This window comes from Pseudorasbora parva, chromosome 1 (genome assembly GCF_024679245.1).
Source record: "Pseudorasbora parva isolate DD20220531a chromosome 1, ASM2467924v1, whole genome shotgun sequence".
NCBI classification, from domain to species: Eukaryota; Metazoa; Chordata; class Actinopteri; order Cypriniformes; family Gobionidae; genus Pseudorasbora; species Pseudorasbora parva.
Genome location: NC_090172.1, coordinates 65312741 through 65383432, shown reverse-complemented (window position 1 = coordinate 65383432; position 70692 = coordinate 65312741). Strand labels below are relative to the sequence as shown.

General features: G+C 38.5%; 6 protein-coding genes across 6 annotated transcripts in view; 3 read left to right on the top strand and 3 right to left on the bottom strand.

The window, feature by feature from the left end:
* LOC137080658 (kelch-like protein 33) overlaps window positions 1-4331 on the top strand; it is a 5949-nt gene extending 1618 nt beyond the window's left edge. Inside the window, exons 2-4 of the mRNA XM_067447587.1 lie at window positions 146-1085; window positions 1175-1345; window positions 1899-4331. Of these exons, the coding sequence (XP_067303688.1) occupies window positions 146-1085; window positions 1175-1345; window positions 1899-2421 (1634 nt within the window). The 3' untranslated portion in view covers window positions 2422-4331. The remainder of the gene's footprint in view (window positions 1-145; window positions 1086-1174; window positions 1346-1898) is intronic.
* A 135-nt stretch (window positions 4332-4466) lies between these two features.
* cbln11 (cerebellin 11) lies at window positions 4467-6506 on the bottom strand. Its single transcript, XM_067447588.1, has 3 exons — window positions 6235-6506; window positions 5959-6093; window positions 4467-5799 (listed from the first exon to the last, which is right to left on the bottom strand). The coding sequence occupies exons 1-3, from the start codon at window positions 6440-6442 to the stop codon at window positions 5501-5503; spliced, it is 642 nt and encodes a 213-aa protein (XP_067303689.1). The 5' UTR covers window positions 6443-6506; the 3' UTR covers window positions 4467-5500.
* Window positions 6507-8329: 1823 nt separating this feature from the next.
* On the bottom strand, window positions 8330-12430 carry si:ch211-63p21.8 (kelch-like protein 33). Its single transcript, XM_067452097.1, has 4 exons — window positions 11713-12430; window positions 10018-10966; window positions 9661-9831; window positions 8330-9321 (listed from the first exon to the last, which is right to left on the bottom strand). The coding sequence occupies exons 1-4, from the start codon at window positions 12428-12430 to the stop codon at window positions 8802-8804; spliced, it is 2358 nt and encodes a 785-aa protein (XP_067308198.1). The 3' UTR covers window positions 8330-8801.
* A 7819-nt stretch (window positions 12431-20249) lies between these two features.
* On the top strand, window positions 20250-34777 carry LOC137080642 (solute carrier family 12 member 3-like). Its single transcript, XM_067447586.1, has 26 exons — window positions 20250-20618; window positions 20780-20869; window positions 21253-21328; window positions 21461-21556; window positions 21739-21878; window positions 23871-23981; window positions 24071-24182; window positions 24444-24574; window positions 24658-24742; window positions 24870-25030; window positions 25118-25225; window positions 25321-25444; window positions 25571-25672; window positions 26147-26302; window positions 26448-26547; window positions 26631-26742; window positions 27091-27225; window positions 27305-27411; window positions 27500-27582; window positions 27684-27770; window positions 27961-28059; window positions 28896-29007; window positions 29079-29165; window positions 33094-33226; window positions 33312-33379; window positions 34134-34777. Exons 1-26 carry the CDS (start codon window positions 20379-20381, stop codon window positions 34270-34272), a joined length of 2994 nt encoding a protein of 997 aa, XP_067303687.1. The 5' UTR covers window positions 20250-20378; the 3' UTR covers window positions 34273-34777.
* A 5276-nt stretch (window positions 34778-40053) lies between these two features.
* Window positions 40054-53686, top strand: slc12a10.3 (solute carrier family 12 member 10, tandem duplicate 3). The gene is made up of 26 exons (XM_067447584.1): window positions 40054-40440; window positions 40532-40621; window positions 41282-41357; window positions 41827-41922; window positions 42585-42724; window positions 42896-43006; window positions 43096-43207; window positions 43477-43607; window positions 43705-43789; window positions 43908-44068; window positions 44911-45018; window positions 45102-45225; window positions 45318-45419; window positions 45674-45829; window positions 45934-46033; window positions 46117-46228; window positions 48808-48942; window positions 49022-49128; window positions 49204-49286; window positions 49376-49459; window positions 50081-50179; window positions 50503-50614; window positions 50701-50787; window positions 50880-51012; window positions 51483-51550; window positions 52949-53686. The coding sequence occupies exons 1-26, from the start codon at window positions 40195-40197 to the stop codon at window positions 53085-53087; spliced, it is 2997 nt and encodes a 998-aa protein (XP_067303685.1). The 5' UTR covers window positions 40054-40194; the 3' UTR covers window positions 53088-53686.
* Window positions 53687-56221: 2535 nt separating this feature from the next.
* On the bottom strand, window positions 56222-69144 carry slc12a10.1 (solute carrier family 12 member 10, tandem duplicate 1). Its single transcript, XM_067447585.1, has 26 exons — window positions 68836-69144; window positions 67558-67701; window positions 67395-67470; window positions 66998-67093; window positions 66033-66172; window positions 65834-65944; window positions 65175-65286; window positions 64678-64802; window positions 64459-64543; window positions 63728-63885; window positions 62604-62711; window positions 62370-62493; window positions 62152-62253; window positions 61263-61418; window positions 61072-61171; window positions 60323-60434; window positions 59955-60089; window positions 59638-59744; window positions 58611-58693; window positions 58454-58519; window positions 58253-58357; window positions 58031-58142; window positions 56980-57066; window positions 56761-56896; window positions 56606-56673; window positions 56222-56424 (listed from the first exon to the last, which is right to left on the bottom strand). Exons 1-26 carry the CDS (start codon window positions 69142-69144, stop codon window positions 56286-56288), a joined length of 3096 nt encoding a protein of 1031 aa, XP_067303686.1. The 3' UTR covers window positions 56222-56285.
* Window positions 69145-70692: the final 1548 nt, after the last annotated feature.

Genomic DNA, 70692 nt, shown 5'->3' with positions numbered 1-70692 from the left:
ACTTGTAAATATGACAGAGGTTTACGTTTCCTATGCATAAATATAGATGATGCCTCCTTATTGTAGATATCACACTATTAATTTGATGCCCTCTGTATTTGCAAAACTGCTCGTAAACTTGTATTTATTTCTCACCCTCATGAAGCTCACCGGGTGCTCCTGGTTGCCAGCAGTGACTACTTCAGAGGCATGTTTACCAGCGGTATGAAGGAGAGCAGGCAGGAATCGGTGTCTCTGCTGTTAGTCAGGGCTGCCATGTTTGATTCCCTTCTCCACTACAGTTACAGTGGAGCACTTGCTCTTGGATGGGACTGCGTGTTTGATCTCACATGTACATCTCTTCAATTACAGTTTCAGACTGCCTTCTCGCTATGCCTTAACTTCCTGCATCAAGAAATAGATGCTTACAGCTGTCTGGATGTTGTATCTTTCGCAGAGGCCTATGGGATGGCTGACTTACTTGCACTTGCCAATGACTTCATCTTGAGGCATTTTCAAGATGTGTCTGTCTCACCTAAGTTCCAAGATCTTCCTGTAGAAAAACTGAAGAAGTACCTTCAAAGTGATTCCCTCTACGTTCCCTCTGAGTTGTCCTTGTTCAAAGCAGTCATGTCTTGGATCGAAGCCTTTCCCATACAACGGTTGAAACTTGCCAAGGAGCTGATGGGAACCATACATTTTTCCCTAATGACATTTAAGGAGTTCAATGAAGTCGAGTCCATAACGTCTTGTCTGAGATTTGATGCCAGCAATCTCTATCGGTCTCTCCAAAAGGAGTTGTACTCCAGTTTTTCAGATGCGCAGTCAAATGTCAGGGTCTACCTACCTAAAGAGACTCTAGTCCTGGTTGGAGGTGAGACAATCAATGATATTTTTGACAAACATGAACCCTGCAGGGAAATGTGGTTTAGCAATTCTTTTGAGAACCACATTGGCTTGGTGAAGAGAGTTGAGTGGAGAATGCTGGGAACTTTACCTGAGAAACCAAGATTCAGTCATGGAGTTGGTGCGATTAAAGGGAAACTTTATGTAGTTGGTGGACGGCATTATTATGGAACAGATGATACCATGAAAAGCACCTACATGTAAGATTAAATATGAAGCTTATTTTGTCTAAACTTGTCCAAGTTTACCCCTCTCATACAATGGACTACTTGTTCAATCTTTGATCTAGGTATGATCCAATGCAAAACTCTTGGCAGAGGTTGGCTGATATGCATGAGAGAAGAGGCAACTTCACTTTAGTCACCCTGAATGGTAAACTATATGCAGTTGGAGGAGAGAGAGACTCAGGGGTCAACATGGAGAGTGTAGAGGTCTACTGCCCCAACACAAATTATTGGAGGTTAGTACAGTAAATAAGTAACACACACATCAGCTGTTGTTTCTGAAACATGTCTAGCAAGTGAACACAGGTCAAACACAACTGCAAACCATTACCTATGTCTGAATGTTGTTCATGACCCAAACCCCAGATCAAACCCATTACCCTAATATTGTATTTGCTTATGGATAAGGGTATGCACCATATTTAAATATGAGCAAATTAAAATGAATTTGTGAGGGATCAATGTACTTTTTGTGTCACCAGAAATGTACAGACTGCCAGGTTAATAACATTACTTGTATGTCTTGTATATCCACATTAAGCTCTTACCATGATTAATTAAGAATGTTGTTTCAGGACTAATAATAATATTGATTCTGAACCATGTCCTACTTCACTAAATAACTTTGTTAAGAGTAAGAGTAAGGTTGATTTAAATTACCATAGAAAATATTGCAAATGTTTTGCACAATTCTAACTCTTCCTAGTAGCTTGGTTATAAGAGTGAGTGATGTTGTGAAACCTGACCCCTCTCATGAAAGCCTTTTTTTTTAATTCTCTACTTTTCCAGTTTTGTCTACCCATTAGACCAAGCTCTAAGCTGTCATGCAGCCAGTGTATGGAACGACACAATCTTCCTATCAGGAGGCTTTAACAGCCAGTACCAATGCCTGTCGTCTATGATCCTTTACCACCCAGAAAGAGGATCCACTTACCTGGCTGACATGAGAAATAACAGAGCAATGCACTGCATGGAGACCCTGGGTAACCATCTGTACGTGGCTGGTGGCGTTTCATGCATTGCTGATGGCAGTATGGTAGATCAATTACCTTGTGAGGTCTATGACCCTGTGGCCGACTCCTGGACGGCCATAATGCCAGTCCCAGTGCCTCATGTTGGGTCAGCATCAGTTGTCTTAGAGGGCAAGGTCTACATAATTGGAGGCTACTGCCATGATAACTACAAGGATACCAAAGCAGTCCACCGCTATGATCCTGCAACAGAACGCTGGGAGAACATGAGCAGGACACCAGGCCCGAACGCATTCGTAGCTGCCTGCGTGCTGCCCATACCTACTCACCTTAGAAAGTAAGAGGAATATATTCCGAATCCAATAAATTACCAATACACTAGGGCTGCACGACATATTGTTTTAGCATTGATAGTGCACTCTGCGCATCCTCGATAGTCACAACTCAAGCTGTGCGATGTCAAGTATAGGGATCGTAGCTGAAGGTACGGGCCAGCTGCCCACCAGTTTGGAGTGCATGTGATTTGCGGAATTAGCTGCAAAGTTTAACCATCATAAACTGAAAGTTTATCATATGCATGTGTTTTTAAGTCCTGTCAGTTTAAACATCAAGCGTATGAAACTGAAACCTGCATGCTGTTTTCTGACAGAGAGCCGCACATATAGCACACAACACTGAATTCAGTTAAGTTGTGTTTTCACTGTTACACTGTAGGTGTGCTATTACACAACATCTGAAAGAGGACAGACTCTGGATCAAAACACAAGAAAAAAAGGAGCAGAAAAAAGAAATAAAAGCAGGGCAATGAATTCAAAGGTGTTGCACTTAGTTGTCAAGTCCTTCTATGTAAGATGCAAGGCAATGTGCTGGCATTAGCTGATGGATCGCAGGAGTTTATCCAAGGATATTTCACCATGTCAGGATATATTCAGTTTTTTGAAATCAGCAAAAATAGCAGGTTACCATTCAGTCAATGAAGTTTGACATTACGTCAGTACTGACATAATGGGGTTTCGTCTGTGAGCCCAATCACCTTTTAAGTGTTAACTAGACGAGACAATAAAATTAGCCAATGAGATTTGCATCCCAAGCTACTTTAGTTACATCACCATTACTCACTTCATTCATATTTAGCTTTTGAGTACGTGGTTGTGACAGAGATTTTTCAATCCAATCATCTTTTTTGTGAAAGAGTGAATTTTATTTAGAGATTAAGAGCAAACAGCATTTTCGATTGCTAAAAATGAGTTCATATCTAAAAACATCCATTTGCATTGCTTTAATTTGCTGTAAAGCTCATCAGTTCATCATGGGAGGTCTTTCTGCCAGCAGCTACGACTGTACCCAGAGTAAGCCCTGTCCCTTCCACCCCTATTGGTATGGAAGTCTACTCTCCTTGGGCTTAGGGCAACTGGTTATGACTGTGTGAGGGCAGTTTCCAAAATGGAGTGGGAATGGAGACATAATGTTCCCCTTACCACAGCTCCTGTCTCGGCTCCTCAGTAAAACATGAATGCTGGTAATATGTATACACTTATGTCTAGGTGGGTGTGAATTGGCATGCAAATCTCCTTGGCCAATGTTCATTGGCACATTTAGTTACCACTCAAAGATCATTGGGCTCCCAGGTGAGATCGAGATGAGGTGAGGTGTGCGTTACATTAGTAACACAGATGTTAGTGTAGAACAGTTTTTACTGTCATGTAATATGTTTGGCAAAGAGCTTGTGTTATAATAGACTAAGTGTTATACGCATGCTGTATTGGCTATGACACTCTTCTCCGCTCCTTAAAACATTAACCTTTATGTTTTGAATAAAGAAAATGATGTACTTATTCAAAGAACCAGTTCTTTATATACCCTAGTACTGCAAACAAACAGAGACGGTCTCCAAAATGCGTGCAGGACTCCATTCACGATTGAGGCAGGTGGAGCTGCTATGTGAGGTTTAGTTTGATAGTTTGAGGATGCGCTCAAGTCTCAAGCTCTTAGTATAAAGATTAAGACGAGGTATTTTTTAAATAAGAACGTTTTCGTAATTTTGTTACAGAAAGAATGCATGAACAGAAATGTTCAAATACTGATGCTGCTTGGAGTGATCCGAATCTTTTTTTTCTTGATAAAAATAAAATAATAATTCACAGCTTTGTGTCTGATTTTAAATGTATATAATGTTTGTTTTTAAGATTGATTCTAGAATAAAGAAAAATAAATGAAAATAGTTTCTTCCTACTGTGTGCATTCATTTCTTAAGGACCATTCTTCAATATTGGGATATATTACAGTACAACTAATCAAAATACACCATTGGCTTAAACCTAACAGATCAAACCCTCAGGGTTTGTTGAGAAGGGATGTCAGATGTGTTTTGAAATAAGAGATTGGGTTGAATAAGTGCATTATTGTCAACATGTTCTTCACTCTTACAAACTAAGGACCAATTGTATTCATTAACTGACAGTGTGTCACAAATACAGTCAAACAAGCTTAGTTTGTATTTAACCCCGAATATTAATTTTACAGGTTTCATTTGGTGACAACGTTGTCGCAAAGAAATTATAAACACATGCAAAAACGAGAGAACCATACCTTAACCAAGTTTAGTGTTTTGTTCTTCCCTCGTATTTAAAATATTTAGATGATTACCCCTTATTTCTTTGATGGTTAAATCAAACTTGTAGGGCCATTAAAACAATTATCCCCCTCAGACATGACTTATGGCCACTACTGTACTCACGTCGAAACATTTGAAAGTGATTTTAGTCTACATCAGAGGGCTTCAACCCTGCTCCTGAGGACTCACTGTCCTGCAAAGTTTATTTCCAATCCTCACACCTATGTGCGTATTTTCAACATGTGCTCCTGAAGATCTTGACAGTGGATCCCCAGGAGCAGGGTTGAAGACCTCTGGTCTACATAATACATTATAAATTTATATAAAACAATAGGGAGTCTAGAGTAAGTCCTTATTTGGGTAGCAAAGTAACGGCAGAGCCTGATTTGGCCATGTACAACCTCTTTGTTGATCCTGAACAACATTCCATTCAACCAATCAGATTTGAGGCAATCAGGGTTTGGTGCTCCTATAAAACATTTCCCTCTGATTTTAAGGGTAACTTATGGGTATGGTAGGGATATGGATAATACAAAATTTTCAGACAGGAATGTTGTTCCAGGATCAATAAAACATGCAACACACGAGCACATGTAACTCGGCAAATCAGGACAGGCCAATTGATGTGCCAGAATAAAAACTGTAGAAGAACAAAGTCATAGAGGAAAACTTGTTTTTGTCTGTTTATCTGAAATAATAACCTTTTAATAAATAATAAGTATTATTCACAAGAGACATGAGATATATTCTCAGGACTGTTAAAAAGTTATTTTTTACATTTTGCTAAATAATCGACGCTGGTTAAACTATGCAGAAGTCGAATCCTGTGGGTAAAGCAGGTAGCCTGTGAAAGTGGAGTAGTTGTAACGTCGATCTACAAAGATCCAGCATCTGATCCACAGCTTCACGTGAACCTCCTCTCCAACATCCAGCTCCATCACGGCTCCGTTGGACATTTGGTCGTTGCGCTCTCCAGAATTATATTCGTATGAAGACACAAATCGGTCCGTGCCTTTAAAGATGCTCAGACCCATATCATGGGAGGCAAACGCAGAGCCCGAGTACCTGAAGTAATACACACCTTTAACCGGTGCGGTGAAGACTCCTGCAACAGATATTTCAGTCACATTTGATCACATATTGAAAAAAGCAGCACCATTTTAAATGCTATCCAGAGCGGCACAAAGCAAGGATCTCAGTATTACAAAGTACAATGATTAAAGGTTTTGTAACCCACAGACAGTCAAACTGAATATGTAGAAACCTGTGACAGGGTCGTATGCGTTGCCAACGTTGGTTAAGACTTTATCAAAGATGAGTTTGGTCTCTGAACTAAAGGGTCCTCGGCTTGTACTCTCTGTTGCAGACATGGATGCAGTGAATGCCACTTTTGGACTCTCTGTGTGTGGAGAAGACAGGTTAGTTTGCATGACACAATAAATAAAACTTTTACAATTCCCTAAGGAAATGTGAATAATGCTTGTTCAAATGGTACAATAATGTTCAGATACTGTATCCAAATCAAATGAAGAGAATTTACCCTTAATCTGTTTCCGCAGGTCCTGAATCAAGCTTTTCTGCTCTTCTAGTTCATTTTTAGCAGCGCTCAGATCTTTTGTCAGTCCATTAAGCGAAGCTTTAAGCTCCGTTAACTCAGTGTAGATATTTAGCGTAGGAGTCATAAAATCCTCATCCTTTGCCATGCAGCAATTTATAAGTGAGATTAAGAAGATCTGAAATAAAGCCATGACGACTGTTTCTCTGGTGCTAAAGAGAAGAGCAAAGATCTACAGTCGCTGTGCTTCTTATTTGTGTAGAGCTACTCTTGGTTAATGATTTATCGTGTGGAGTTTTTAGATCGGTCATAAGATCAATGGCTTACGGCTGAGGAAAAAACACAAACACAAGAACTTAAATTTGACTAATCAATATGAAAACTTTCTAGAATTGCACAAGTGAATTTCCATTATGTTGTAAATGACAAATTGCTCAACTCATATCACTAGTCCTATGTTCAAATCCTATAAAAGGAGATTCATGTATTGCTTGATATTGGTCTAAAATGTGTGTGTGTGCGCGCATGTGTGTGTGTGTGTGTATGTGTGTTTTCCTTCTATGGAAGTCAATGGTGACGTCAACTTTTTCTGTCATTCTTCAAAATATCTTCTTTTGTGTTTCAACAGAAGAATAAAGTTTTGGAACAACCAAAAACTTTGGGTGTACTATCCCTTTAATACGTTTCCTCTGGCTTTATTATTCGTGCAATTCAAAAATGACCGAAATACAAAACAATTCAATGATTTGGTTGAATTTTTAACCAAAAACACAAAACAACCATCACTGGAAAAGCATGACATTGGAAAAGCATCTCACTTGCATATGTCATTTCATTTCCTTGAATTTGAATGTCTTTAGAGGTGAAACCATCTGTTTTGCTAACCAGGATTAGCATGCTAGAAATACAAAGACAGTAAATGGGTGAAAAAAAAAATACTGAACATATGAATGTCCTTTTAACATATGCAATTAATGAACAGTACATACACACAAGATTGTCATGCATATTCTTATTTAGGCTTTATGAACATTAATGTATTATGTTAGCTCACAAAATAAGCTATAAATATTTATCATTTTGAACCTGCATCGCACAATTTCAAAACATACACTCTTAAGCTGCCATTGTACATTTTTACTTAGGAGATTTTGCAGTTTGGATACGTTTGAAACCTCCCATACATAGACAACACACGGGCAAACACCAATAATCATCATATCCAGAGCATGCTAGATTCAGAAATGGACATCACCATGAAGTAAACAGAGCTAAAATACTGATCCTCCTTCAAGTCAAAGAGGTAAATAAGAGCTCTAGGACTACTAAAACACTTTTATTTATAGTTCTGTAATTTCTGTTTCTAGTAATGTGGGTGTTCCAAGGTAAAGTAATTCATGAACAGTACCACAGATTTCATAATACATGTGGTAATGTGATACGTTTACTGTCATTGAGTATTGTTTCTGCTGTTGGCGAACGTCTTACCTGCAGCACAGATTCATTTACAAACGTCAGGTGTTGATCGACAGTGAAATCATCGCTGACATTTGCAGATGTGGATTCTGCCTTAACGGTCTATGTTTTTCTTTATTATTATTATTTATTGTATGTTATTTTTGTATTAAATTATAGTTTTATCAATGCTTAAATTATTATTTTTTCTGTTATTTGAAATTTAGTTAAAGTTTTAATTTAGTTTTATTTTTTTATTTATTAGTTTTTGTTTTATTTCAGGTTTGTGTAGCAAAAAAGATAAAATAAATGTTATTTTATTTCAGTTAACAGTGGTGTAAGTATGATATCACTTTGTAGGCCAAAAGTGAGTTAGCATTTTAGCACTTAAGTTTCCCTCATCCCGAAGTCAATGGGTTTTATGAATGGTTGAAATTAGGTCTGTGATGAACACAAGCTCAAAACTCTTTCACGTTTTATGCTACGACCTACAATACAAGTGGTTAAATGGGACTACAGAGGCTGTCAGAGAGATTAAACGTCATCACGCCGAACAGCTAAGCTCAGTCCGCCTTTAAACCCTCATTACGCTTATAATTGTGCTCTTATAAACTAGTCTAAACATTCTGGGAAAAAGTTTTGAGATAAAAACTTGCTTAATGATGGTGTCGTTGAAGTCGAGCGACAGTGGTGTACGTTCGTAAGTTCGTTTGTAGCTTACTTTTAGCTTTTTACTTTTGGCGACTGCATTTAGGCATAAAAGTTGTGTTCATCTGTGAAGGACAAAACGTGCAAGTATTATAATCTAGTATTATAAGTCCTATTGTGTTTTTGTCAAGGGAACTAAAAAGCAAAGTCATACCTGCACAACTTTTTGTTTTAAGAAACATTTTTAATGACGTTGTAACGATGTGCATCAATGCAATTAATTTTCAGATATCTTCATGTAAGGACTTTTATTTGTAGGACGCTCAGACTCGCTGCTCATACATATCCATCCATATCTGTCCATTATATGTTTTCATTTGAGAAATAATGCTTCCTCACAAGGCAGACAGAAAGCCTACACAAATAAAAACAACACACATATTTTTGGTTCATTTCCTTATGTGCTCAGGGAGATGAAGGAGGCATGCGCGCACATCTGTAACGGGTCCGGGCATCTTTCCCATGTTGTTCCATCTCTCAGTCACGGGGTCATAGCGGTGAGTGACCCTCGCCTCACTAAAATCCTCCTGGCAATAGCCACCTAGAATATAGAGCCTCTCCTCCAGAACAGCAGAGGCTGCGCCCACATGTGGAATTGGAAGAGGTGTGAACACCGTCCAGGTGTCGTGTATGGGGTCGTACATCTCGCAGGCCAGCTGGTTGGTGTAGTACTTACGGAGGTTGCACACCCCACCAGCTACATAGAAATGGTTTCCCATGCTCTCCATGCAGTGTTGGGCTCGGTCGTGGGTCATGTCTGCGAGGTATGTGGCTCCTCTCGCTGGGTGGTAGAGGAACATCGACAGTAGGCATTGGTACTTGCAGTCAAAGCCTCCGGAGATAAAGATTTCACCTCCCCAGACGGTGGCAGCATGACCGCTTAAGGCATTGTTCAAAGGATGGGTGAAGCTGAACAAAAAAGTCAATATTTAACAGCTCTATACTCTTACTGTATTACAAATTACTCATTTGTGCCTGTGTTTTATTTATCCCAATTAATTGTAGGATAAACCCTTGAGACAAAGCTGGAAGAGCAACCTCTGAGCAATGATATTTGACTCTGGACTGACTAATCAAATGATTCTCCAAAGATTCTCCATCATTTACAGGTACGTTGCTTCTGAGAGCCACTAGGTGTCAGTAAGTTCATTCATTCTGTGCATTTTGTGTTCACAGAATGGTAGATTATTACATCTTTAGGAAATCATTAACCCACTACTTTAATCCCATTTGACGTTTTTCTCTTACCTCCAGCAATCTGTTTCTAGTGAGTATTTTTCCACACTGTCAAGATTTGTGTGGATGTCTTTGTCTCCTCCGACAGCATACAGGGCGCCTCCACTCACCACCAGCGTAAAGTTACTCCTTAGTTCCTGAAGGTCTGCCAGTCTTTTCCAATGGTCTCGCTCAGGGTCGTACCTGTTGATGAGGACATTGTTAGTGAGCGAAAAGGTGAGAACAGGTGAAAATGAAGAAATACAGGCTGACATGCACAACAGAAAAACTGTGATGCTAGTTGATAGTTAATAAAACAAGACCTCGTTAATCAAGCCACAAAACTTCCACTTTGGATTCTGTGTGGTCTTAAAATATGCATTACTTTACCTGTAAACAGATTTCATCACATCATGCTTTGCGTAAAAGTGGCAACCTCCAGCTACATATAGTTGACCATCAAGGACCCCAACACCATGTCTAAATCTGGCCCGATCTGGCATTTCTCCCAGCATTCTCCACTCTATCTCTTTCACAAGGCCTGTTCCACTTCTCAGAGAGTTAGCAAACCAGAGCTGTTTGCTGGGAAGTCGTTGATCCATGTCTGTATCCAGCTGATCGCCTCCGACCAAAACCAGGGCCTCTTTGGGGTGACGTACGCGTTGCTGCGTCTCCTGGTCAGAGATGCCAAATCCAAACTCCTTTAGTGCTGATTTGTGGAGTTCAATATCAACTTCTCCACTGCATTCCATGCTTAGGTTTACGGCACGGACCTCTCGAAATTCTCTGAAGGTCATGAATGGAAAACGGACAGCTTGCATGAGCTCTTCGGCTTTCAGGAGTCGTTCAGTGGGATCTGCCTCTATCCAAATGACGGCCGCTCGGAAAACAGACAGCTCCGAAGGAGTGGACAGTGCATCGCTTCGGAGGAACGTCATGAGCTTCTCAGCTGGGAGATCTTGAAACTTTGGGGTGGCAGATACTTCTTGGAAGTGCCTCAGGACATAGTCCTCAGCCAACTCCATCAACTCCACCATCCCAAAGGCCTCTGCAAAGGACACCACGTCCAGGCAGTTGAGGACATTAATTTTTTTCTCCAGGAACTCAAGGCAGAGCGAGATGGCAGGCTGAAACTGAAACTGGAGGGAGGTAGAGGCCAGTTCGAACACGCAGCCCCAACCGAGCACCAGAGTGCCGCTGTAGGCGCAGTGCAGGAGGCTCTCGAGCTCAGCGGCTCCGACTAACAGCAGAGACACGGACTCCTGCTGGCTCTCCTTCATACCGCTGGTAAACATGCCTCTGAAGTAGTCACTGCTGGCTGCCAGAAGCACCCTGTGAGCTTCATGAGGGCAAAGAATTGAGTCTTTTAAAAGATTAAAAATCTTCTATTAAAATACTAACATTTTCTACATTTTAAAGCATTCAAATCTGAATGGTCACTGAGGAGCAACTGTGGAAAGGATGGAATGGAATCAAAAGGTTAGTAAAGTCATTAACATAACTGCCATTTTGTCTCAACCTGTGTCCTACACTATTGAAGACTAACTACTAACTATTGTAGACTTTTCCTACAGCTGGATACAAGTCAAGCACAACAGTTTCCCCCTGCCTCTATTCTTCAGTTTTAATCTATTTTTGTCTTTTTCTACCACTAGATAAAAGTCAAGCCCAGCAGTTGACAAAATGGAGGGAAACACAGTTATCATTTTCTTGTTTCAAGTCAAAAACATTTTCCTGCTTCTTTTCTTCACTTTTAAACTATTTATGTGCCTCTTTTCTTCACTTTTAAACTTTTTTTAAGGTACATGTAGATAAAACTTAAGCCCAGCAGTTGACAAAATGGCAGGAAAACAGTGAATTTTTTTTTCTTGTTTTTAAACTATTATTTTTTTCACATTCATATTTGAATAATTGACTCTTTTGCACAAGCAAACAACCATAATGCTCCAACAGACAATTGTGCATCTATATGTCTACATCATGGAAACCAACCAAAACACTAGCATTGTGGGGCGCATGGGCAAGAATCACTATTTCTGGCAAAAAGGGTCATATTTTGGATGCTACAGTGTCTCGGTGTCTTACCATGGAAAACTGTTCCTTCAGCCACCAATTCAACATCACATCCCACTCTCGTGGTCCATAAGTCCTTCATTGACTGCAGGCCAACTTTCATCTGCTCTTCCGCTGAGATATTTCTCAGTTTTTCTTCCCTGTTACCTCCATCTTCTACGAGCTCCAGGACTCTTGGTGCTCCCAGACTAAAAGCTGCAGTCTGAATCTGCGGCATGTCTTCTTTCTTCAGATTGCTGATGGCTCCAGTGTAGGCAAACTCCACCACTGCAGCCAAACCCGAACCGTGAACCTCGGGGCACAATCTCAGCGAGATCTCCTTCTCGTGCCCATCCCTCTCCTGGAGCTTTTGCTGGATGAGGGAGCTCACCGCAGCCAAGACAATCGAGTGAACATGGAAGCTCAGCCCATCCTCGGTGCTCAGGATCAGATCCGTGAGGAGGTTCTCCATCTTCATCTCCCCCAGAGTCTGGAAGATCTCGCTTGGGTAGCTTTGTCTATGATACCTTTGCAACAGTTCATCTTCCTCCGTATTATCGCTCTCATTGTCTTTCACTGCCCTCTCTTTCATACCTATCCTGCTGTCATTGTAAGACTTTATCCATTTTAGCTTCCTGTTTTCTTCCTCAAACTTCTCTCCTCCTTCTTTAATCATCATTTTTCTGTGCTCCTTCTCTCTCCTCCAGCGTTCCTCCCATTCCAAGGGCAGATATTTTCTTGTAAATGCCATGAAAACAATACTTCTCCTCACTGCTGGTCTCTGTTTCGAGCACTCTCTCTTGTTGGTGCTCTGGTAAGCTGTATTTCCCTGAAGTCAAATCTAATTATAGTTTCTGAGACAGTAGATCTCATTTCATCAGACCTGCAGACATTACAGAGTGGTGGCTTTTATTTTACAATCATTTTACAATTAATAAGACATTCATTCCAAAGGTAGTGTTAAAAGTTTTTTGTTTTTGTTTTGATGATTATCAGCAAAAGGGTACCCCTAACGAAACAAAAATATATTGCAGTATATTGGAAAATATCATGTAATACATTAGGCAATATATTCACACATATGGAATTTAAGATTTATATTCTCCAATATATGAAAGCGGCAATCATTTGTATATTTTGCAATATATTACAGGAATATATAATATATTGTATAATACCATCATTATATATTATTCCATGTATTTACAATATATTATAATATATTTCAAAATAATATATTGGTAAATATATTTTCCTTTCGTAAGGGACAATGGGACTAAAGATGAAACATTATAATGTGCTTTTTACTACTCCCAGAGAAAATAGTATTGAACATTTATGGAACATCAGATTTTGTGTGAAAATTTTACGACAGTCGTAGAGGACAAATCTGTTTCCCAACTGTAGGGGGACCCCGAGAGCAAAAGTTACCTAGTGCTGATTTAACATATGCAATGAATGTACAGTACATACACACAAGATGATCATGCATATTCTTATTATTCTTAAGTGATCTTAAAAGTGGTTTATTATGTTGAAAACTCTTATAAATGCATGAAGTGCCAAGGTGGCCTTTTACCCCACAGACACGCGGGGCAGGCACAGTGTTTATTTTTATTTTTTATTTTTATGTCTAAGTTAATACTTGTTCAAAATAATCACCTTAGCAAAGTTTGTACTTTTTTCTGTTTATTTTGATAAATAAATAAAAAATACAATAAAACAAACAAACAAACAAACAAATAAAATAAGTATCTTTTGTTTTAAATAAAGACCTACTGTAATTTAAAGGGATAGTTCACTTTAAAATGAAAATTCTGTCATCCTCACCCTTAAGTTGTTTGAAACCTGTATGAATTTCTTTCTTCAGCCGAACACAAGGGAAGATATTCTGAAGCATGTCAGTAACCAAACAGTTACCTGGAGCCATTGACTTCTATAGTAGGAAAAAAAATACTATGGAAGTCAATGGCTCCAGGTAACTGTTTGGTTACTGACATGCTTCAGAATATCTTCCCTTGTGTTCGGCTGAAGAAAGAAATTCATACAGGTTTCAAACAACTTAAGGGTGAGTCAAGGATGACAAAAAAATCATTTTAAAGTGAACTATCACTTTAAATAACCTATGTTAATAGAGAAATGTACACTATATTGAAAAAAAGTTATAGGACGTCTGCCTTTACATGCACATGAGCTTTAATGCCATCCCATTGTTAATCCGTAGGGTTTAATATGGAGTCGGCCCACCCATTGCAGCTCTAACAGCTTCAGCTCTTCTGGGAAGGCTTTCCTCAAGGTTTAGGAGTGTGTTTATGTAGGATGGATGCCAGCCGAACTTAGCCCCGCCCACAAATTTTTTAGGTCGGGCGGTTTTGTCTGGCCTTGCTCCATAGAGGAGTAATTATCTCCGAACAGAAACTGTTCGGACCAATGAAATCATCAGGGCGGGCTTTAGACGATGACAGACAGATGATCAACAGTACCGTAATCATCACGTCATCAAAGGGGCTTGGGTTATATTTACTCGAATCCTAAACGGAGAGCTTGTTTGTAAATGCATTCACCTTCACTATTTCTCTCAGAAATGATGATAATGTTGGGTAAGTACTCTGTGTATCATTAAATTATTTTACAACACTGGCAAAGATTGTGTATTCCAGCCTGATTTCAGCGTGCGTGCAGACAGGGTTGCCATGTTTTTACAACAAAACGCGCCAACTACTAGGGGGGTTCTCCGGGGAAAAAAATGACGTTTGGGGGGTAAAAAGCTTGTTATTTTGGCAAGGTTGCTGCTAAAATTCGCACTCATGGGTCTATATATCACATAATAGTCGCTTCAACCCACAGACATAGAAAACAACTCGCAGAAAAAACGTGGACTTGGCAACAGTGCAGTTGAACTCTGCTGACATTTGACAATGTGTTGCTTCGTTGCTCTGATTGGTTGTTGGTCTATCCAATTGATGTCTTTCCTGGTTCGGTTGAAACACGCCTCATAATCACAGCCCAATGGAGCGGTTTCAGAGTCATATTCTGACTAGAATTGAGTATGACCACGGCAGGCTAGTGTTTATGGGGATTTTTGACCATTCTTCTAGAAGCTCATTGTTGAGGTCAGGCTCTGATGTTGGACGAGAAGGCCTGGCTCTCAGTCTCCGCTCTAATTCATCCCAAAGCTGTTCTATTGGGTTGAGCTCAGGACTCTGTGCAGGCCAGTCAAGTTCCTCCACACCAAACTCCTCATCCATGTCTTTATGGACCGACGCTTTGAGCTCTGGAGCGCAGTCATGCTGGGACAGGAAGGGGCCGTCCCCAAAGTCAAATTGTCCAAAATGTCTTGGTATGCTGAAGCATTAAGCCCAACCCTGGAAAACAAAACAGTTAGTTTTTGATGAAATTATGAAAATGTAATTTGATCATGATGTCATAGTTATGTCACAGAAAATATTATATTTCTTTGAATATCATATTTTCTTTTTAAAACGATACAAGCACTATATATGAATTTTTAAACTTATTATATATAGTTGGCCAGTTCATTCATCAAACCATTTGCAGATCACATTTTACAGTATATAAAGAACAGTTATTCACTCTTTATGACTATGAAAGACATTTAAGCACTGAGAGATGTAGAGTGCCATTGAAAGGTTTGGGATCGGTAAGATTTTTTATGTTTTTGAAAGAAGTCTGTTCTGCTCAGGCTGCATTTATTTGATTGTGAAATAATATTACAATTAAAATAATGGTTTTCTATTTTAACATACTTTAAGATATAATTTATGTCGGTGACTTTAGTGTCACATGATCTGTCAGAAATCATTCTAATATGATTTGATGCTCAAGACACATTTATGATTATTATCAATGTTCAAAACAGTTGTGCACATTATTTTTCAAGATTCTTTGATGAATAGAAAGTTTAAAACAAGTGAATTTCTTTGAAATAGAATATTTTGAATTAGAGTATGTCAGATGTGTTGAATAGATAATCTGCCATATCTGACAAATATAATAATGTGCACACCCATAAAAAATTCATTTGAATCTTTTTTAAATCTCTTAAGTAGTCAATCATGACTTGTACTCTCCAATATAGTTTGCCTTCATAAAACTGCATGTCATTCAATAATTTTTCAAAAAAATATTTTTTCGTGATGAAGTTATTCATGCAATGATAATGCACACAAAGTGAATAACTTTTATAAGAGAATTTTTTTCTATAATTAGATGAACCGTGTTGTTCAGAATCACAGTTTAGGTTATGAAACATGTTTTCATCAGGGTTAGTGTTTTGCCCAACCTAATAATACCAGTTACCCAACAGACTGACATCTGTGAAATGTGTAAATTTTTCCTCTGTTTATCACAAAGTAGACGAGCACTTTTCAGAAAGCTGATTCTTATTTAACACGGTCATGTTGCTTCTGTTTGGGGTGAAATTCAGGAAGAACATCCTGTTGAAAAGCACAACAAATCAAACTCAAACAGGCATGAGACCTAAGTGTGAGAAATCATTGTATTTATATACGCAACATTAAAGATCTCATAAAATTATGTGTTAACCTGACAGTTTTAATATATTTGCATGGAAAATAAGACAAGCTGTACCGGTATAATAGTGTCAGCGATCTGAGAAATGAGCCTTTTACTCAGTTTTCTAGTCATTGAATCATTGATGAAAATGTTCTGCATATAAACACATTGCACTATTCTTTACTTGTTAACAAAGATGACATTTTGAGACCCAAGGTCACTTACACAAAGTGGACAAGCCCACCCAACCGTGCTCCGTGTTGAAGGACGTGCCCAATAAATGACCAAAAAAGCCATTGTAAGAAGTTTTACTGTTCATAAAAATAAACTTTTTATGAACCTCTTTATGGCATGCGATTCCATGAAACTTGTATAAACAGTGTAACGGGTTTATTGTGTTCTTTCGGCCCTTTCTGATGGTTGACTCAAGTGCTCTCTGAAATCGAAATTCTAGGAATCGACAAAAAAAAAAAAACACTAACTGATTGGCTAATGTCCACTCTATAAATTACATATCCTTTGGCCATCCATATTTTGCCCTCATGAAAGCATTATGGTTCCAGTAAACACAGCCTGCATGCTAAGCTCTGATTGGTTGTGTGGGGGTGTGGGTGTGTTTACCAAATACCCCAGTATAGATAGTTGGAACAATCGTCATGAAACTGGTACACATTCCCAAAGAAAACCCACATCAACAAATCATTTTCATGTTAGTACTCACAACAAATGAATGGGAACACTAAGCCAAAGTAGCAGATATCAGAAAGCACACATGCTGGTTGTGCTGGTTCAAATCATTGCCTGTCCCTTTAGTAATTCCATTTGATAAAAATAAGACCATTATCACTACATTTTCAGGATGTTTGTGATATTGCTACTAAGTTTGATGTGCAGTAATAATGACCAAAGTTTAAATTCAATCATGTTTATATATATATTTAATTCGACCGATAAAAGAAAAGTGTTTTTAATACAAAAAAAAGTCAACCTTCAAATAATAATGTTCAGTTTTGCACTCAATACTTGGTGGGGAATCCTTTTGCAGAAATGACTGCTTCAGTGCGGCGTGGCATGGAGGCGATCAGCCTGTGGCACTGCTGAGGTGTTCTGGAGGCCCAGGATGCTTCGATAGCGGCCTTAAGCTCATCCAGAGTGTTGGGTCTCGCGTCTCTCAACTTTCTCTTCAAAATATCCCACAGATTCTCTATGGGGTTCAGCTCAGGAGAGTTGACAGGCCAATTGAGCACAGTAATACCATGGTCAGTAAACCATTTACCAGTGGTTTTGGCACTGTGAGCAGGTGCCAGGTTGTGCTGAAAAACCAAATCTTCATCTCCATAAAGCTTTTCAGCAGATGAAGGCATGAAGTGCACCAAAATCTCCTGATAGCGAGCTGCATTGACCCTGCCCTTGATAAAACACAGTGGACCAACACCAGCAGCTGACATGGCACCCCAGACCATCACTGACTGGGTACTTGACACTGGACTTCAGGCATTTTGGCATTTCCTTCTCCCCAGTCTTCCTCCAGACTCTGGCACCTTGATTTCCGAATGACATGCAAAATTAGCTTTCATACGAAAAAAGTACTTTGGACCACTGAGCAACAGTCCAGTGCTGCTTCTCTGTAGCCCAAAAGTGTCTTGACCTGGGGAATGCGGCACCTGTAGCCCATTTCCTGCTCACGCCTGTGCACGGTGGCTCTGGATGTTTCTACTCCAGACTCAGTCCACTGCTTCCGCAAGGTCCCCCAAGGTCTGGAATCGGTCCTTCTCCACAATCTTCCTCAGGGTCCGCTCACCTCTTCTCGTTGTGCAGCGTTTTTTGCCACACTTTTTCCTTCCCACAGACTTCCCACTGAGGTGCGTTGATACAGCACTCTGGGAACAGCCTATTCGTTCAGAAATGTCTTTCTGTGTCTTCCCCTCTCGCTTGAGGGTGTCAATGATGGCCTTCTGGACAGCAGTCAGGTCGGCAGTCTTACCCATGATTGCGGTTTTGAGTAATGAACCAGGCTGGGAGTTTTTAAAAGCCTCAGGAATCTTTTGCAGGTGTTTAGAGTTAATTAGTTGATTCAGATGATTAGGTTAATAGCTCGTTTAGAGAACCTTTTCATGATATGCTAATTTTTTGAGATAGGAATTTTGGGTTTTCATGAGCTGTGTGCCAAAATCATCAGTATTAAAACAATAAAAGAAATACAAATTTTATCATAACATTATGCAAAATAATGAACTTTATCACAATATGCTATTTTTTTGAGAAGGACGTGTATATATATATATATATATATATATATATATATATATATATATATATATATATATATATATATATATATATATATATATATATATATATATATATATATATATATATAGTGCTTTTCACAATGCAAGCAGGTTTACAGAGGGAAGATACACAGCAGGGAAAAATCTCTTCAGTGTTTTAGGAGGAAGAAACCATTTACAGTTTAGCAATTGCTCAACATGTTTAAACATGTCTTTTGGGCAAAAATAAGCAAAAAGTTTCCAGAAAAATTCGGCTTGAGAAATCATAGCCAAAAAGTTTTAAGTTTTAAAAGATTAGATTGACACACACACACACACACACACACACACACACACACACACACACACACACACACACACACACACACACACACACACACACACACACACACACATGTTGGTCTATGTGGTTTACAGGGACTCTCCATAGGCGTAATGGTTTTTATACTGTACAAACCGTATTTTCTATCCCCTTACACTGCCCCTGTCCCTAAACCTACCCATCACAGGAAACATTCTGCATTTTTACTTTCTCAAAAAATCATCATTTAGTATGTTTTTAAGGCCATTTGAATTATGAGGACATTTGATATGTCCTCATAAACCACATTTATAGTGTAATACCAGTGTAATACCCATGTAGTTATACAAATTTGTGTCCTCATAAACCACATAAACAGGCTCACACACACACACACACACACACACACACACACACACACACACACACACACACACACACACACACACACACACACACACACACACACACACACACACACATATGTTTTGTGACATATGGAGGCATTCCATATGCGTAATGGTTTTTATACCGTACAAAATGTATTTTCTGTCCCCTACACAACCCCTAAACCTACCCATCACAGGAAACATTCTGCAGTTTTACTTTCTAAAAAAAAAAACCTCATACTGTATGATTTATAAGCATTTTGAAAAGTTGGGCCATGGCCAATGCCCTTATATTTCACCTCTCCAAACCCCCCCCCCCCCCCCACACACACACACACACACACTAACACACTGCCCCTGCCCTTAAACCTACTCATTAACAGGAAACATTCTGTATTTTTACATTTAAAAAAAAACATCATTTAGTATGTTTATCAATCCATTTACATTGTGGGGACTGCTGGCTGCTGTTTGTATTACATTGTGTACGATAGATAGATAGATAGATAGATAGATAGATAGATAGATAGATAGATAGATAGATAGATAGATAGATAGATAGATAGATAGATAGACAGACAGACAGACAGACAGACAGACAGACAGACAGACAGACAGACAGACAGACAGACAGACAGACAGACAGATAGATAGATAGATAGATAGATAGATAGATAGATAGATAGATAGATAGATAGATACTTGGTGAGTTTCCAGGTCCATCTGGCTAAGTCATATGATCATGCAAGTAATTTAAACCAACAGTAATAATTGTAATTATTTAATTTTATGAAGCTCACATTTGGAGATTGATATCTGATGTGACCACACATTCGATCTGTTGTCAGACAAACTCTATTTGACAAATGTGAAATCTTGGGAAACCAGTTTGAAGATATTTCTGAAGAAGTCTTCAAAGATAGCAAGAGAACACAATACAAAGAACTGCCAGTCATGGTTCTTCACAAATGTTTGTGTACGTCTAATAATGGGTGTGTGTAAGTGAGCTCAATTTAGGTATAAAAGAAAACACATTTCCCTGACAGCAGAGGAAGGTCAGCTCATCTCCACTCGGCTCGGCGCTGTGGTTTCTGTGGATGTGCTGGATCATTTCTGTGATCTCCATAAGGATTAAAGCAGAAAGGGGAACATCTTAAAGTTTAAAGTAACACAAAATCCACGATGGCCAAATATATTGATCGCATCAGAAACCTAATCCCGGGTCTGCGCCGCCCTGAAACGAACCTCCCGCCTCAAGGTGTTACTGTAGATATCGGAGAATATGGGAAGGAGCAGGACAAGCAGAAAATGTCGTTCTACAATCCACTCGACCCCTTGCCAAAATATGACTTTTACGCCAAAGACACATTTTCAGGACGCATAAAAAGCACCAGACCCTCTCTGGATGTTCTGCGCAAACCAGTAAGTAAATCTCAATTAAATTATAATCTGAATGAAAATATTAGTTTAATGACATTTACTAACACATATTTGAGTTTATTGAACATTGTACCTGAAGAACATTGTTTGGTTGGCAACACTTTGACATTCAGTGTTGATTCTCTGTATGTTCCTGTTAACAGCCGGAACCGGATGATCTTCCTCCACCACCAGAGGACGACGGACGACCCAAAGTCAAACTCGTCCGCTTCGGATGGGTTCTAGGAGTCATGGTGAGAAAAAAACAATCACACATTTGATCTCTTTAAAGTCAGTTGTTTCTCCTAGATATCACATGCTGATCTAATGCTTCAGTCTTCCACTTCTCAGAATGTTTTCCTCTAACATTGAGATGTCTTGAAACCCTAGAGCCGTATCTTTCACATAATAAAGAAAAACACCTGCAATTAAAATCCAGATGTCTGTCTCAGATAACTCAAAAACTTCTCTTTAAATTCTCCCAAGAGCCGATGGTAGTTCACTTTCATTTTATACCTCTAAACTGACTACATATGGATGAATTTTGAGGCCCTTTTCAACTAAATAATAAAGTACATTTCCCCCAAATGGTTAAAATGCATGTGAAGTTTTAAGTCTTTTTTGCAATGCATTTCAGATTCGGTGTATGTTGAACATCTGGGGAGTCATTATGTACTTGCGGCTGCCGTGGATCACGTCTCAAGCCGGACTCAGTGAGTCGATCCTCCATTTAGTTTATGTAATTTATATAAAGTCACTGCTCAAATGCCCAAATGTTTCCTCCCTTAGAGATCTGAAAGAATCTAGACCCTTATCTAAACTGTTATTTGACACATTTATTGCAGTTCTGACCTACGTCATTATCTTCATGTCTATCATCATCACAACAATCACGGCGACGTCAGTGTCGGCAATCTCCACCAATGGGAAGGTCTACTCTGGTGAGTCAAATGGCGTAAAAACAGGAACATTTGATTTAATGTGGGTTCAATCAGAATCTTTAGTTTGTCTTCCAGTAAAATATATAAACTTAGGCTAGATAAAACAAAATGTTTACCTGAGACTTGTAACATTGCCCAAGCAATGCACTGTCTATTTTCTGATCTGTAATATTTTTCTCCAGGTGGCACATACTTCATGATCTCTCGGAGTCTGGGTCCGGAGCTTGGAGCGCCCATCGGTTTGCTCTTCGCCTTCGCCAACGCTCTCGCCTGTGCGCTCCACACAGTGGGGTTTGCAGAGACCGTCAGAGATCTTCTGAAAGTGAGACATGCACACATTGTAGGGCTTGGGGGAAACTCAGGAAAAAAACATTTCTCAAAAGCACTCATATAATTACTGTAACACATAGTTTTCAAAACTGCAGATAATGTCAGGGTGGGGCAGGTTATTTTCTGAGTGGCTATCAACATCAAGTTAGCTTTAAAAACATACGTTCCCACCCTCCCTTCAGAACTTCTCCAAAGCCATGCATCCTTCAAAGCAAATGAACACGTACAGCAGGGAGCAAACAAAAGCGTCTAGAGAGATGCCTAGAAACTACTTCATGTCTCAAAGAACGTAACATTACAATAAAGAAAAACTTAAACAAACTGAGCTGTACCATTTCATTGCTGCAGATTAATTTCTGTGTTGATAGTGTTGTCTTTCAAACACATAAATTCATGTGACAAACAGAGTATAGCATCACAGGTTTTCATCTCTTCCAAATTACGCCAGTTATGGAGTGATCACAACATAATCTTGTTGTTTTGGTTCTAGAGGAACTGTAAAATGCGGCTGCTGCTTCATTTGCAGTGCTCCTGCCTTTTTTTTTCTAATTCATCCCAAAGCTGATCTATCGGGTTGAGCTCAGGACTCTGAGCAGGCCAGTCAAGTTCCTCTACACCAAACTCCTCATCCATGCCTTTATGGACCGACTTTGTGCACTGGAGCGCAGTCATGCTGGGACAGGAAGGGGCCGTCCCCAAACTTCACTGGAACTAAGGGGCCAAGCCCAACCCCTGGAACACAACCCTAATCCCATAATCCCTCCTCCATCAAACTTTAAACTTGGCACAATGCAGTCTGGCAACCGCCAAACCCAGACACGTCCATGGGATTGTCAGACTGAAGCGTGATTGGTCACTCAGAGAACACGTCTCACTGCTCTAGAGTCCAGTGGCGGCTGCTTTACTCCACTGCATCCCACGCTTTGTATTGCTCTTGGTGATGTAAAGTTTGGATGAGCTGCTCGGCCATGGAAACCCATTCCATTAAGCTCTCTCCGCTGTTCTTGAGCTCATCTGAAGGCTACAGAAGTTTGGAGGTCTGGAGCGATTGACTGCAGAAAGTTGGCGACTTCTGTGCACTGTGACCCTCAGCATGCGCTGACCCCGCTCTGGGATTTTAAGTGGCCTTTTAAGTGGCCAGTTGCTGTTGTTCCCAATCGCTTCCACTTTGTTATAATCTCACTAACAGTTGAGCGTGGAATATTTAGTAGTGAGGAAATGTCAGGAATGGACTTTTTGCACAGGTGTCAGCCGATCACGGCCCCACGCTTGAGTTCACTGAGCTCCTGAGAGCGACCCATTCTTTCACTAATGTGTGGAGAAGCGTCTGCAGGCCTAGAGCTTGATTTATACACCTGTGGCTATGAAGTGACTGAACACCTGAACTCAGGGATCTGGAGGGGTGTCTCAATACTTTTGGCAATATAGTGTGTATGTATATATATATATATATATATATATATATATATATATATATATATATATATTCCATGCAAATTAGTGATTGTTATAAGGATGTGAAGAGATTTTAAACCAGCATAAAATCACATAGAGACAGGTAAATAATTGAAAAGATGGGTTCAAAGGGGTTCAGCTGACAAAAAAAGTCCCCATTAGGAATACTGAACATTTTAACTTAAATAATGCTTATTGAAAAAAAAAAAAAACTGTCACTGTTTTAAAAGGTTTAGAGGTAAATTTTATAATTCTACTATCATGAAATTATGAATTTTATCTTACATTGATATTGTTTCTTCTAAAACAGAAAGTTTGTGTTTTTGTTTGCAGAGAGAATTTAATTAGACCCCCCAAAAAACAGCAAAAAACTCCAAATATGTTTTTCTCCCATTTCTTACTATTGGTCAGTCAGTTTCACTAAACGTGAAAAACAGAAAGTCAAAAGTAAGCTTAAAATGTTGAGCTCAAAGTAACAAGACTGCACAGTAGTTTAAATCTCATCCACATTCATTTTCTTTATTCTCAGGACTATAAATCTCAGATGGTGAGCGATGTCAATGACGTGAGGATCATTGGTGCAATTACAGTTGTCATCCTCCTCTGCATCACATTCGCTGGCATGAGCTGGGAGGCGAAGGTACGGGTCCTTTACTCCTGTATTTACTTAATTCCCAAAAACTGCCTCTTTTAACATGATAATTCTTCTTGGTTTTCACTCCTCCACAGGCTCAGATCCTGTTCTTCATCGCGATCATGCTCTCCTTAATTAATTATTTTGTTGGGACAGTCCTTCCCCCCAACAATGAAAAGCAGGCTGCAGGATTTTTCGGCTACCAGGGTGAGTAAACAAGATCCAGATCTAATGTGGTCTTCAAGTGCATCTAGTTCTCTAAGTCAGGGAGTCGACATTTCGACCTGCTACAACAGATGGCAAGCTTCTGTTTATCAAGCTCAATACACCTACATAACTTAAACACAGAATATATGATTCATGCTTGACATTATGAATAAAAAATCTAGCTTTTGTTTGTTGAAATCCAGACCTCAAACTTGGTTTGTGCGGGAACAACCAAACCTAACCACAGTTTTCTTCTCCCAGCTGACATTTTCGTAAGCAACCTGCTGCCTTCCTTCCGAGGTAAAGATGGATATTTCTTCAGGATGTTTGCCATCTTTTTCCCAGCCGCCACTGGAATTCTGTCTGGTGTCAACATCTGTGGAGATCTCAAGGTAATATTGTCATTTTTCAAGCAGGGCATGTAAAAGTAGGAAAGTCAGTGTGCCTTAAATCACTTGTGTCTGTGGTTTTCCAGGATCCAGCTGGTGGGATTCCTAAAGGAACCCTGTTGGCCATATTGTGGACCACCTTGAGTTATTTATTAATCTCAATCACATGTGGTGAGATTAGACCTTTTACTCTCATACCTTTTTGTATTATAAACTCTTGTGAAATGAATTGAAATGTGCATCTTATTGTGAAACGAACCATCCTTCTCACTGAATCTCTTCGTCTCTTCTTCCTCAGCTGCAACTGTTGTGAGAGACGCTTCTGGCATTCTGAACGATAGTTTAGCTCTATCAAATTACTCGATCCCCTGCAGCGGTCTGGGCTGTAAATATGGCTGGAACTTCGACCGTTGTGAACAGAATTTCACATGTGCCTCTGGACTTGCAAACAACTTCCGGGTGAGCGCATCAGCTCTGTTGGTTATAGTTTTCATGAATTGGTTATTTTGTTATTTTGACTAATAGCTATTAGTGTTCTTTCTCCAGGTTCTTACCACTGTTTCAGGATCTGGCATTTTGATCACCATTGGTGTATTTGCCGCCACCTTGTCGTCAGCACTGGGTTTCTTGGTGTCTGCTCCCAAAATTTTCCAGGTAGACGATGCAGTTGTCTCAATCAGTGTTTTTGATTTAACGTTATTTATCCTGCAGTTGACTGTAACAGTATTTTTGTATGTGTTTTCCTGCAGTGTTTGTGTAAGGACAACATCTACCCCTTCATCGGCTTCTTCGCAAAAGGTTACGGGAAAAACAATGAGCCTCTACGTGCCTACTGTCTGGCGTTCCTCATCGCTATGGCTTTCATCCTCATCGGTGAGTTCTGGATCTCCTCCAAATCAAGAGAATCACATTTTAGTTCACTTTACTTACAATTTTACAGTAGGAGGTGTCTCTGTCTTTGGATACTTTAACATTTTGTGTCATGTTAATCTTTTCCAGGTGATCTGAACACAATCGCTCCTCTGATCTCCAACTTCTTCCTCTGCTCTTACGGCCTCATTAACTTCAGCTGCTTCCATGCATCGGTCACCAAAACACCCGGTGAGAACTTCATCATCAACAGTTTTGTATTGTGTGTAAATGAACGACTGGATTATCATATAAACACTAACGTACTGTGAATATAAATGTAATAGTAATGGGTCCTGCCTGCTCTGCATCACCTTTTGAAATCATACGTTTACAGCATCTTTTGCTATTTAAGGAAATGCTTTTATTTAACATATTTAGATCTATGCTCTGGTCAAATTTAGACTCTTTAACTTTATTATTTTGATAATGATTTCTATAAAATATGATTTTACTCAAAATCTCTCCATTTTAGAAATTAGCATATCAATAAGAATATATTTATTATTATATAATGCCCACAATATTTTGCACATGACTTTTCCAGGTCTAGAAATGAAACGTTTAAAATGACACTTTCTCAAATATCATGGTTTTCCAAGACTGCGTGAATTCTGTCTTCAAAGAAAATGAAAACAAACAGTGTTTATCGTCTGTGTCTCACAGGCTGGCGGCCGCAGTACCGTTTCTTCAATCCATGGACGTCCCTGTTTGGTTCTTGCTTGTCTTTTGTCCTCATGTTTCTGTTCACGTGGTGGGCCGCTCTCGTTACATCTGCAGTCGTCCTCTTCCTCTTAGGTTATGTTTCCTATACAAAGCCTCGTGAGTAACTTAATTGTTTATGTGCTTTAATTTCAATGACCAAAATTATGCAGATTATGACATACATTTTACAATTAGGATCATGAAAACATCATTTATGTTCAGTTATTTGAACACACTGACTGTTGTCTGATCGTGTGTCCAGGGGTTAACTGGGGCTCGTCTTACCAGGCTGGTTTCTACAACATGGCTTTGTCCTTTTCAATGTCTCTGAATGGTGTAAGTGATCATGTCAAAAACTACAGGTGAGACTGTAAAAGTAAATATTACCAAACTGACTATGGCAGATCGCAATACAGCAGCCGCTCACGTATAAACTCTCTCTTAGGCCACAGTGTCTCGTTCTGACCGGCCCTCCAAACGCCCGTCCCGCTCTTGTGGACTTTGTCGGTACTTTCACCAAAAGCATCAGCCTGATGATCTGTGGGAACATTATCATGGTAAGAACCGGAGCTGGGTCAACTTTGTGCACATTCTTCCACAGATAATCCTATGATATGAAAGCTCATGCAAATGAATAAGAGCTGTGCTTCTAAACCTCACTCCCCTCTTAAGAGGTGGTCTAGCGATGGATGATAGAGACTGTTTTCTTTATCCTCCTTAAACACCCCCCTCCCATGCCACAGACCTGCATTCAAGGCCAGAAAAGAGGCTGAGGGTTTACTATATAACTTTTTTATTCAGGAAAGCTAATTTACAAAAAAAACCCTGATTTCACCAAATGGCTTAATCAGAGTGCACTCATGATGAAAATGTGTTGTGGGTTTATTGTGCTCTCATGCTTTCAGGAGGACGAGAAGACCAGTTTTCCCCAGCACAGCACAGATATGCTAGTAGACTGGCTGAATCAGAGGAAGGTTCGATCTTTCTACACATCCTTCATTGCCGATAATCTAAAAGATGGCGCATCCAATCTCTTGCAGGTAAGACATCGCTAATCTATTCTAACACCATTTTGTTCTCCTCATTACGTCCTTCTCAAAAAGTCAATCATCTGTCTAGGCTTCGGGTCTCGGTAAACTGAAACCGAACACCCTCATTATGGGATACAAGATGAACTGGCGGGATTGTAAACCCGAGAGCTTACAGGACTACGTCAATACCATCAGGTGAGTTCAGATGCTGCTTTTGTTCACACGTATCACACATTTAATTATCATGCATTTATTTTAACCTTGTTTAATGTTTCTCATTTAGTGGAGCCTTTGACTCCAGCTATGGCCTTGCAATTCTGAGAATGATGGATGGGTTAGATGTTACAGATGCTATGCAGAGTTCAGGTGTGTATTGTGTGTTTTATACAGTATAATGGCTTGAAAAATAGATTGGCACTGCAGTTTGGATCATAAAACAAAGTTTGACATGGGATTCTTTTGAGCAGCAGGCAGATTATCTGCAATTGATAATCCGGCATTCGATGCAGATGAAGTCATGCAGTCCGAAAAAGATGAGACTGACCGGAATTCAGGTGAAAAACACATTTTCACATTTTTTTGTGAACTTTACAATGTTACAATCAACCGTCGACACTGCAAGCGATGGAATCCTGATATCATCACCCAATCAAAGCTGCATTATAGAAGGGGTGCACTAACTTTTTCTCAATAAAGTTTTGGTTGGTCTGATGTAAATGGTTTTTCTTTTGACTCCCCATCCAGATATTTCTGATGATGGCTCGAGCGATCAGGTCAGATCTGTGTTTCAGACGAAACAGGGCAGGAAGACTATTGACATCTACTGGATCTCTGATGATGGAGGTGAGACACGACTGTGTGTATGATACTTAAAATCACAGTGGAAAAAAAAATCATGGCATGAATTTCCAGACTAGTTCACTCTTTGTTTGTGTTGGTCTAGTTGCTCGACCAACATGTTTTTGGTCTAATAAAGCTGATCAAAGCTCAAGGGGGCCTAATAAACCTCCGGGGCTATCCGTTTATATGTCCATTTCAACATGTCCTCCAACCAATACGCCTATATAGGTCGTTTGTCACTTCCTTGAAATACGACCCATGGAGGCGTTTACTAAAGTTGCGCCCCTATCAACAATACTTTAATAATTTAAATATGATGCACAGGAGCGTTTTCTAAAGTTTTGCTCCTATTGACAGCAGGACACTTTAATTTTAAAGCATAATATTTCAGGTTTTGCATAGCTCAGTTGGTAAAGCATTGCACTATACATCAACAACATGTGATCATGCTATCGTGAGTTCGATCCCAGGGAACACATGTGCTCATAAAGTGTGTATGCACTATAAATCCCTGGGTAGGTTTAGGGATGGGTGGGTGTAGTTGTAAATTAAAAAAATATTTTTGCTAAATGGAAATATGACAAATGGTGGTAATAAGTCCAGACATTGCATTAAAATGAACACGCATTTTGGTTGGTAACAACAGTCATAAGTCATTTCATGACGTCAGACGTAACACGACACTGTCATTATTTTTACGCCAGCTAGAGGGCGCATGACTTTAAAACCGTAAATTTAGGTCGTAATAAGGTGCTTGAAAAACGACCTATAGAGTCATATTTTTTTGGGAGGACAGGTTGGTCCTTTTCCTTATTCTGAATGCTGTTGCTCTCTTTCAGGTCTGACTCTTTTAGTGCCATATTTGTTGACCAGAAGAAACCGCTGGAAAAAGTGCAAAATCAGAGTGTTTATCTTAGGAGACCAGGAGACCATGAAGGAAGACCGTAAAGAGTGAGTTTATAATTATTTCGTTTTTTAATATGCAGATACAGTGGTTCTTTAAACGGGTTTTCTCATTCCAGCATGAAGATGCTGTTGAAGAGATTCCGGCTGGAGTTTGAGGACATCGTGGTAATAACAGATGTGGATAAAGCTCCTACGCCTAAAAAGTGAGAAACGTGCACAAATAAACACACATACAAAAAACATGCAGGTTTGTAGTCATGCTGCCTTCATGTGCCATTGGAAACAGACTACTTATCGCTTCTGAACACTGTCTGGTAAATACTATTGTAGTATTTTCTTTTTTGTGTTTTCATTTTCGGTAACACTTTACAATACGGTGCACTAATATGCTTTAATTCATGCTTAACTAATGCACAGATAATCATGAGGTAATGTCTGACTAATGGTGAACTAACCCATTTATTAATGATTACTGCATCAGACACTAATGAAGATTCATCATGATTTATAGATTAAGTAATCATTAAATAGTTATTAGTTAAATATGTCATAATGTATTAATTCCTTAATAACATATTATATTATCTAATAATGTAAATTAACGTGTTAATTACCACAACGGGTCAAAGCCATGCATTTCACCTTCCAGTCGTCTGCTTTAATTAATCATTAGCTAATGATTTATAAAGGTGTCATTATGTTCTGACTTTACTTGTTGAGGCACAGGACTATTAACTAATTCAAAATGAATTCAAAACCTATAACCTAAATTACATATTACTTAATCAATTGATTAATAGTCATGGTCCATTTATAACCCTATAAATTGTCCCTATGATGTAATGCTCTGTTTTTGCCTTATTTGGAAGAGTCATGAATATTAATGCAGAGTTCTGCTCTGATTGGCCTTTTTACTGCACGGCTCAATGACAGCTAACACATCTATACCTTCCCTCATCACAGTGGTTTGTTAATGATAGCTTCTTAACCTTGAATCACAAACTGAACTGGGTAGCGCGTAAATATGCTGTTTACAGTAACGTTATAGTTTGACAGTAGAGTACTGATTTAAAAGTCGATTTATTTTGATTATTAAAAGAAGCCACAATAGTCAGTGTCATGTTTTCTACTCGCCCGCTGCAAAATAATCATACTTCAGTTCTCAAAAATGTATATTTATTTAACACATTGACTAGAAACCTTGTTAAATTACTATCGTTTCAACTTAGATGGTGGAGAAGGTGACGTTAGCTGCAAGGAACGAGTGAGCAACTAAACAGTGGTAGTAAACGTAGTTAGCTTCTGAGTTATGTGATAATGATGAAATATAGGCTAATTTAGATTTCAATCTGAAAAAAGGGATCGACATGCGTATCTACAGTTGTATTTTCTGACAACACTGGCAGGAAATAATATTAACCTCTGTCATTTGACAAACTGTTATGTGAGCTACTTGGAGTTTCCATACTTGCATCTTGCGTTAGATCTAGACAACACAGGGGATATTATCGTAATGTTGTCTTACTAAGAAACTTTCCATTTTAACAGAAATGGATTTGACAGTCAAGAAGTGGATAAAATCACTACTTACTGCTTGCAGGATTATGGTTGAAATCGGCCCTTTCTTCAGTTTTAGATGCTGAGCGAATCTTGCCTGATATTGCCCCAGGTTAGAAAAACTGGCCCCACTTTATATTAGGTGGTCTTAAGTACTATGTAGTTATATCAAAAAATAAGTACAATGTACTTACTGTGTTCAAATTTTATTGCAAAACACTTTTGCTGATATTGAGGAGGGATACGGGTAGAGTTAGGGTCAGGTGTGGTGGTGTGGGTCAGTTTAAGGGTAGAGTTAGGGACAGGTGTGGTGGTGTGGCTCAGTTTAAGGGTAGAGTTAGGGACAGGTGTGGTGGTGTGGGTCAGTTTAAGGGTAGAGTTAGGGTCAGGTGTGGTGGTGTGGGTCAGTTTAAGGGTAGAGTTAGGGACAGGTGTGGTGGTGTGGGTCAGTTTAAGGGTAGAGTTAGGGACAGGTGTGGTGGTGTGGGTCAGTTTAAGGGTAGAGTTAGGGTCAGGTGTGGTGGTGTGGGTCAGTTTAAGGGTAGAGTTAGGGACAGGTGTGGTGGTGTGAGTCAGTTTAAGGGTAGAGTTAGGGACAGGTGTGGTGGTGTGGGTCAGTTTAAGGGTAGAGTTAGAGACAGGTGTGGTGGTGTGGGTCAGTTTAAGGGTAGAGTTAGGGACAGGTGTGGTGGTGTGGGTCAGTTAAAGGTTAGAGTTAGGGACAGGTGTGGTGGTGTGGGTCAGTTTAAGGGTAGAGTTAGGGACAGGTGTGGTGGTGTGGGTCAGTTTAAGGGTAAAGTTAGGGACAGGTGTGGTGGTGTGGGTCAGTTTAAGGGTAGAGTTAGGGACAGGTGTGGTGGTGTGGGTCAGTTTAAGGGTAGAGTTAGGGACAGGTGTGGTGGTGTGGGTCAGTTTAAGGGTAGAGTTAGGGACAGGTGTGGTGGTGTGGGTCAGTTTAAGGGTAGAGTTAGAGACAGGTGTGGTGGTGTGGGTCAGTTTAAGGGTAGAGATAGGGTCAGGTGTGGTGGTGTGGGTCAGTTTAAGGGTAGAGTTAGGGTCAGGTGTGGTGGTGTGGGTCAGTTTAAGGGTAGAGTTAGAGACAGGTGTGGTGGTGTGGCTCAGTTTAAGGGTAGAGTTAGGGACAGGTGTGGTGGTGTGGGTCAGTTTAAGGGTAGAGTTAGGGACAGGTGTGGTGGTGTGGGTCAGTTTAAGGGTAGAGTTAGGGTCAGGTGTGGTGGTGTGGGTCAGTTTAAGGGTAGAGTTAGAGACAGGTGTGGTGGTGTGGGTCAGTTTAAGGGTAAAGTTAGGGACAGGTGTGGTGGTGTGGGTCAGTTTAAGGGTAGAGTTAGGGACAGGTGTGGTGGTGTGGGTCAGTTTAAGGGTAGAGTTAGAGACAGGTGTGGTGGTGTGGGTCAGTTTAAGGGTAGAGTTAGGGTCAGGTGTGGTGGTGTGGGTCAGTTTAAGGGTAGAGTTAGGGACAGGTGTGGTGGTGTGGGTCAGTTTAAGGGTAGAGTTAGGTGTAAGGGAAGTGCCAACTGTGTAATTACAAATGTAACTACAGAAATTAATTACATACGTAATTACATGCAGGTATTTTTAAAATGTAAGTACAATGTAAAAACATGTATGTACACAATAAGTGCATTGTATCAAATTATTAATTAAAATGTTAGTACATAGTAGTTAAGGCCACCTAATATAAAGTGGGTCCGAAAAACTCTCTGTGGTGAAATGGGCCAAGCAAACAAACAACTTTAAATTAAATTGTCATGGTATCCTATTGTAAATAAACATCAACAATGACTGTTGACATTTTTAATCTGTGGGAAGCCCATAAAAAGTCCTCACGTCCCCTGCACAGCCTGAAACATGACATTTATTTCCATGATTTGCCGTTTTTGCTATCCTCGCGTGATTCTGCACAGTTCCACCTGAAAATGAACACGGGCTGACACGCAAATGTTAGGGGTGTACATATTAATGATCCCAGCGATTGCGTCACAGGTGGCGTTATGTTGAAAATAGTTTTTCCAAGATTTACATATGAAGGAGGAGGCAATGGTGTTTGAGACTCACTGTATGTGATGTCCATGTACTGAGCTCTTTTTATTTACCATGTCGAGGTTAATTACATTTTTCAATATAGGGCGCCTTTCAGAATTTTTTGATGTTTGGACTAGAAACAAGACAAAAATAAGTAAGAATGGTAAGAAAAGCTTTTTTTGCAGTGTTGTAAAATCTGTGCAAGTACTCACCTAATCTCAAGAGGTGCACTAGCAACTGACAATAGAAACTGCGAGTCCTTGTTAGCGCCCCCCTTCCATGCTGGAGACACTGGAAGTGAAACCACTCCGGTCCTACTTGAACCAAAGCTGATTCTGATCGATCGGCTTGACCCACATTTTCAGAATCCATTTTGTTATGTTTCCAATCCACTCTTGAGGGGTTTGTCCAATCATAATGTTCTAGGTCAGCTGGCCAATTTTGACGAAATCTGTATGTTTCAGACAAACTGGGAATAGAGGAGATGTAATACAAAATGTAAAAAATTCTTCTTCCTCTCTGTTCCTGTAGCTGGCAGCGGTGCGAGGAAAACATCGCCCCCTTCATGCTGAGTGAAGAACAGGCTGGAGGAGACGTTCAGGAGCTCAAGAGACTGAGTCCATGGAAATTTTCCAACAAAGACCTGGAGGCCATAAAACCCAAGGTGTGTATGTGTTTGGTGGTGTGTATCGTTTTTAACACGAGTATGATCCATCTTCTTCTTCATCTTGACTGTCTTTTATTTTCAGGTGGAGAGGTCGGTGAGACTGAACGAGATCATCAAGAAGAACTCCATCCCTGCGGCTCTGGTTGTGATGTGAGTATTGATAGTAGAGCAGTTGACCCATCCCATATGATATTTAGTCACGTGCATTAATCCAAAGTGATTCACAAATGAGTAGTCTCAGCCTCGGATGTCACGCCCCCGGAGCGTTGGCTGAACGCCTGACTTCAGGAGTTGCTGTCTTCTGATTGGTTGAATTCTACACAATACCTCTGAGACGTGTGTGTTGCGTTCCTTAATGGTCAACCTGGAAACAAATGCAGTGACGCCAAACTCCCTCTTAGAAGAATAAAGCCATCTTGTTTCCAACTGTGACAATTAGCGCTCACCAGGATCAACTTAATGCTGGATTTTCAAAAGTGTGTGAAGTCCGCGGCTCCAGAGTTGCAGTAAATTTGCACATCGGTTTTGAATCATTCATTTATAGATGCGCGCCTGTTGTTGTAGGGATAATGGCTTTACATATTCACACACCTTAACATGACTCGGAAATAAAAAATAACTGTGATTGGTTGTATTGCATGTCAAGCAAATGTCCTCTTGGGCGGTCCTCGACCAATGAAAGCTGTGAAAGAGTCCAGACCTTCTGCCGTCAATCTGAAGGTCTGGCTATGTAAGACTAACAAATGAGTGGCACCACTAGCAATCGGTCATACTTTTGCATATTTTGGGGCCTTTAAGAACTAAAGCAAAAAAAAATTGATGCTTCTTAACTTGCTTAACTAATTTGACCAGCTTTTCCAACTAATTTATGCCTAATGTTTGTGTGTGTGTGTGTGTGTTTCAGTTCTCTTCCTGTCCCTGATGTCAACTGTCCCAGTTCTCTCTATATGGCCTGGATTGAAGCTCTGAGCTACGGCATCCACTGTCCCGTCCTGCTCATACGAGGAAACCAAGAGAACGTCATGACCTTCTACTGCCAGTAAAACACTCACATTAATGGGAGTTCATCATTAAACATTATTACTGCACGTCAGTTTCAGTGATGTGAAGAATCAGACCTGTCAAACTGAAATGAGCTGCTTAATCCTCTTCTTGTCCAATGATTCTTTTACTGTGAATGTATATTTGTATCACATGTTTATATGTCTGTATAATCTTCGAGGATTAAAAGTCGACTGAATATAATAGAAACGGCCTGTAGTTATGCTGGTGGAGGGAAGTCACTTATCTCAGGACCTTCATTTCAAACAAGCTGCAATAATGATGTTATAAAAAAGGTTACATTTTGACTGTTGTAAATTATTAGATTGTTGTTAAAAATATGTAAAATTACAAATATGCTCTTGATGTGCTTTTCAATGTGAAAAATACAAAATGTTTTAAAATGCATCATTGCTGTAGACTCTCGATCACAACATTTAACTGACTTTATTCTTTGCTTTGGATAAAAGTGCCTGCCAAATGCATAAATGCAGATGTAATACACCAGCTGATTCAAAGGCTCTGAAAAGACTTCAATAATGATGAAGAAAAGTGAGCTTGATGTTTTGCAGTAAATAAAATGATATGCACACATTATGAAGTGTGACATATGTCACTATTTGGTTTGGGGCTGCTAACTTTAAACAGACACTCAGGTTTATTAATAATTAGCAAGCGCGTTTGTTTAACCTCACATTATGATTCTTACATTTCAAACGTAAATGATTTGTAAGGCTCCAATAGTATCAGATTGTGCTTTGTACACAAAATACATATTTACCAGCAGCCTCTTCCAAAAGAAAAAGAAAGATATGGTTAATGGTATTACAGTCAATACACCAGAACTAGCTGGCCATGGTTGAGTTTCTTCCCTGTGATCTCATTCGGCCGCACTTTCCTGACTTTTCTGATGATTTGAAAGGTTGAATGATTCTGAAGATCCTCATGATTTGATGGGTTTTTTAAATGTATGTGGCATGCAGCTCAGATCGATTAATGAGTTGTGTATAATGCTGACTTACGGTCGCAGACTTTGGTGTCTAGACAAACCTGAGCACAGTTGAAAACATTTGATGATCTCTTTTAAAACGATTTTTTCTTTATTAATCCTCAATGATTTTGTTTTAACTGGCATACTGTTGAAATAATAGGAGTTTATTTGTTCTAGATTGATTGATATTCTGAGAGGCACGCCAGTCTGGCTGTGTCTGAAAAAGTAGGCGACTTATTACCTCACTGCCCAATAAATCAATGACTTCCATTGGCAATGAGATACAAACCGTCTTTAAGATGGCATGCACTGGAGAAAGGGCATATAATATGATCTCAAGTCATTTTAAAAACATGGTTTTTGCCTACTAAAAAACAATATTTCTATCCATCACAGCTTGCTAACGAACCAAATGGTTGACGAAGGTTATGTTGCCCTTGCCCTCTACAGGGGTAATGAGGGTGACTTTCAACACTCGAATGCTGATGGCAGCGGGAGTTACGTCTCGGTTACGTACAGTAGGCCTATGTAACGTGACAGATTCAAATGAGGGAAGACATGATAAGCCTTAAATCAGGGACTGTAATTCACATAAATCAATCAAATGAATGAGTCTCTGAATAACACACACAAATCATATAGACTACTTTTATGAGTCTTTTGAGCTTCACTGTCTTGAGTTTTTTTTTAGTTGAGTAAATTCTGGACTATTCCTTTCATTTTTTTCATAATTAATAGCCTGTTGTTTAATTAGCTCATAATATTAACATTTTTTATGTAATTGAAAATGCCATTAAGTTCTTCAAACTAACTATAATTTTCTATATATTTCCTTTTTAGGAGTAGAGTTAGTGTAAGGGGATAGAATATACAATTTGCACAGTATAAAAACCATTACGCCTAAGAAAAGTTCCTGTAAACAACATGCGTGTGTGTGCCTAATGTATTTATGTACTTACATAACTGGTATTGTATTGTTATATTTCATTTTCTTTTATCCTTATAATGACTAGATTATACTGTTATCAGATTGAATAGTTTTTATATTTTATTTTCCCAAAAGGTCTGTTTACTGACAAGGACTTACAGTGACAAACAGTATTGTGCAAGTTACTTCCAAACTGTAATATATTATAGATTACTTATTACTGCTATGTAAAAGTAATTCTTTACATTACAATATTACTGTCTCAGAATTGTAATGCGTTGCATTACTCCTGTATTACTTTTGAGTTACTTTCACCAAAATAACTACAGAAGTAGCTCTAAACTTTCTAAAATGTAGGCAGAGAGCATTTTACATCCAGTAGAAGGAAATATGATGAACCATAATGACTGTGGGCCATCCAGGCTAACAATAGAGAATTGGCTCAAGACAATGCAAGAAATCATGACAGACAGAATCACAAACGATCCAATTCTGTTATAATTATTGTAGAGGTAAAGTGATTATCTGGCAATATCTGGGAATAGCTTCTGTTCAGACACAACAGAACTGTGTGTAAACTCTAATGTTATGACAATATGCGCATTAGTTTTTTTCTTATTGTTGCGATATCGATAGTTATTTTGGTTGCGTTTGACTGCATTTGCATTTGATTATTAGCCTACGTTCTTGTCCTTATCTGTGATGAACTCTAAGCAATGCACATCATGCAAATTTACAGTAGGGATGTGACGGTGTGGAAATTTGCCCTCCGGTTAATCAAAGTGTGATGTGACAACACCAGTAATAACGATATTTGGGCTTTTAAATCACTAACTTTATCTAACCAAAACGAACATTCACACGTCCGCTCGGGCATTAATAACGGGGGCGGATGCAAAGCCAGTGCTTTCAATGAATTCATATAAAAGATAAGCTCCCATATGAACTGAAAACGCGCCAGTGTGCACACACCGTGAATGACAGCTCGTCAGTAAATGCGCGCTCTGTGCGGCCAAGCAGATTTTAGTTTCGGTTTAGAACTAGAGCGCCGTTTCAGGGCGGGTTGCTTGAACTGTAGGTTCATTATCCTATTATTTTTAATGAAAAACACAACAACACACAATGACAAACTCCCTTTAATAGGCGCTTTTGCATTTCACTTTGAAACCAAATCTTGCGCGATCATCTTGTCTGTCAGCTGAAGATCTGACTCCTGCTGCGACACTCCGATCTGTTCTCTAACTGAACTAAATTACTTTATTACAATAAAAAATCAAAACGCCGGTGTCACGGTGCACGTGATGTGACCGGTGTTGAGTCTGAACACTCGTAACACCGGCAACACCCACTATCTAGTAGTCTTCTTCTGCTATCTTCACCCATGAAGTGTTGTTTATACTTTAGTTTGGCTAAGCAGCACGAGCCTACGCTAACTCTGCGTGCGCCTCGTCCCTCTATGCGCTTGCTGTTGTGCTATTCTTTGAAATGACAGAGCCTTTAAACCTTTAGCTACTTTTCCACTGGCCAGCGTGACCACAGAGGCTGAAATCATGTCTGCGGCACTTCTGTAAAATCTGCACTAAACACGCCTTCACTGGACTATGGCACACAATATACAAATGTACACCAGCAAGAGGGAGATGAATGAAGTAAATCGCTAGAACAAATATATCAGAAGCTGTCATTTAGTCTTTATTTACTAACCTGGACACCAGCATAATAAATTAATGTAATGTATTACTTTTGTAATGCGTTACTCCCAACTCTGGTGACAAATCAGTGACAATATACAGTTACGTTTACCATTCACTGTTGCCATTTATGCACAAAAACTTCCCCTCCGTAATGTTCATTTAACTGTATATTGTTTTATCAGTTTATGCAGATTCTCAATTCAATAATCACCTTAAAGCTACACTGTGTAACTTTTTTAGTTTATTCTTGGCTAAAAACACTTAGTTCTTTCAAAAATATATGTGCTCATTAATGTATATTTACTTCTTTCAAATTATTCTCGTAAATTTATAATATGCCATTGAAAACACATACGGGTGAGGGGTTCAAATGCCAGTCGCCATGTTGCCCCTCCATCTGGAAAGTACATTAGCCAAAGAGGGACATACCCGTAAATTCAAGCTTCGCCTTTCACGTTTTAACACTCGATGGCACTCATGGACGAGGTCGAACTGGAAGCCATGTTAATCTTGGACTAAATCAGCCACCGTAGGAGTTAAAACGAAATCAGAATTGAGAGGAACAGAAACTAATATTCACTGGATGGTCATATACCTTTACACCGCTAGATGGGGGAAAATATCACACAGTGGAGCTTTAATAGCATCCTAAATATTTCACTCTCTGAGATGCCAACTTTTTCAAATTGAGAAACCTTTCAAATGTCCTGCATCCCAGATGTTTCTTCTCAAGAGTTTCAAAAGCGATGCCAAATCTGCCATCAAAGGTCAGAGATTTCAATCTGAATATGAACTCAAACATTTCAAGTCATTCATTTCATAACACTAGACTCTTACTGTTGGACATCGATTGACTCTATTGGGTCTGTTTTTACTTCAGGTAAAACATTTGAGCCACAGTTGACAAGACTATGAAAAAGGAGTGTCTGAACAAGAGTCTTTCCATTTAATCATATATATATATATATTTTTTTTACAAATTTAACCAAAAACTCACTTCATTTAGATTTTATTTTAAAGAAAACAAGGAAAAAATATCTTATGTCATTTTACTTTTTACTTGCATCTTTAAATGCATTTTGATTTAAGAATGTTTCGATATTTAGACTGGAAACAATACAAAATATTTATTAAGAAGTGTATTTTTTTGCAGTGCACTCGCAGGTTACACACCTTTAGGAATCAATGTAATGTGAGGAATGCTTCAGGATGGAAACCCCAACAAATGCTCAACAGTGAAAAATAAACATGATAAAATTGTACGCAAAAATTGATGTTTAATGTGTATCTGAATGCATACTAACAAGACAAACTCGAGAACTGACTTAAGTACCCAGCAGAAGAGCTCATTTGCATCATAAAGAGGCAAATAAAATATAGTATAATAAGGCCATATAGTGGCATGAAATATCATGTTGTATTATTTTTAATTAGGCAAATAAAATTAATAATATAAAAAAAATATGTAAACAATAAAACCTTAAAAAACAACAACAACAAAAAACACAAAAAAAGCTTTCTGGCTTATAGCTTTTTGGACTAAAAAATGCTCCAGGTCATTTTGACCCACAAGGTAAGTTTGTTACAGGTTTCAAGGGAGTGATTAATGTAAAACACGATCTCATTTATGTCTTTTTTTATCATTTGAGGTGTGTGAGCAGGTTTCAAATGTTGCACACCGCTCTGATAACAGGTGGATAAACTTTAAACTTGCTTCAAAGCATGGAAAACCCCAAATTTCCATGCCTATCCATGCAAATCATTCAGACCAGGAAACTCAATCGTGTGTCTGTCCTGATCTGTAATCATTTCATTTATGACGGTGGCTTTGAGTGAAGGAGATCTGATCTTCAGATGTTCAAACTTAAGTGTTTGTTTTGCTTTTCTTGCTTGTAATGTCGACTAGTTTTATATTAATCGTGTTATTTTCTACATGACTGAGTAAGAGCTTATGGCAGTCTCTATTTGACAGATCTTTGTGAAACCAGCCTGCTGATATTTCCAAACAAGATTTCAAAGATAGCAAGAAAACAATATAACCACCGGCCATGGTTGTGCAACCATATTTGTGGCTATATAATAATGTGCGTTTGTGTGGGTGTGTGCAAGTAGGCTCAATTAAGGTATAAAAGAAAACAGAACTGATTTCCTGACAGCGGAGGAAGGCCGTTCATGTCCTCTCTGCTCGCTGGACGCACAGAATGACTCTTCAGGTGTGATTTCTGAGGGATCATTTTGTGATCTTCTTCGAAAGGATTAATGCTGGGACATTGATAGGACATTCACAGTCTAAATTACCACAGAATCCACAATGGTCAAATTTACTGATCGCATCAGAAACTCAATCCCGGGTCTGCACCGCCCGGACAACAACCTTCCGCCTCAAGGTGTTACGGTGGACATGGGAGAGTTTGATTATGGTAAGGAGCAGGACAAGAGAAAAATGTCGTTCTACAATCCGCTTGACCCTGTGCCAAAATATGAATATTACGCCAAAGACACATGGACAGGACGGATAAAAAGTACCAGACCGTCACTGGATGTTCTGCGCAAACCAGTACGTGTCTAAATGAATACTGTAGCTAATATTGTTTGGTTGGCAACACTTTGACATTCAGTGTTGATTCTCTGTATGTTCCTGTTAACAGCCGGAACCGGATGATCTTCCTCCACCACCAGAGGACGACGGACGACCCCAAGTCAAACTCGTCCGCTTCGGATGGGTTCTGGGAGTCATGGTGAGAAAAAACCTCACACATTTGATCTCTTTAACGTCAGTTGTTTCTCCTATATATCACATGTTGATCTAATGCTTAAGTCTTCCACTTCTCAGAATGTTTTCCTCTAGGGTTTCAAGACATCTCAATGTTAGAGCCGTAAACTTGTGCTTAGGGTGACTCGAAACTCACCCAATGTCTCTACTCACACTGTCCTTTCTCCTAATAAAGGAAAACACCTGCAATTAAAATCCAGATGTCTCTCTCAGATAACTCAAAAGCTTCTCTTCAAATTCCCCCAAGAGCCGATGGGAGTCCATTTTCATTTTATACCTCTAAACTGACTAGATACGGATGAATTCTGAGTCCCTTTTCAACGAAAAAATAAAGAACATTTCCCCCAACACTCTCAGAAAACAAAAAAGGTACAGTGCTGTCACTGGGGTGGTACCCTAAGGTACAAAAGTGGAAAAGGTACATCTTTGTACCTTACTTACCCCTAAAAGGTACATATCAGTACTTTAGAGTGTGAATTAGTACCTTAAAGGTACATAGTAGTACCTTTTCAGTTTTGTACCTTAGGGTACCAACCCAGTGACAGCAATGCACCTTTTTTTCTGAACATGAAATGGTCAAAATGCATGTAAAGTTTTTTTTGGTCTTTTTTGTAATGCATTTCAGATTCGGTGTATGTTGAACATCTGGGGAGTCATTATGTTTCTGCGGCTGCCGTGGATCACGTCTCAAGCAGGAATCAGTGAGTCGATCCTTCATTTAGTTTATTTAATTCAGTTTATACCTAAACTTAAGTTAACGTTGCTTAACATTCTCAAATGCATTTTAAAGCTGTACAAAACACAGCCCTGACGTCAAAGATAAAACAAGGCAAAATTTGGGCTTTCAGTGAAAGTTTAATAGATGCTAATCATAGCCCATGAATAGACTAGAACATGAACATGTCAAAGAAATTAAACCAAACCCCTTGTAATAACTGTTTACTGCTGGAAATTATTTTCACAAAAAAAAAAAAACATGTAACCAAATTTAAGGTTATTTTGGCTAGAAGTTGGATACTAATAGCCAGACAATATCAGGTCCATAGTTAACCGAGACATTGAAATTACAGCTATCGCTTGCTGGGATTTTTCCTCTTTCAGGGAATCATAGGCCAGTTTTACAGAAGTTTCACATATGTGCCTCAGGAATGTTTGCCTTTTTTCTTGCAGTTTTGACCTACGTCATTATCTGTATGTCGGTCACCATCACAACAATCACAGCAACGTCAGTGTCTGCAATCTCCACCAACGGGAAGATCTACTCCGGTCAGTCAGATTAATCATTTGCCATGAGAAAGTAACATGCTTTAAGTAAATAAGACCTGTTTTAATTCATGTTGGTTTTATCCAGGACCTTTTTCTTGTTTTCCAGTAAAAATATGTTAACATACTTAGAAAAAGATATGTTTACTCAACCTGATTAGATATGAAAATGTTACTGTTATATATTAATGAGACAAATACCAACAAATGGCAATTGCACGCTGTTACTGAACAGTCTTATGTATAACACATATGACACAAATACACTAGCTCAAATTAGTTAAATAAGGGAAACCCAAAGAACCAAATACAATAGACAAATTCATCAATAACAACACACCTCCCAATATACCAAAGTACAAGGTGGTGATTTCATATGATTTTATATGATTATTAAGAAAAAGTAAGCATGAAGGTCCACCCTGAACTCCACCCTTAAACATACCCATCACTGGGGCATAAGTAAATAATACTAAAGAGTTTGAATAAATTCATACGAATAAGCCACCAATTCACCAAAATGTTAAATAGTTACAAATTACCATGATATTGTGTTGTTTTCCCTGAGAATAAAAGTGTGGAAGAAATGCATAATTATTATTTGCTTTAAACAATTATAGAGACATTCATTTAAAACCTTTTAAACAAAGTCTTCTTTGCTCCAGGTGGCACATACTTCATGATCTCTCGGAGTCTGGGTCCGGAGCTTGGAGCGCCCATCGGTTTGCTCTTTGCCTTCGCAAACGCTCTCGCCTGTTCACTCAACACGGTGGGGTTTGCAGAGACCGTCAGAGATGTTCTCAAAGTGAGACACACTTACGAATAAATGCATTTACTGTTGGGTGTCAGCAAATTCAGAGAGCTGCATGAAAGAAAAAAACAGTAACATTTTTAACCCATACAAACATTTTCAATATTTAACTAAAGACTGCCCAGTACAGTACAGCTGTTTATATCTCACTTTCTCTGTTTTAAGGACAATAAAGCTCAGATAGTGGATGATGTCAATGACGTGAGAATCATTGGGACGATTACTGTCGTCATCCTCCTCTGCATCACATTCGCTGGCATGAGTTGGGAGGCGAAGGTACGGTCCTCTGCTCTTGTCTTCACTCCTTTTCCACTATTTAATGGCATGACTGGCATTTGTTCTTCTTGGTTTTTGCCCCACCACAGGCTCAGATCTTATTCTTTATTGCGCTCTTGCTGTCCTTGGCTAATTATTTTGTTGGGACCATCATGCCCCCCAGTACAGAGAAACAGGCTGTGGGATTTTTCGGCTACCAGGGTGAGTAAACAAGCCAAATCTAATGCAGAGATTAAGTGCATCCACTAACTTTTCTTTATAATTTGTGGAGTCTATATTTTTTTCCTGGAACAACAAAACTAATACATAAAGATGTAAGCCAATTTTCACCATAAGAAAAAAAAAAATCATGCTTTGATAAATCATAACTATAACGCATTGTATCAAATGATTAATTACAATGTAATTACATTGTAGTTAAGACCACCTAATATAAAGTGGGTCCATTTTCAATCCTACAATTCTTCCAGCTGATATATTCATATCAAATCTGCTGCCTTCATTCCGGGGTAAAGACGGATCTTTCTTCAGGATGTTTTCCATCTTCTTTCCTTCTGCCACTGGAATTCTGTCTGGTGTCAACATCTGTGGAGATCTCAAGGTAATCGTATTGTTTTTCATACAGAGCGTGTAAAGTAGGAAAAAAACGCAAAAAAAACGCAAAAAAAAATGATACATGTGTGTCCATGTTTTTCTAGGATCCAAGTGGTGGGATACCTAAAGGCACACTTATGGCGATATTCTGGACCACCTTGAGCTATTTATTCATCGCAATCACATGCGGTGAGATTTTACATTTTCCTGCTCTGTTTTGTACCTTAAACTCCTATAATTAGTGAATTGTACATCTCATTGGTAAACGATCCTCTATTATGAAGCACTTCCTTCTCTCTCGTCTTAGCTTCAACTGTTGTAAGAGACGCTTCTGGTGATGTGAACGATAGTTTAGCACTATCGAATTCTTCAGTTCACTGCAGCGGTCTGGGCTGTAAATTTGGCTGGAACTTTGACCGATGTGAACAGAACTACACATGTAGCTCTGGACTGGCAAACAACTTCCAGGTGAGAGCATTACCCCGGTTAGCAAACATTTTAAGTTTGAACTCTGACTGCTGGAAAGTGGAGTAGATTTTACATTCACATCAATGCATTTAACACAATGACTCCCAACACTACATTTTTAAAGGTATTTTACCAGTACATACATTCTCTGGGAATCAAACCCATGAACTTGGCGTTGCTGTTGAAGTCTAGTGCAATGTTATAACTAAAACTATTAAAATCAAGTTATTGCCACCAAAAACACAGTTACAGCAGCCAGAGAAAAAAAAAGTTAAAATATCAATAGTCAAACTGCTCAACTAAAGCAAACACTAATCTCCATAATGGTAATAATTAACTCGAATTAATTATTAATTGGTTAGTAATGCGTGAAGATGGTAATTCTGTCCGTGGAGTTATTTAATCCTCTATTGATATCTTAATGTCTTGATCTTTAATGTCTTCTTTACCTTCAGTTAATTTCATCTAAGGATATGGCTGAAAGTCAGCTGTAGTTGTGTTTCTCTTTTCTTCAGTGATTCAGTTACAATTAGGTGTCTTTAATAATGCTTAATAATCATTCAGTTAATCACTTAATTAAGTAATGATTTATTATTTTTATAAACTCTACCACTGAATTAGTGTTACATTTAACACCCTGCTGGAGGTTCTTATATAAACAAATGTAACTGTTGTAGGCCAATAAGAGCTGTGTGTGTAAACCTCACTCCCCTGTTCTTAGGTGGCATGCCGGAGACCACTCGGAGTGGGTTAAGTAGGACCGGTAACACAGAGAGCATGATGGATGGATGGATAATGGATGATAGATGGATGGATTGACTAGCTAGTTTATTTTTCTCCAGGTTCTTACCACTGTTTCAGGATCTGGCCATTTGATTACCATTGGGATCTTTGCCGCAACCTTGTCATCAGCACTGGGGTTCTTGGTGTCTGCACCCAAAATATTTCAGGTAGACGATGGAACTGTTTTGGTGAGAATGTTGTTTTTCTCGCATACAGTCGATTGTAACATTGTATGTTTATTTTCACACAGTGTTTGTGCAAGGATAACATCTACCCCTACATTGGCTTCTTCGGGAAAGGTTATGGGAAAAACAACGAGCCTCTAAGAGGATACATGCTCATGTTCACCATCGCTTTGGCTTTCATCCTCATCGGTGAGTCGTGGATCTCCTCCAGATCAGTTACTGAGGTGTTTCTCTCTCTACGGATGCTTTAACATTTGGTGTAATGTTGACTTTTTTTCCAGGTGATCTTAACACAATCGCTCCTCTGATCTCCAACTTCTTCCTCTGCTCTTACGGCCTCATTAACTTCAGCTGCTTCCATGCGACGATCACCAAATCACCTGGTGAGAACTTCATCATCATCAACAGTTTTCGCATTGTGTAAATGACAGACAAGATTAACATAAAAACTAAATGTGAATAAATAATTACATATATTTTTAGATCTTGTGTTGTCATCTAAGGCATAATTTTTGTAAAGACACTTAAACCTTATTAATTATTATATGATTATTGATAATTGGATGGAAATGAATAGAGCAGTGATTTGTTCCATAATCAGTGTCTATTATTCGTGTTTGTCATCTGTGTCTCGCAGGCTGGAGGCCGCAGTACCGTTACTTCAATCCATGGACGTCTCTGTTTGCTGCTTTCTTGTCTTTTGTCCTCATGTTTCTGTTCACATGGTGGGCCGCTGTTGTCACGTTCGCTATCGTCCTCTCTCTCTTAGGCTACGTCACCTATAAAAAGCCTCGTGTGTATTTGATGCAGATTATGAGTTTTCCAATTATGATCATGAAAACATCATTTATGTTCAGTTATTTGAATGCAATGGCTGTTGTCTGATCGTGTGTCCAGGGGTTAACTGGGGCTCGTCTTACCAGGCTGGTTTCTACAACATGGCTTTGTCCTTTTCAATGTCTCTGAATGGTGTAAGTGATCATGTCAAAAACTACAGGTGAGACTGTAAAAGTAAATATTACCAAACTGACTGTGACAGATCACAATGCACCAGCCACTCACGTATAACCTCTCTCTTAGGCCACAGTGTCTCGTTCTGACCGGCCCTCCAAACGCCCGTCCCGCTCTTGTGGACTTTGTCGGTACTTTCACCAAAAACATCAGCCTGATGCTCTGTGGGAACATTATCATGGTAAGAACCGGTGCCGAGACATTTAATGCACATAATTAAAACATTCAAAAATGAAATAAAAAATGTAATATAAATTCCTATTTAAAGAAGTTTTTTAAAGTTGTTTAAAACTTACTAACTCTGGACCAGGTTTAATATCTCTGTTTTTTTCTCAGAATACTGATGTCTGATTCACATTGGTGCACCAATTTGGGAATGCAATTCAAAAAGCACTGTGCTTCTAGCACAGAACGTAACCCGTCCTGCGAGCCCAAACCCGGGGGGCTCTTGATGACAAGGGCCCCAAGCCAGGCTACCAGACCTAAAATATGTCTGATAAGGCAGGTTTAGGTTTGAGAACTGGAGATTGTTGGGATGTTGTTATCTCCTAGACCTAGAAAAACCCCAGTGGTTGGAGACTGACTAGGCAGACATAATCTGCGACTGAAGGGAAGGGACATCTAGGTTATAGAACCTGATAAAGGTGGATGGCAAGGACCAACTAGACCAAGCCCAAAACTCCCTGGTGGAGTGGGCTAATGCTTCGTTGTCTTTTGAGAAGAATATTGGGTAGTGGGTGTTCTCTTTTAATGCAAAGAAGTTGATCTCTGCATGCCTGAAAATCCTCCAAATCATGTGAATCATTTGGGGTGGTTTCTGAGTGGAGATTGTCCTGTGCCCACTGAAGTAGGCAGTATGCCAGCCTGTTTAGCAGACTAGACTTGAGATCCACCTGTTGATTTATATAGGCTACCGCTGTCATGCTATCTGGCTGGAGCGGGACATGGTGCCCTCTGAGTTCTGACTGGAATTCTTTGAAGGCCAGATGTACTGCCACCATTTCTAGGCAGTTAATGAGAAGTTAATGAGCCAATGTCATTTGGCGCCCAGAGCCAAATGCCATTGGCTCTGGGCACAGGGCGCCCCAACCTATCTTGGATGCATACATATGGGGTGATTTCCAAGAGACCAGGGCTTTGGACCAGAGCTATAAATGTTTTTCTAGCCATCCATTTTTGAGGTCAGGCACTGATGTTGGACAAGAAGGCCTGGCTCAGTCTCTGCCCTAATTCATCCCAAAGGTGTCTATCAGGTTGAGGTCAGGACTCTGTGCAGGCCAATCAAGATCATCCACATCAAACCTGCTCATCCATGTCTTTATGGAACTTTCTTTTTAATTTGTCATGCTGAAAAATGAAAGGGCCATTGCCAAACTGTTTCAACAAAGTTGGGAGCATGGAATATTCCAAAAGGTTGTGGTATGCTGAAGCATTAAGAGTTAATTTGACTGGAACTAAGGGGCCCAACCCCTGAAAACCAACCCCTCCACCAAACTTTACATTTGGCACAATGCAGTCAGGCAAGTACTGTTCTCCTGGCACCCAACAAACCCAGAGTCGTTCAAAGAATTGTCAGACAGAGAAGCGTGATTGGTCACTCAAGAGAACATGTCTTTTCTGCTCTAGAGTCCAGTGGCGGCTGATTTACTCCACTGCATCTGACACTTTGCATTGCACTTGTAATGTGAGGCTTGGATGAGTTGCTCGGCCATGGAAACCTACTCCATAAAGCTCTCTGTGCACTGTGCTTAAGCTAATCAGAAGGCCACACAAAGTTTGGAGGTCTGGAGCTATTGACTGCAGAAAGTTGTCGACTTCTGCACACTGTGCACCTCAGCATGTGCTGAGAAGCGTTTGCATGCCTAGTGTTTGATTTATACAGCTGTGGCCATGCAAGTGATTGAACAACTGAATTAAATTTATTGGAGGGGTGTCCCAATACTTTTGGCAATATAGTGTATGTGGGGAGTACTCTGAGGCCCTGTCTACATGGAGACACGTTTAGCTGTATACGTATAAATTTCGTAGTGTATTAGCATTTCGTCAACACGGATCCGCCATTTTGGAAACATGAATCTGATATTTTCTGAAACCCCGGTCCATAAATCTGAAAACGACAATCTTACGTTTTCGTGTGTACAACCAATCTGTATATTTTGCGAAACGGTGATGTCATCACTACGTCCAGGACGGTGAAAGAGTTAAGGGATACAACTACGGGCCCTGGCGATGCGCACATCAGTATTGCGTCATTTAATTACCATATTTGCATTATTGTAAGTGTAAGGTTTAGGGTTGGGGTAGGCGTAGGCATTAATAAAACACATCTGTTAAGTAGCAAATGTATTTATTGTTATTTTATCATGAGATTTTGCCTTCCTTCCTACCACTGCTATACCCCATCCCTTCTAGCCACAACTCTTCTTCTCCGTTTTTATTGTATTTCTGTGGCAGATTTACAGCGCCACACACTGGCCTGGCATGTGTACTACATGGTTTTGAGTCGGTTTCGTGATTTAGTGTGTACGCAGATATTTCTTGAAATAAGGGGGAAAAAAAGATCTGAGTGGGAAAGTTCAGGCTTCGTGTGGACGGGGCCTAAATTCTAAGCTCGGAGCCCTCCACTCGGATAGCACGCCAAATACGCATAATGTTTCATCCTATTTGATTATTTGTAAGTGTGAACTTGTGAAATGGCTTAATCAGTGTGCACTCATGATGAAAATGTGTTGTGGGTTTATTGTCCTCTCATGCTTTCAGGAGGACGAGAAGACCAGTTTTCCCCAGCACAGCACAGATATGCTAGTAGACTGGCTGAATCAGAGGAAGGTTCGATCTTTCTACACATCCTTCAATGCCGATAGTCTAAAAGATGGTGCACACAATCTCATGAAGGTAAGACATCGCTAATCTATTCTAACACCATTTTGTTCTCCTCATTACGTCCTTCTCAAACAGTCAATCATCTGTCTAGGCTTCGGGTCTCGGTAAACTGAAACCGAACACCCTCATTATGGGATACAAGATGAACTGGCGGGAATGTAAACCCGAGAGCTTACAGGACTACGTCAACACCATCAGGTGAGTCCAGATGCTGTTTTGTTAAAAAATATAATTTTATTTCTATATTGATGATGTTCAATGTTTATTGTTCAGTGACGTGTTTGACTCCTGTTACGGCATTGCGATTCTGAGAATGATGGATGGGTTGGACGTTACGGATGCTTTTCAGAGTTCAGGTACGTACTGTGTGTTTTATACCGTATAATGGCTTGATGCTGCAGTTAAGGCATAAGATGACATTTATGTGGGTTTGTTTTGGCTGAAGGCCGATCATCTGCAATTGACAATCCGGCATTCGACGCAGATGAAGTCAAGGAATCCGAAAACGACGAGACCGACCGGAATTCAGGTGACCTGTCTTTGTAATGCGCTCATTAATATAATTAGACATAATATATTCATTATATTAATATAATATAACTTGACACACTCTAACGTAATTTAACACCAAGGCCAATAACTGTAACGATAATGAAGATTTAGTTTTAAAAATCATTCATTGTCCACAAAACAACTATAACGATAACAGCACAGAGGAATGATTGATCGTTTAAATCAATTTCAGAATTATTATTTTTTTTTGCTAATAAATGATAAAAACACTGGCAGCCAATCAGAATCAACTTGACCCTTAAGAGCTTGAGCATTTAATGTGGCAGATGAAAAGGGTAGCGCATGCTTATAATAAACAGAACAATATTGTGCGTTGGTGTGCTAAAATACTTATTATAGTTATCCTCAGAGTTATTGTTCTTGGTGTGAACGGGCCTTAAATAATCATAAACTAATAATAACATTAAAAAGTAGAATACTATAATCAAACCTTTCCTGATATCATCACTCAGCCAATGATGCTCGTTCAGTCAAGTCAAGCCAAGTCAGCCAATACAAATTCTTCAGTTATAATCAAGAAAGCCGTGTTGTTTCAAGCTTCGTTTGGTGGGATCTGACCCTTCTACCTCCTTTTTAGATTTTTCTGATGATGGCTCGAGCGATCAGGTCAGATCTGTGTTTCAGACAAAACAGGGCAGAAAGACTATTGACATCTACTGGATCTCTGATGATGGAGGTGAGACACGACTGCGTGTATGATACTGAAAATCACAGTGGAAAAAAAAAATCATGGCATGAATTTACAGACTAGTTCACTCTCTGATGATGGAGGTGAAACATGATTACCTAAAAGATACTTAAACTCACCTTGGGAGAAAAATAAAAATAAATCATGGCATAAATGTCCAATTTCTCGTGTAGTCTGTGTTGGTCTAGCTGCTGGACCAACATGTTTTGGTCTGGTAAAGCTGGTCAAAGCTCATGGGGTTCTAGTAAACCTACAATGCTATCCGTTTATATTCCCATTTCCTTATTCTGAATGTTGTTGCTCTCTTTCAGGTCTGACTCTTCTAGTGCCGTATTTGTTGACCAGAAGAAACCGCTGGAAAAAGTGCAAAATCAGAGTGTATATATTAGGAGACCAGGAGACCATGAAGGAAGACCGTAAAGAGTGGGTGGATCACTATATCATCGTCATCTGTTACTAGATTTTATATGCAGAAACAGTGGTTATTTAAACGGGTTTTCTCATTCCAGCATGAAGATGCTGTTGAAGAGATTCCGGCTGGAGATCGAGGACATCGTCGTGATAACAGACGTGGATAAAGTTCCTCTAACTAAAAAGTGAGACAAATAAACACACAAATAAACACACAAACAAAAAACATGCAGGTTTGTAGTAATTGTTGTGGTTGGCTTCCTCTCTGCTCCTGTAGTTTGCAGCGGTACAAGGAAACCATCGCCCCCTTCATGCTGAGTGAAGAACAGGCTGGAGGAGACGTTCAGGAGCTCAAGAGATTGAGTCCATGGAAAGTTTCTGACAAAGACCTGGAGGCCATAAAACCCAAGGTGTGTGTGTGTGTGTGTGTGTGTGTGTGTGTGTGTGTGTGTTTGTTGGTGTGAGCGCAGCTAACAAAATATACAATTAACAATATATACAAAAATATATTCTAAGAGGTTTTGCTCTGTTATCACTGAATGTTTCCTTGGTTATAAAAACATTAAAGGAACATTCCATATTATCAAACATTATGTTACTTTTGAAAGTTCTTTGAATGTTCTGAAAACTCGTAGGAACATTTAAAAACAGACGCATGTTCTAAAACGTGATGTAACAAGGATGATGTATAATTCATATTTTTGTGCCAATGTTTTGAGAACATTATTAAAGAGTAGATATCTTTGAATGAACATTTTCCTAATGTTACTGGAAGAACGTTTGTTCGTAACTTTGAGAGAACCTTGCCAGACAATGATGAGATTGTTCCCTGTTAGCAGGGATCCATCATACCCTCTATTTGACTGTCTTTTATTTTCAGGTGGAGAGAACGGTGAGACTAAACGAGATCATCAAAAAGAACTCCATACACGCTGCTTTAGTTGTAATGTGAGTATAGATTTAATAAAAGTAACAATATAAAATATCACAAATTCTATACAGTAATTATATTTAAACAAACAACAGAATTACAATCAATTCAATTCAATCAATTGACTGTGTACTTGGAAACTTAGGTCTACCGCTCTGGAACATCAGCAGTCATCCACATACCTGCATTCCCCACTATATGTGACAACATAAAAGGTTCAGGATCTTTAACCTGAGCAGTTTCCCAGTAAAAAAAACACTTCAACAGTCTCTTCAGTGTGGGCTTTTAATAACCAAACAAAAGATTATCAACCTAAATCTCTTCAGCACATAGCAAACAACTTAGTCTTCTATGGTATCACATTGGTTTCTTTTCTCAGCCACACACACCTTGCACCATTCTCTTACACCCCTATTAGATCCTACGTCTGGTCTTTGCAGATGCTCTCTCTGGGTTTTGTAGTCCTTGATAGGCCATCTTGCTCCCAGCTTCCATGTGTGGTGACCTGGGAATGGTAGTTCTTAACAAGATGCCCTCTTGCTCCAGCCATCTTCTAGCAATGTATCTACCCTCTAAACCACGTTCTCTTATGATTTTTAGCTTATACGCTTATTTTATTCAAGTCCACTACAACAAGGATTTTTCTTAATATCATTAAACTTTACACTGCATTTATTTTACAATAGCACACATAAAGTCAAATTAAGCTAACTCATTACATTTGAGGACACAGATTACCTTAATTCAAGTTTAGAGACCAATAGTTATGAGTACTCTGAATTTATTTCGGTTGAGTTCACTAAAATAAAATACACATTTAAGTTTAATAAACTAAGTGAACAATTAAGTGATGATTGGGCATTAGTGATTAACACCTGCTGTTAACAAGCAGAATCACAGAAGGAAAGAGAAACACAAGATCTACATCTGACTTCAGCCAGCGCTTTAGGTGAAGACATTACATTACTGAAGACCTCAGCAGAGGAGGATTAAACAACTCCACAAACAGCTGATGAAAATGAACTGATTTTTATTTTAGTAGATATAAATGTTACAGTTTACAGTGTAACAGTAGTGTAGATAGTTTGACTAGTTAACCCATCCCATGTGTTTTTCCTGTTCAGCCTGTAAGCAACTTGAGCCAACAAACAAATGAGTGACATCTCAAGTAATTTATCACAGTTTTGCATATTTTTTGAAGCTAAGCCAAAACACAAGCAACAAGAAAACTGGCAAGTGACAAATAAAAGAAAAATGTATTGTTTTATAAGAAAATTTCTTCACAAGCACAGTTCTTATTTGTTTCTAAAAATAATTTTGAAGCATTTGAAGAAGTGTTTGACTGGTAGTGTATACGTTTAGTCCGTCTTCATTAATAGTGTGTGTTTGTTTGTATGGGTATGTGTGTGTTTCAGTTCTCTTCCTGTCCCTGATGTCAACTGTCCCAGTTCTCTCTATATGGCCTGGATTGAAGCTCTGAGCTACGGCATCCACTGTCCCGTCCTGCTCATACGAGGAAACCAAGAGAACGTCATGACCTTCTACTGCCAGTAAAACACTCACATTAATGGGAGTTCATCATTAAACATTATTACTGCACGTCAGTTTCAGTAGCCGCATTTCCATTACCCTTCAAATTGCACAAACCGAAATTGCAAATTAAAAATACGTCCAATGGAAATGCGTCAATTTTGCAAAAACTCCCATATATCGCAAAAAAGTTTTTACCCTCTCATGAAGAGGTTTTTTAGGATATTTGAAAAAGCTGATTTTCACAAAACTGCAGTGGAAACAGGAATTAGGGTTCCGCATTTACAGGTCACCTGGCGTACGTAAAAGTGGATCATTCTTTACAGATGACGCAGACAGAAGGACAGAAGACGAGACTGAGTTCTTTATTAAACTCATAAAAGGCAATAGAAAATACAGGGACACTAGATTCTAAACACAGAAATGCCTCATTATGATGAAGACCTTGAAGCAGATATGAGGGAGAAACACACACACACACACACACACACACACACACACACACACACACACACACACACACACACACACACGACCCTCAAGTAAAAGGTGCTTTCCTTGCCATTAATGCTTGGATAACACACACATCTCCTTCCATTAAGAATAATGGCTAGTGCAGTGGATGGGATATACATAAACCTACCAACATACGTGGCATCATTTTCGGAATGACTTATCACAAGAAGAAAAAAAAAATGTATTCGCATAATATTGTTTGATGGAAACACTGTCATTTCGCAATATATATTTTTTATCAGCATTTAGAAAAAATCTGTGATGGAAATGCGGCGAGTGATGTGAAGAATCAGGCCTGTTGAACTGAAATGAGCTGCTGAATCCTCTTGTAAAATCATTATTTTACTGTGACTGCATATTTATATCACGTGTTCATGTCTGTATTATCGAGGATGTCAGATTCAGACAGATTCGGCTACAAAGACTAACTTACAGTAACTGCATGTAACATATGTAACAGACACTAAAATACAGTGTTACCTGGAAATTTGTTTCAGCATTGAAATGTCATGCAATTTAAACAAGACAAAATTATAATATTATAAAATGTTTATTTGTTCTTGCTTGTAAAATTGCATTTCATAGACCAAAACAATATGATGAACATTTTACATTTTGACCGCATATAAATACTAGATTATTGTGAATTACAAGTATGTTCTTGATCTGCTTTTCAATGTGAAAAAATACAATTTAGCACAATGATGAACATCTCAATTTTCATTGATTGTCTCATTACACCAACTAGAAAAAACATGCTATAAAAGGTGTTCAATCACATGGAAATAAACTATTTTAAGAATCACAAATTTAAGAATATATTACAGCTGAAATAAACACAGATTATATGGAGTGTATGTGTGTTTCTGTTTTATGGTCTCTTTTAATATATATATATATATATATATATATATATATATATATATATATGTGATACATTACTATTTATCACATTATTAACATATACAATCAATTAAAATACACTTTAAAGCTAGCAGCTTTAGCCCTTCACCTTCAAAACTGTAACACAGACGTGATTTCACAGCAAAAAGAAAAATACAATAGAAATACAATAATAATGAGCTATAAGCAAAATGATAAATGTGCAAAAAGAATAAGGCAGGTCATTTTGCAGGTAAAAAAAAAAATGCAGGTAAATTTAAAGTAGCCTCACCTATATTTAGATTCATGCAATGCCAAAGTCATGGGTTCAATTCTCAGCGAATGCATAAACTCATATTTAATAATAAAATGTAATACAGTATTTAATATGTAATATATTTAATCTTTAAATTATATGCACACATTTTAAAGTGCACAGATTGTAAGTATTTTTATTAAGGCTGCTGTCGCTTATTTTAAATATGTATTACTGCAAATGACAAGCAAGATCTATAAACCGCCCATGGCCAAGTGAGTCAACTCATCAAGGCTAGACACCATAGCTGAATAAGGTCAAAAAATAATAATAGGCATCACCATATTTCCCCAATTTATTGATTATATTAAGTATACTTTTTATCACCAATGTTATGTTTAAATATACATATTAGGCAATGTAATTAAATAAAAATAGAAGCGGGCGATTTTAAAGACTTTCCACTAATTTCCTCTAATTTGCAGATATTTTTACTCTGTTTGCATTCCCTGATTTCTAAAATTCACATTGAGAACATTTGAGAGAACATCACATAAGCTGATGTTGATTTTCCTAAAATGTTTGTTAGAAGTCACCATTATGGAGATCAGTGTTCCTTGTGGCTGAACTTCATTTATATTATTGTATTGATCTTCCTATTGATGCAGTGATACAACAAGCAATCACAAAAGGAAGGGTTTGTGTGTGTGTGTGTGTGTGTGTGTGTGTGTGTGTGTGTGTGTGTGTGTGTGTGTGTGTGTGTGTGTGTGTGTATGATACAAAACATAACTATATTTCATGTCAAATAATGGAAAACTATTGTTGCTAATACTTATGTCATAAAGACCTTGTGAAATGTTTAATAGGGCTGATAAAATCCCTCCATATTTGTGACAGTATCTTGAAATTGATCATTCTTGAGACACACACACTGTAAAAAAAACATATTTAAAAAGTAAGTTACCTGGTTGCCTTAAAAATTTGAGTTCATTGAAATTAAAACTTTGAGTTAATAAAATGAACAATTTTAAGAATTGAAATCATCCTTTATTCAAATAGTTTTAAAAGGTTTAGCAAACATATTGCATAAAAATGTGTTTTATTTGTAGTAATGCAGTGAAACATGCCAAATTGTGCTATTTTCATAATTTATCACAACATTTTTTTATTTATGTGGTTCCTTCATTGTATTAACTCAAATTTTTCATTTCAATGAACTTAAAATTAAGGCAAACAGCTTACTTATTTTTTTTGAGTTAAACCAACAATATTTTTTTATACAGTGCACAGACTTTAACTTACAGCATCAAACATCAATGGTAGCAATGAAATGATCAAGTACTCTCAGTTGTTTTAGTCACTAGAGATCTTGAGTTTGCCAGTAAAAGCTCAAAGCATTTGTCAATTCAACATAATATTCCTATTTCACTTTAATCGGTTTGCATGCGTTTTTAACATACTTCTAACCAATTCGATTTTACAGTGTAGTCTGAAGTAAGAAATTTCATGAAAAGCCACCTAGACAAAAGTCTCAAACCCGGGAAAGGTGAGTAAATCACGTGAGAGTTTTACTGGCAGTAGAAGGTCATGACATTCTGCTGGTTTCCTCGTATGAGCAGGACGGGGCAGTGTAGACCGCAGCTAAGTGTGTCCAACCAGGCCATATAAAGAGCGCTGGGACAGTCCGCCTGCGGTACGGGGAGAGATCTGAAACACACGAGTTCATTAATGATTAACATGTGTGTTTACCCTCCAATTATGATTCTTAGCATTTCGGATGTAAATGATTTATGAGGCTCCAATATTATCAGATTGTGCTTTGTGAGTGTATGAATCACATATTGACCCGCAGCCAATAATGGTTAATGGTCTCACAGTCAATACTCACACTAGGACCAGCGCGGCGTGCTTCGAATTCCTCCGAATGATCTCGTTCAGGCGCACTTTTCTCTCCGACTATCAAAGGAGGAACGGAAAAATGTAACTTCCAAGTGGGATTTAGGATTGTAGCAGGACCTTGAGGTCAAGCCCACACACACACACCTTGAGTTTTAGCGCGTCCATCTGTTTGTCTGTGATCTTCCAGGGACACTCTGTCCTCTGCTGTTGAACCGTCCTCTCGTCCAGCTGTGCCTCGTTCAGCCTGAAGGGGGCGAGTGTTTCCTCAAAGCGCCTCGTACTAAAGACAACAATGAAGGGTGCTACAATTCACAAATCTGATAAAATCACACTAAATCCAAACTAAAATTGGGCTAAACCTACCTTTTGGGAAGTGCTGGCCGCTCGCTGTCCGTCATCACGATGACATCATGAACGTCCAGTCGGAAACGCTGGAGCAAAGTCATCATTCTGAGCAAAAATAGACATTAAGCTCATCAATATTCAATGAATGCATTCACAATGAGTGCATTCACTACAAAAAGTAGTATTTCGTTTTAGTATTTTTTTTGTGTGTTTTGTTTCCAGTCCAAATTTCCCAAAAAATTTAAATTAAGATTCTTTTACTAAATAAGTAAAATGACATTAGATACAATTTCTTGTTTTGTGGGGAAAAATATCAAAATGAAGTGATTTTTTTGCTTAGAACAGGCAAAATGATCTGCCAAAGAAGTGAGAAAAATAATCGTATTTCTTGGGACGGAAACAAGAAACAAGATTTCAATCAGAAACAAGATTATATTCTCACCCCATTGGCAGATCATTTTGCCTGTTTTAAGCAAAAACTCACTTCATTTTAATTTTATTTTCAACAAAACAAGGAAAAATATCATAATAATATAATATTTTATGTCAATTTACTTATATAGTAAATGCATCTTGATTTAAGAACTGTTACATTTTAGACTAGAAGACAAAATTACTAAGAAGTAAGAAGAGCCTTTTATGTAGTATTCGATATACACGAATTTACAATATAATATTCTTCACCTTTAAACTGTTTAAGGAGCTTGCATTTGTGTTGTTTAATGAAATTAATTCTGATAATGTGGATTCTAATGATTCCAATGATTCAGTGACTCTGTTTTGAATGTGTATATCATTTGACTGAGAAATGCTTAAGTTCATATTGAGATCCCTGACATTTTTTGATTACAGTCTTTGGTATATTGGTAAATATAAATACAGTCTGAGACATTCCTGAGATCTCTGGTCTGTTTGGTTTCTCAGAAGACACATTAGAGAAGCGGGAGACTTTAGAAAAACTTCTCCATTTAATTGAATTGCCATCTAGAAGAAATAATTGAGGTGGTCAAATCTCCTCTGGGTGATGATTCGAATGCTTCAAATGATTCAAACGATTCGCGAGTCTCACTCTTTGCGGTCGTCCTCCATGGTTTGCTGCTCTCCAATGATGAAAACTCGGACTTTGCATCGTGTCCAGCGTTTTCTTCTGGTCAACAGGTACGGCACTAACAAAGTCAGACCTGAGACAGAGCGAGGCCTACATTACTCAATTGTTTCGAGTTAACTGATGGGTTATCAAACACAAATTATGACAGCCGAAGCCTGGTAATGATTACAGTCCGTATCTCACCTCCATCGTCAGATATCCAGTACACGTCGATGGTCTTCTTCCCTTGTTTATTCTGGAACACAGTTTTGATCTGATCGTTCACCGTGCTCTTTGGGTTGTCGACATCTAAGAGGAGGAATCAGTTAAAAAAAAAGAACAAAGAAATTAGATAAGGCTTGAAGAACAAAGAGAAGACGCATCGATCGGCTTGAGTTGATTCACCTGAGTCGCCGTCTGAGTTCTGCTGGTCAGACTCCATGGCCTCGTCCGTCTCAAAGGCCTGATTGACTGTCAGATACACAGGGCAGAATTACTGGGATAATCCACATGTACTAAACAAACACACACACACACACACACTCTGACAAACAGGACATACCCTCAGTCTGTAACTCGTCTCGGACGTCCAGTCCGTCCATCATGCGCAGGACACACACGCCGTGGTTGGAGTCGAAAGAATCACTGAGACCAAAGAAAAATACTTCATTTCTGCTTCCGGCAGAGTGAATCTCACAGAAACATGTCCTGCTCTTAACACAATATTTTACATGAAGGTAACGGAGCCTTTATAGGACCATTAGCTGAATTAAGCATGGTTTCCCTCCAAATTTCACATTTTCCCTCCAAATTTCACATTTTCCCTCCAAATTGTAACTTTCATGGTCAACGGAGATTCTCTTTACAAAAAAATACTTTAAAGTGTTTTATAATATTAATTTTAAATTAGCAGAACAAAAATGGACATAAACACTGTACAATTTAAATAAATAAACTATTACTGAGCACGTATTTATGTAAATGTTCACTATACAAACATACTTACAATTCCTATTCATTTTTAAAATATGACTTTCAATATGCAAAAACGTTGTGTAACAATTCACAATTAAAATAAGTAAACTTTTACAATTAAAATAAATAATCTTTTTTTGCTTTACAATAAAGAAAAGTGTATATTAATGTGCATTACTGCATAAAGCCTATAATCCAATGCTGTTTATGATGCTTTCTTGTGAAGTTTGTAGTATATTTTATTGAATGTAGAAAATATGAAAATTGTTAACGTAACATTTCACATTTCCCCTCAAAATATTAAATATTCCCTCCAAATTGTAATGTTCATTCTCAATGGAGACTCTCATTAGAAAAGGCTTTTTTATTTTTTATTTTATATTGTAATCATAACTGAAATGCATAAATTAAAGTAGCATAACAAAAACTTTTATGGTGACTACTTTACAAATAAAATAAATTATATTTTTGTTTGCATTATAATAAAGTAAATTTGTTTAGTTTGTTCTATTACGGGGTGTGTGATTAATTTAGTTTATTTTCCTTTAAGTCAGATATAGTTTGCTATTTCTTTTTGTGCAGATCTTAGGGATTGTGAGGTAGTTTTCACTCACTATATAGTGTTGATGTAGTCCTCTATGCCTTGACTGCTGCTCTCCTGCCAGTTCATTTTGAATCCCACCACCAGTATATTCGGCTTCAGCTTTCCCAAACCAGAGGCCTTAAGAGGGGAAACATTGTCATATTTTCAACATGAAATGCAACACAAACTCATTAAAAAGCATCATAAACAGCATTGGAGAACGGAAATCACAGGGCTTTATACATGAAACACAAGCAGTCATCATGTGCGATGAACAAAACCACTTTTACATAGAGTACAGTTGTTTCACTGTAATAATTCATGTCAAATGATCATGGTGTTTGTAACCTGTAGAAGATGTCGGGTTCCGTCTCTCAGACTGGACGCCTTGAAGGCTGTGTAGAAGGAACGGACCTTCCTCTGATTGAGCCACTTTATCATGTCATTAGTTTTGGGCTCAGACACAACCGACTTCTCACCCTCCTGAAGAGAGAATAACATCCATGATATGAGTTTGCAGCTATTTTAAGGGCAGAAAGGTCTCATTTAGAAGTGCGTTATATCATGTCATTAGTTTTGGGCTCAGACACAACCGACTTCTCACCCTCCTGAAGAGAGAATAACATCCATGATATGAGTTTGCAGCTATTTTAAGGGCAGAAAGGTCTCATTTAGAAGTGCGTTATAAGCCATGAGGTGAAGTTCCTGGTTCTTACCAAGAGAATGTCTCCACAAATCATCAAACTGACATTTTTGGTGAAAGAGCCCACAAAGTCCACCAGCGCTGGACGCAGATTCGGAGGACCCGTCAGAACCAGACACTGAGGCCTGAGGAGACGAAACAAACTAATGAATATATGGGTGTTAATCTGGGTAAACTCCATGTAATCTACCCTTTGATGAATGAGAATGAAAATAAGGCTTTTTGACGGGTAGCAGTAAATCAGGCTCTGTTTGATATGAACATTTTTGATACTGATGCGGGTTACCTGAGTTACAATATGGTTAGCACTATTTATATTGGGCTAATTTACTGTTTATGTTGGACGTATGGACATTGCTAATTCCTTTCAATTCTTAGCTATTTTCATGTTGAGAATAATTTTATTTGCATACTAGTTTTATTTGTTTTGATGAGAAAATGTTTGAATCAAATGTAGAAAGATTAAATGGCAGAATTGACGGTTATTATTCATTGGTAAATAAATAAATTTACTTTTTATCTTATAATTATAACTTTTTATTTAAAAATGAATTCTCAGAATTGTGACTTAGCGAGTCATGAGATTTTACCAACCAAATAGGCATGAGATTTTGCTAAATCAAGACCTATTTGGCTGTTGATTATGATTTTTACATAACCTGTATGAATCCTCCAAAAAGAAACCAAGAACAGGCATTAAGAGCGGATTATGCTTCTACATCTTCTTATCACATCCTGTTAAAACCTTGTCTAGCATCTGACCTGTAGTTTTTGACGTGATCTTCGACTCCTGCCAGAGACACGGAGTAGGACAGAGCCATGTTGTAGGTACTGGCCTGGACAGACGAACCCCAGTTCACCTCTTGAACGACACAAAAACATTATCATTGTCAGTAAAAGCACACCATGTCAATGTGATCTTTACTCTGATGGGTCAACACGGTCCTGCTTACCTGGTTTCTTGTAGGTCACGTAGCCAAATAAGAAGATGATTAAACCTAAAGAAATGAGCGCGGCCCACCATGTGAGCAAGAACATCAGTACGACAGAAATAATGGCCCCGAACAAACCTGTCCAGGGGCTGTAATACCGAAACGATGGTCTCCATCCTAAAGTAAGCATCAGAAATAACCAGAAAACACAGAGGGAAGAAAAAACGTGATAATATTTACATCTGGACTGAATAAACTTTCAAAAGCAATGTAACTTTACATGATCATGATGTACACAGCAACCCCCCTGTGTAAAATTAACACTACTATGAGTTTAAGTCCAGACTCAAGAGTGTTAAAATTAACACTGACTCAGTGTTAATGTTAATGAGATAAATAAGTGATTAATTGAGTGATGATTAATTGTTAGTGATGAACACCTGCTGTTAACAAGAATCGTTAACAGAATCGTTGAAGGAACGAGTCACCATTTTTAGGTCACCACTATGTTGATCATTGTGTGTTTTAGTTGGACACTTGACCCTTGACTTTATAACATTAGATGTATCTGCCATAACAAATCTGTTTTCTAAACCCAAAGTTAAAGCAGCCAGAGAAAAGGGAATGTTAAAAAGTCAACGGTCAAGAGCCCAACTAAGCAAACTCTAATCTCCATAATGGTGACTCTGTCCTTCAGTGATTCTGCTTGTTAACAGCAGGTGTTCATCACTAATGCTCAATCATCACTCAATCAATCTCTTAATAATCAATCTTATTAACTTTAACCCTGTGATTTGACTTAAATAAACTCTGCGGGTGTTCATTTTACACTGGTGTTTTGCTGTGTACTCAGTCTTCAAAATATGTATAGAACAGATAATCAGATTTTCATTGGACATTTTGAACTCACCAGGTGAATTGGTGATGGAAGCATGAAAACAGCTGAAGTTTATCAGTGCGTAAGAGCAGAGGAAGAAGTTTGAGATCAGAGGAGCGATTGTGTTCAGCTCAGCTGCCGAGATGAAAGGGAACTTTTATATCAAATGTAATTGTATACAGTATTATCGTTGAATAATGCAAGTTGAGATGAATGTTATGTAGATTTAATCACATATATATTTGACTCACCAATCAGAATGAAACACATTGCGATGATGTAACACAGCAGATAAGCTCGTAGTGGCTCATTGTTTTTCCCATAACCCTTTCCAAAGAAGCCGATGTATGGGTAGATATTGTCCTTACAGAGACACTGTACCAAGAGGAGATGTTCAAAATTCTTAGAATTTTACAAGCCATGTTCACTTTGATGATCTCGAAGTTATATATTAGCTATTATCTGTGTAAGGTGTGGTAATTCACCTGGAAGACTTTGGGTGCGGAGACAAGGAACGCAAGGGCGGATGACAGGGTGGCTGCAAATATGCCCGCGTAGATTAATGGACCAAAACCGGAGACTTGGATCAGAACCTGTGATATGAATGGAAAACCAGATGATTGCAACAAAAGTTAATCTGTCAAACCAGTAGAGTGTTGGAGAACACCATCCAGAACAGTATTCAACATTTTGACCAGCTAATCTCTACGTAAAGTAAACTAATTCATATATTGTCAAGGCAAACAAATAGAAATATGTCCCCTCAGATTTTGAGGCAAGTGGATTTTAAATGCAACTTCACTCATTCATTCATAAATAAATTAAACAATAAAACATAAATAAATCTAGTAGCTGAATTAATCAAACATTTAAATAAATACGTTATTATTAACTCTAAGTGACTAAACTAATACATACATTTATATAAACAAATGAACAAAATAATGGTAATTATCTCTAGTAACCAAAGTATACATACATACATACATACATACATTAATACATGTAAATAATGAATGACAATAAAATATCAGAATAAATTATTACATTCAAATAAAGAAACAATAATTTACTCTAGTAACCAAAGTAATAAACAAAGTAAGAAATTATAATTTAAATATTAATAATACACAGAAAATAAACACATAGAAAATAAATAGTAAATCAATTGATACATATACAAATACAAAATAATTTACTCTAGTAACCCATGTAATAAATAAAATTTAATAGATACATAGTTACCCATAGTAACCTAAAAACTAAATTAAAAAACTAAATTATAATAATGTATTATAGGTTAAAACAGCATTTCTCTAAAATACTCCGGCAGTACTCATGTAAAAGGGCCTACTTTTGGTCAGTGGATCTTCAAGGGTAGTTTGCTTTACACTTAACATTATAGTATGTCACACTTCCTTCTGTTGTCCAACCTCTTTTTTCCTGTTCTGTTAGGCACTCCTAGTGATAACTGGCTGTCCAGTTGAGTGGCATTTTGGTATATTTATACAGTATATTAGCTCAACAATAGAAAATAGACCCATGCATATTATACCAAAAGATCAATCATACACCAAATTATGGATTTGTTAGAAGTGAAGCTGGTCACCTGGAAGTTGTTGGAGAGTCCGAAGGCGCAGGTGCCGCTCTGCTGGCACTCGGTGAAGTTCCAGCCCAGACTGCAGCTCAGACCATCACAGGCCTCGGTGGAGTTCAGCGGAAAACTGTCGTTCAGGTTCCCCGAGGCGTCGCGCAGAACACATGATCCTGTGGGACAAACGTTACGTCATTCACTGCAAAAATTATTCTTTCCCAGTATTTTTGTCATGACAAATATAAGAATATATATCTTTTTTTCTGAGAAATGAACCTGACATTTCAACGTAACTTTAGACATTTGTCTTATGTTTGTGTGGTAACTTTTCACTATGTTAGAGCTCATTTTCTGAAAAGAATCAGATTAGACGTCTTTGACAGAGAAGCACAACTTTTTATTGTGACTTTACTCAAAAAATAATAGAAACTTAACAGATTATAATGATGTTTAACATTTGCCTGAAGAATAAAAACCGACAGAGTTATTCGAGTCTCTTTGACACTGAAAAGAAAAAACACAAGCTAATCGCACCAACGCGATAGCCGACTCCTGGGGGTTAAAAAAAAGAAAAAGCATTTCCCAGTGGGGTCAGAAAAGGAGTTGTTTTCCTTTTGAATGAAGTTTATTTTTCGATTTAGTGTCTATTTTTTGTCTAGAAATAAATTGATGTATTGCACATTGGTGCTGATACTCACTGCATATGAATTTAGTCATTACTGTTGACCGCTTGATTAAACACTCACCCACGGTTGAAGATATGGCTAAATAACTAATGGTGGTGCAGAATATGGCCATCAGTGTCCCTTTTGGGATGGCGATCTCAGGTTCCTGAAACATTCACAAACACAGCGTTTGATTAGTACCATATTGTGAGACAAAATGTTATGTTTTTTGTTCATTCATGTATTTATGCTCCATAACTCAAAAACGTTGGTTTTGTCATGTTTGCAGATGTTCTTCACCTTCAGATCGCCTGAGATGTTTGCTCCGGCGAGGATCCCAATGGCAGATGGGAAGAAGATGGCAAACATACGAAAGAAGTCGCTTCCTCTCCAGTCTGGGAAGAGGTTCTCTAAGAAGATTTCACCTGGCAAAAATAATTTAGTTCAGATATTTTGCAAAGATAATTTCTTGAACGAGTTAAAGGAAAATTTCAGGACAATTGAAACATCTATCAATAATTGATAGTGCATACATTTATGTATTTTATTGAATATGGTGATAAGACATTGATTTAAAAAAAAAAAAAAAAAACATTTGGGATCAGACCTGAGACCTTCGTGCCCAAATTTTTCCACAAAGCACGAAATAAGGATGCTTGTGAGTAGATGGACAATTTAAAAAACTTTAATGTATTTTTTTCATGGAAAGTTTTTCACAGTGACCAAAAGACACCATAAAATCAGTCCATGTCTTTTGAAGCTTTGGGATGCGGCAAAAAAAAAAAAAAGACACTCACTGCGGTAACCGAAGATACCGATCGACTGTTTCTGAGGAGTCGCTGGAATCACGGTGCCAACAAAGTAGTTGACGAAGGACACCATGAGAACCAAGAAGAACAGGATCTGAGTCTGCAAGAGAAAGAAAGCAGAAGCCTTGTGAAGGAAAGCACTGCATTGTGAGCTGATGGTTTGTGAGGAGATGCTCAGAGTTTTGGAACAAGAAGGGCTTTGTGGAGCCTCTAGAGGAGAGTGAAGGAACTGCAGGCTCATGAGACTAGGAACTGCTCAATTTCAAAATAAATGTCATTAAAATGAATAATTTTCAAGTAAATAAATGCATAAAATGTTAATTAATCTGATTAAAATAAGAAAAATAATCATCTAAATATTCCACAACATTGAACAATTATATCATCAATACGTTATGTCAATACTTAAATAGTGTAGAAATCGAACCTGTTTTCGTACTGGCTCATTTATGTATTACTGACAAATATGCTTCATATTTATTTTATCAGTTCATTTTAAAACTCTGGATTCTGTGGATATAATCATTTTATATATGCAATGCATCTTAAATTTAGAAATAAATCAAGTGCAGATGTTTACCCCCTCACTGAAGTTGCCTGACATATTGCCTCTATTGTAAAATGAATGTTTATTTTGAGGACTGTACCTTCGACTCCCACTCCATCCCAGCCAATGAGATGAGAAGCAGCATGGTGACTGTGATGGATCCTATAATTCGGACATCATTGACTGAATCCACAATTTGGGAGTCATACTCCTGTTGCATCATAAACAAACATCATATCAACGATCGCCATAAACGCAAGATAATGTCATGCAAAAGAATGACTGTAACTGCTTCTTACAATGAGAAGATCTCTGACCGTCTCTGAGAATCCCACCGTGTTGAGCGCGCAAGCGAGAGCGTTGGCGAAAGAAAACACCACACCGATGGGACCTCCCAACTCAGGGCCCAGTGTGCGGGAGATCATGAAGTACGCACCGCCTGACGGGTGGAGGAGAGACACATGGAGAACCATGAGTGATATGTGGATGACAAAGTCTTTTGGGTGGTTAAAATGGGCTGATGTGTGCCTACTGGCCAAAAGAGTACCCAGTACCAAATATTATATTTATACAAATATGGATAATATGTACTTCTTCCCTTCATTTGATACCAATTATTGTGGTTTCTTGTTGTATACCTGCATCCATAGGAAGATAATTACAATAATATAAATGAAGTTCAAGAGTCCAACTAAAGGAAACATTGATCTCCATAATGGTGACTTCAATCAAAAACATTTGAGGAAAATCAACATCAATCAAATCAGCTTGTGTGAAAATGTTCAGTTGCATTGACAATTGAACATTTAAGATGACTTTGAGAAATGAGTGAAAAGACTATAAAGGATTGCCCCGTCTAAGAATATATATATATATATATATATATATATTGGCTTGACAGAATGGTACACAAACCAATCAATTAATCTTAACCTGGGTTTTTAGAGTAAAAATGGCATAGTATGTAAATAAACACCGTTGGATTTTACAGTAGGAAAAATGTGTATATGGTTCAGAGTGATCCAGTCCACGATGTTGCTTTGTAAAATGATTAAACTCTTTGTCTAGATTTGACTCGCATCCTTTTTTTTCAATCAGAATCTATTGTATTTTTGCTCAAGTTGCTTAGAAAAAGAAACAGCACACTTCTCTCAAATAAGACATCTTTATACGTGCATAGCAGAAATAATGAAGGATGGCAAATTAAGCATCAGCTTCACTGATAATCAAAGTATCATCTGATCAGTCCGATATCATAACTCACCAGAAGAGACTCTCCCATTGGTGGAAATGGCAGATACAGACAGCGCCGTTATAGAGGTCACAAGGACTGACATCAGTATAATTACCCATGTAAGAACTAAAGAAGAGGAAATAAAAAAGAATGATTAGGACACAATGTCTGTACAAAGCACCAGTTTAAAGAATAGACAAAACACTTCAGAGATAAGTGGCCATCAGAGATTGCACACACACACACACACACACACACACGGTTCCGGGAAGTCGTTCTATAAACGTTTTTCACTGGGAATTTCTTAAGAAACATTATCTTTACTAAAGCAAATAGCCTGTCTGGCCTGTGGTTCGTAAAGGAAGTTGTTTTTCTGCATTGCACAGACGGATTATCTTGGACTGTCTTTTCCCAAATGACCACTCACGGATTCCTGCTTGAGATGTGATCCAGGACAACCGCAGGAACAGAATGACTCCCCAGATATTCAACATACAGCGAATCTGAAACACAATAACTGAGCATATTTACACATGTACGCACGCGTGGCCGTTTGATAGCACGAGTGTGTATTTTTCTCTGTTCCTCACCATAACCCCAGTCACCCATCCGAAGCGGACTGGTTGGTAGGTCTTTCCTCCCTGGACGTTTTCCTCCGACTCGTTTCCGACCTCTTGAAGCGCTGACAGGCTTCCCGTACTAGAGCCGCACGTGTTACTTCCACATTCTCCATCCTAAACCAAAACATTCACACACAAAATCACACAATTTAAGTAGGCTTACATACACTGGGGAAAAAAATGTTGCTGCCTTAAATTTTCAAGTACAATCAACTTGGATGTTTAAGTGATTTCAACTTAAATTGAGTTGAATAACTTTTGAATTGCTTCACTTATTTTGCTGAGTTAAAGCAATGTAAAAACATTTGTTGTCAAATTATTGATCATATAATTTGAACGGATGCTACAGTTTTGGGACCGCATTTCTGGGACGTTTTACTTTACTTTGAATTGAATGATTACCTCTGACAACCCTTTGTGACACTTAAAAAAATCCTCTGTATTCTGGTTAGGAATTCAGTTGTCTTGGGAAGAAAAATGAATTAGATCAAGGCCACGATTTACTAAAACCAGGGAAGAAATTAGTAAAGTGTAAAAACTTATTCTTAACAAGTGGCCGGCGATTTAACTAAAACGAGAGAAGAATTCCAGGCCTATATTTTTCCGCATAAAGACGTTGAGACTTTAAAAAAAAAGAAAAAAAAAACCTGCTGTAAAAAAGTGCGAAAAAAAAGTTACTTACAAAAAAGTGCCGCGACCTGTCAAACGGTTTCCAACAATTCATCCCCACCCCAGCTCAACGAGTTTTAATAATTCGTTTCCTCATTTTAGTTAAATGAAATCCAAACAAGAGAACAGATTTCTTCAAGGTGGCCACGACTCACTAAAACGAGGAAACGAATACATCTTGGGAACTAATTGGTCATTCAAATTCTACATTTTCTTTGTATGTTCGAGACTTAAGTTTCATTACAAAGTGCAGTAAAACATTAAACAGATTACGTTAATAATAAATGAAAATTATATAAAAATATCAGTTATGTGAAATACCAGTCTGCAACATTAAGCAGCGGAATCGTTTTGCACGTCTAAAATAACTGCCAACCTCGCAAATTTGATTTTAAAATGGCGGGATACGCTGGTATGTCAAAAATCATTTATTTTTTAATGGCTGTCGAGTTTGCGCATGGTTTATTTTGTTATTTTTTTTAATGCGGAGTAGATTTGACATGGTGGCTCTGTCCTAGAAATGTGGTCCTGAAACTGCAACCTCTGGTTCTTTTCCTATAGTTTCAACAAACGACTCACATCACAAGCCTTGCGCAGAACCTCCAGTGACGGTCGGCTGCGCCGGATGCGGCCCGTGGCAGTAGCGTTGGAGTAAAACTCCAGATGCGGCAAAGCATCCATGGTGCTGTATATGGAGGGCCGCCTGTTGTCCTGCCGTGAGTTCAGGGCTTCAGACGTCCTCCGTGCCGGCGTCTCCACACTGATGGCCGTCTCACTGCCGGTGCTGTAAGAGGAGTAACGCGGCGGAGCCTCTTCACTGGTCGAGAAGTGGCCTGAGGGCGAGAGGTCTGACCCCTCCAGCCTGCGTTTGGACAAGCGGTGACCCATTTCAGCAAGAACCGCTGCTTTGCCTGGAAAGTGAAATGTAATGCATTGAACTGAAATAAGCATTGAGTTTAGACATGTTCTTTTACAGTGGTTTATAACTACTATGAGCACTGTAAAAAAAAATGCTTTTCTGTATTTTTGTCTTGTTTCTAGTAAATAACTAATTTGTTGGATAAGTAGCTACAATGACGTAAGATATGTTTTCTTGTTTTTGGGGGGAATAAAATCAAAATGTAGCGAGTATTTCCTTCAGACAAGCAATTATTAGCCAATGGGGTAAGACAAATAATCGTGTTTGGGACATAAGCAAGATTTCAAACCGAAACAATATTAATATTTTAGTAATGCAGCGTAAAAAAATATAAACAACAACAATATATATTAAACTAATATAGGCCTACTAAACAAATTCTACCACAAACACACTTGTGGCATTGATAAGAACTGGACAGATTTTGGAAGGGAGGAAAAAATAAATAATAGCTTTGATTTTCACCCCAAAATATTCAATAACTTACTTTATGCACTTCTTAAGGCTGTCAGCTGATCTCCTCTTCTCCAGAATCTCCAGAAAAAATGAACACCACCAACAAAATGATTGTAAAGAGCTTCTGTTTTGAGCAGCTATGCAGTTTTATCTTTTATCACCACGGCTTTCATAATTTATAGCAAAAGTCACACCTCCTCTACTTCTGAGACGTAACTGATGACCTAAACGATGTGGAGCGGTCCGTTTCCTCCTCGGATTATCCTGATAACGGTATCTGTGTCAACTGCCTCCGATCAATCATTGACCCAAATAATAACATCTAATAGGAGACTGGCATTACATCACACAGAAGGCCACAATAAATGCCACGGGTGGTAAAAAGAGATAAAAACACCATTTTGTGATATGATTGAAAGTTTCCTTATTTTGCTAGCTTATGCGGAGATTAAAACGTTTGCACTGGAAGTACTTTATTTAACATAATAGGTCATAATTTTCCAAATGTACACCAAATGACACATAAGTAGTGTGCTTTGTTACCGAGTTTATGATCTTTTTGCAGAAACTCCTTTTACAAACTTTCTGTAGACTTTATGGCGAGGCCTCAAGTTCACTTGTGTAAAAAAAAAAATGCAAGCGCGCACACACACACACACACACACACACACGCGCGTTCGTATAAAAACGTTATCTTGAACCGTTTGTTTGCTAACCGCTCATTACTGACGGTCTGAGGTAATCATGCGTTAATATGGCAGAACTTTGCATTAAAAAGAGGGCGCGCGACTGTAAACTGGCGTAAAATTGCAAAAACTGTTTAGACAATTCCTGGAATTTAAAACAGCAGTGATTACAGCAGTCCAGGATTAATGTTTTGCAGAGATTTCACGAGAGAACTTCATTTATCGTGCCATATTAAACGCTTTATTATTGTTTATATTCCATTAAACTCGGATGCGCGGGTTCATTCACCTTACAGGAATTATTCATAAGAAACCCGGGATTTCAATAATGGCCAGAATGATAGTTGAGCCAGCACAAAACACGTTATTTTCCAG

What these genes read in the sequence shown, in the direction of transcription:
- cbln11 (XM_067447588.1), bottom strand. Translation starts at nt 6,442, where the DNA reads ATGGCTTTATTTCAGATCTTCTTAATCTCACTTATAAATTGCTGCATG. An exon ending in CCTGCGGAAACAGATTAAGG is followed by an intron (nt 6,094 to 6,234) that starts GTAAATTCTCTT and finishes CTCCACACACAG; the next exon opens with AGAGTCCAAAAGTGGCATTC. An exon ending in CGCATACGACCCTGTCACAG is followed by an intron (nt 5,800 to 5,958) that starts GTTTCTACATAT and finishes TATCTGTTGCAG; the next exon opens with GAGTCTTCACCGCACCGGTT.
- si:ch211-63p21.8 (XM_067452097.1), bottom strand. Translation starts at nt 12,430, where the DNA reads ATGGCATTTACAAGAAAATATCTGCCCTTGGAATGGGAGGAACGCTGG. An exon ending in GTGATGAAATCTGTTTACAG is followed by an intron (nt 9,832 to 10,017) that starts GTAAAGTAATGC and finishes CCTCATCAACAG; the next exon opens with GTACGACCCTGAGCGAGACC. An exon ending in CTAGAAACAGATTGCTGGAG is followed by an intron (nt 9,322 to 9,660) that starts GTAAGAGAAAAA and finishes TTTTTTGTTCAG; the next exon opens with CTTCACCCATCCTTTGAACA.
- LOC137080642 (XM_067447586.1), top strand. Translation starts at nt 20,379, where the DNA reads ATGGCCAAATATATTGATCGCATCAGAAACCTAATCCCGGGTCTGCGC. An exon ending in CCGTCAGAGATCTTCTGAAA is followed by an intron (nt 21,879 to 23,870) that starts GTGAGACATGCA and finishes CTTTATTCTCAG; the next exon opens with GACTATAAATCTCAGATGGT. An exon ending in AGATGCTATGCAGAGTTCAG is followed by an intron (nt 27,583 to 27,683) that starts GTGTGTATTGTG and finishes TCTTTTGAGCAG; the next exon opens with CAGGCAGATTATCTGCAATT.
- slc12a10.3 (XM_067447584.1), top strand. Translation starts at nt 40,195, where the DNA reads ATGGTCAAATTTACTGATCGCATCAGAAACTCAATCCCGGGTCTGCAC. An exon ending in GGGATTTTTCGGCTACCAGG is followed by an intron (nt 43,208 to 43,476) that starts GTGAGTAAACAA and finishes CAATTCTTCCAG; the next exon opens with CTGATATATTCATATCAAAT. An exon ending in CTGGATCTCTGATGATGGAG is followed by an intron (nt 50,180 to 50,502) that starts GTGAGACACGAC and finishes GCTCTCTTTCAG; the next exon opens with GTCTGACTCTTCTAGTGCCG.
- slc12a10.1 (XM_067447585.1), bottom strand. Translation starts at nt 69,144, where the DNA reads ATGGGTCACCGCTTGTCCAAACGCAGGCTGGAGGGGTCAGACCTCTCG. An exon ending in GACTACATCAACACTATATA is followed by an intron (nt 58,694 to 59,637) that starts GTGAGTGAAAAC and finishes CTTTGGTCTCAG; the next exon opens with TGATTCTTTCGACTCCAACC. An exon ending in GAACTCAGACGGCGACTCAG is followed by an intron (nt 58,358 to 58,453) that starts GTGAATCAACTC and finishes TCCTCCTCTTAG; the next exon opens with ATGTCGACAACCCAAAGAGC.